The sequence below is a fragment of the Pseudophryne corroboree genome, unplaced genomic scaffold, assembly GCF_028390025.1.
Source record: "Pseudophryne corroboree isolate aPseCor3 unplaced genomic scaffold, aPseCor3.hap2 scaffold_950, whole genome shotgun sequence".
Classification (NCBI taxonomy): domain Eukaryota; kingdom Metazoa; phylum Chordata; class Amphibia; order Anura; family Myobatrachidae; genus Pseudophryne; species Pseudophryne corroboree.
Window position 1 is genome coordinate 23,991 of NW_026970530.1, and position 72,089 is coordinate 96,079.

The 72,089-nt window shown below is 46.8% G+C and overlaps 1 protein-coding gene and 1 pseudogene across 4 annotated transcripts; both read right to left on the minus strand.

The window, feature by feature from the left end:
- Positions 1-2,462: 2,462 nt before the first annotated feature.
- LOC135048375 (5S ribosomal RNA) lies at positions 2,463-2,581 on the minus strand (annotated as a pseudogene).
- A 5,334-nt stretch (positions 2,582-7,915) lies between these two features.
- Positions 7,916-53,741, minus strand: LOC135048372 (zinc finger protein ZFP2-like). 4 transcript variants are annotated; one of them, XM_063955524.1, is made up of 7 exons: positions 53,664-53,741; positions 51,200-51,338; positions 50,238-50,495; positions 48,320-48,398; positions 48,099-48,200; positions 47,544-47,939; positions 7,916-9,946 (listed from the first exon to the last, which is right to left on the minus strand). In XM_063955524.1, the coding sequence occupies exons 2-7, from the start codon at positions 51,275-51,277 to the stop codon at positions 8,463-8,465; spliced, it is 2,397 nt and encodes a 798-aa protein (XP_063811594.1). In that variant the 5' UTR covers positions 51,278-51,338; positions 53,664-53,741; the 3' UTR covers positions 7,916-8,462. The 4 variants fall into 4 exon arrangements, with proteins under 4 accessions (XP_063811594.1, XP_063811595.1, XP_063811593.1 ...); XM_063955525.1 differs by having other exon boundaries at positions 7,916-9,943; positions 51,200-51,347; positions 53,664-53,734; XM_063955523.1 differs by having other exon boundaries at positions 51,200-51,347; positions 53,664-53,734.
- Positions 53,742-72,089: the final 18,348 nt, after the last annotated feature.

Consider the following 72,089-nt stretch of genomic DNA (forward strand, 5'->3'; position numbering starts at 1 on the left):
CACTTAATTTTACGAATGAGAATTATTAAATTATAATTGGTATGCAGTTGAGGGTGTTGTGACCACACCAGATCTTAATTATTTTAGAAATAAAATATACATCGATGTTTTTACATGGTTAGAGGTAAAACTATTCTGGACCTAGTTATTACCAATAATGTGGACATTATATAAAACACTAAAGTTGGGGAGACTTTGGGAAACAGTGACCACTATATGATCACATTCGACATCAGTATCAAGAAACAGCTATAAGGGAACAACTAAAACATTTAACCTTAGAAAAGCTAATTTCAATATGCTGAGACAGGCACTAAACGAGATTGATTGGGAAGTTTTGTTTCATGGTAAAGACACAACAGTAATGTGGGATGCTTTAAAAGGGTTGCTTGATAGAAATATTCACAAATTCATTCCCATGCTCATATTCACAAATTCATTCCCATGAGCAGTAAATGCAGGAGTACTAAAAACAAACCAATGTGGCTTAATAAGGAGGTCAAAGAAGCAATGGCTAAAAAGAAGCGTGCTTTCAAAACATTTAAATCTAATGGAGGGGAGGAGTCATTCCAGCATTACAAGGAATGCAATAAAAAATGCAAAAAAGTAATAATCGCAGCAAAAATTGTAAACAAAAAGCAAATCGCTAGAGAGAGTAATAGCAATCCTAAAAAGTTTTATAAATACATAAACAGTAAAAGGTTAAAGAAGGAGAACGTAGGCCCATTAAAAGATGAATTGGGAGCTTTAATAAACAATGATAAAATAAAAGCGGAAATACTGAACAATTTTTTTCCTCAGTATTCACCAGAGAGGATCAGTCGGAGAAAGTAGTGCATAAAGATAGTGAAGGTAATGACTCTTGGCTGGATACTTGTTGACCTCGACATCTTCGGACTATCAAACCGAATAAATTTGCACGGCAGGACGAAGATTCGGAGGATGATACTGAGGAAATGACGGTGGAGGAGGGGACTGCTCCCTCTAGCATCCAGAGGAGCAGCCCCTCTGGCACAGTTGGGACAAAAGATAGTGAGGTACCTAGTCAGATGGTGGTGGTAGGGGGACTCTATCATCAGGAAGGCAGATAGAGCAATCTGCTACCCGGACCATGATCGCCGTACAGTCTGTTGTCTCCCGGGTGCTCTAGTGCGGCACATCGCGGACCGGGTAGATAGATTGTTGGGAGGGGCTGGGAAAGACCCGGTGGTCTTTGTGCATGTTGGCACCAATGACAAAGTCAGCAGAAGGTGGGATGTCCTTAAAAAAAGACTATAGGGAATTAGGCAAGAAACTTAAGGCAACTTAAGGGTGGAGGGGTGTGCCTTTACGTAAAACCATTTTTAAAAACTGATATATGGGAGGATTTGCAGGAGGAGACTGTAGATACGGTCGAGATGCTATGGGGTAGAAATTGCATGTGGCTAAAAGGGAATAAAAAAGGTAGTATTAGGAGTATGCTACAGGCCGCCTGGTATTAATGTATCTAACGAGGAATTGTTACTGAAGCAAATTGAAAGAGCAGCAGGAGTAGGAGACATGGTAGTGATGGGAGATTTTAAATATCCAGAGAAAAACTGGAAAAACGATTCATGTGATACTGCTAGGGGTAATAGGTTCTTAAACACACTTAATGATAACTACTTAGTTCAACTAATTGAGGAACCCACCAGGTACAATGCAATCTTATACCTGGTATTAACAAATGTAAAAGTCGAAAAATATTGTAATGCATATGCCCTGTACTAACCCCATGCACATGCCTGCTGCGCGTGCACTCAATCCGCCGTGCGTGCACATATCCGCAATTTGCGTAGGATCGCTCCTGCGATCATGCGCGTGATATGGGTATTTACGACGGAGTTTGTGAGCGCGTAGAGGTTTATTAGAACATTACATATTTAACCCAAATAGTGTACATTTTAGATATAACTCCCTTGCACCACATCAGCGAGTATCAATAGTTTAAACAGTTCCAGGACTAAGGGATTCGCCGTTGCATGATAGGAAGGGTCAGATAAAGGTTGGAAGGCGATGTCTAGTATCCTATAATAAGGGGTGTGGTCTTTTATAAGAGAAAAAAGACAAAGGCAGCTATATATCTTTTCCAGGGCACACTTATGAAAAAATTAATTAATAAGATGATGAAATATGAGAAAATGAATACTTAACTTTTATGAGATATACTTAAAAAGAGAGGGAGAAGGCAAATATAGATGAATAATTTTTCAAAGCATAATTGCTACAATTTCGAGCGATAGGATTTAGATGAGCGAATTTATCTTTATTCCCTTAGTGGTCTAGAGATTTCCTTAATTGATAATTTTTTTAATTGGGAATAGGGTAACTCCGTTGGGTTCAGCTGTAGCCTGTCAGACTAGCACAATTGAAAAGGAAAGTAGAAATTAAATACCTGGATCTGCACAGAAAATCGGAAGGACACAAATGACTGGAGAATAAAATACCTACGGTACCTAGTATTCCCTGGTGGTCTCGCAACCGGGTACTGACCAGGCCCTGCAGTGTATGGCTTCCAAGATCAGACGAGATTGGGCATACTCAGTGCGGTTTGACCGTAGGTGGCTAAATCTCCAATCTGTGCAGTCAATTCCAGTGTGCGGATACTCATACACATTATTTTGAGCATATCATAAATGTCTGAATTATTGTTGGTACAAGAACAGAGCATTAAGCAACATTTGTGCTGATTGTTATACTAATGAGAGCAAAAGAAATCAGGCAGTGATGTAAGTACAATAGCTGAGTATGATAATATAACAGGGATTGATCCCCAATAATGCATAAAATTCAGTTCAATGAGAAACACACAGATTATATATAATTGTCTAACAGGGATTAATCCCCAATTCTGGGTGTATATGATTTAGCACACAAAATTCCAATAAACATTAGTTCCCAAAAGCAGATATCCTGTGGTTTTATCATATTTTAGCAAAATCACAAATTGAAGATACTTCAACAATCCTAAAGATATATATATATATATATATATATATATATATATATAGTAAACAACAAAGCAGGCGGCACTCCAAGTCTGTTTGAGATTCAAGTGTATTTCACACACAAGTGATCCGACGTTTCGGGGTCCAAGCGCCCCTTGACAAACATGAAGGTGGTCCTGGGCCCTGTAGATAGGAGGTGGAACAAGCAAAGGAAAGTTGTGTCCCTTCTTAAGGGGCAATGGTGGACATTGTGAATGGTGAAAGGAAGGTTTTTGTGGGCAAAGAGTGAGTTATGCCATATATACCAGAAGCATGGGTCTTCAGCCTATGGCCCTCATTCCGAGTTGTTCGCTCGCTAGCTGCTTTTAGCAGCTTTGCACACGCTAAGCCGCCACCCTCTGGGAGTGTATTTTAGCTTAGCAGAATTGCGAACGCAAGATTAGCAGATTTGCGTATAGAAATTTCTTTGCAGTTTCTGAGTAGCTCGAGACTTACTCCTACACTGCGATCAGTTCAGTCAGTTTCGTTCCTGGTTTGACATCACAAACACACCCAGCGTTCACCCAGACACTCCCCCGTTTCTTCAGACACTCCCGCGTTTTTCCCAGAAAAGCAAGCGTTTTTTCGCACACACCCATAAAACGTCCAGTTTCCGCCCAGAAACACCCACTTCCTGTCAATCACACTCCGATCACCAGAACGAAGAAATTTCTTCATAAAGCCGTGAGTAAAATACCAAACTTATTAGCAAATTTACTTGGCGCAGATGCACTGCGAACATTGCGCATGCGCATTAGCGACTAATCGCTCCGTTGCAAAAAAAAAATTACGAGCGAACAACTCGGAATGAGGGCCCATATGATGTGCCACCATTAATGTGGACACTGTCTTGTCCTACCAAGCTTGATTTATGTGCTTTGTAATTTTTTTAAGCAGGATAAAGGCTGAGTTTTTTATTTCTGCAGTAGACTAGAATAAGCCCAGACATTCCCACTTCCATTATACCACCTGAATGTGACGGTCAGTGACCACCGTGCCATCACTAACCTGTATGCTTACACGAAACAGAATGATGGTAAACTTACACGGTTTCTTTACATCTTCTGGGGTCCACTCCGAGATTAGACATTATGGCGTAATTACTCAGACGGGAATATAAAACAGAATAAAAAATAAAAGCTTTAATGCAATAATTAGATGCAGACAAAAGCTTTTATTATGAAATCATACAGGGGAGTATCCGCACCATATAGATGTAACATACAACAAACCACCGCAGATGGAACCCGGGTGACTCTAATGCACATGGTAATGTACAGGGTATATATGGACAGGATCTTGTATCAGAAAACACTCGACACTCCTGATCAAGATGAGTGTCTGCAACAAGTTAGGCAAACTAGAAGTGAAAACACGTTCCAATGGCCGCCATATTGTCGTGCAGCAATACAGATTGTGCAAACTGGTATTACACATTCACATTTACACAAAGCACAAGATACAAAATAAACAGCAGAAAAAAGACCTAAGCATTTGGGATGTATTATTTAGGAACTAAATATACAGACGGGTCCTCCGTTATCTTGGCTGGCTGAGGCGTTAGTCGCGATCAGGCATACGCAGCGTACCTGGGCGCAAGGAGGCGCGCCTAGTCGTAGGAAGGCACACAGAGCGTTTGGCGTTACCTTTGAGTGTAATACCTAAGATCATCCACCAGATGTCGCTTTTTTAAATCACCAATGCGCAAGCGTGTGGTCTCCATTAACATACAATACTGAACTACAGCGTAAGAACTACTTTACTGGTGCGTCTCATTACGCTACAGTATGTCATACAGTCTATAACAGTATATACAGTACAGGTGCAAATAGTACAGCATATACAGATGCAAACTAACGTGTTACAGGTACAGTATGGTCTATTGATGTTTGGGATATGTGAGCGTCCAAATCCCGTAGTATTAAGTATAATGGAGAGAAATAAAAGCTCATCCCTAAGTTCCTGGATGCCAAATCACTGTCCTTAGTATCTCTGTACAGTTTTTTCTATTAGAGTACTAATTAGAACGAACAGCTTATAATGTACAACACAGATTCTCTAACGCCGACGATCTACAGTACTGTTGCTCGAACAGTTAGTTGCGTCAGAATACACTAATTTATATTTACTGGTATGTCTATAGGTGGTCATTACCGCTGTGTATTTTAGATAGCGAATGAGTCACTCCTGCAGATTTACCCCGATTTGTGTGAAACCTGTGTGCACCCTTCCTTTGAATGTTTTACAATGGATTACACAGAAAAAAAATAATAATAAAGTTGATGTCACGGGAACACAAAAATAACCTGACATTTTGGGAATCGAACCCGGGACTCTCAGCGTGGCAGATGAGAGCCTTCATCGCTAGCCCACAACACTGCATGGAAGATTCTCAAGTTCATGTGTAAAAGTACTGCAAAGAGCGATTCCTTCCCATTGGTGTTTGTTTATGCCATTAGGGGACTCGGATGCTCATTTTGTGCACTTTACATACTGTAAAGTCAATTTGCTACATTATTCCTTTCACACATTAGGTGCGTCTGCATACACAAGTGTTCACACATTAGTTGCGTCTGCTTACACAAGTGTTTTAACATGTTAGTTTGCATCTGAATAAACTATTTTTTCTTTTTTACTCTGTCCGTCTGACCATTGGTCACCATCTGTGTGTACACTATGCAGTACAGGACTGTATATTAACATTACAGTTGTCACTGACCATTTGCCAGAGCTTGTACAGAAGATCAATCTGCTGCTATTCAAACTAAAGTACTGGATTAGTGAAGCATTAGCCACCCAGTGGTGGAGATGTGTATTGCATGCTGAATATCCAGTCATGCCTCATCGCGCCTGTCCATGATTAAACTCAGGAACCTATGCTATTGCCTAGGTGTGACTAAACCTCCGTCTAGGTGCAGAAACAGTCAAGATAACGGAGGACCCATCTGTAAATACATTAATGAAAAACGTAACAGTCATCAGTCTGCTTGTGAAGGTCTCTAGTGTGGAGGCCTCTTGGACTATGCAAGGCAGTGAGTTCCATGGTCAGGGCTGCAAAACTAAAAGTTTGACCCTTAAATAAATTACAGGAGATTATTGGTACTGCTGGTAACAGTCCTTCATCTGTAGAAGCAAGCAAGCAGGGCAGTAAGGAGGCAGAAGCTGCTTCTAGTACCTTGGACCATGTAATGTGGGCTGGGAAGGTCAGTTAGCCAATTATAAAATAGATTTGTCATCTTACAGGCAGCCAGTGAAGGGAGTAGAGAATGGGTGTTATGTGGCAGGAACGGGCTGGTTAGGTAACAGCTTGGCTGCTGCATTCTGTACTAGCTGCAAGCTCTGTAATTCTTTTGCTGGGTGACCCAGGTAGATGGCATTGCAGTAGTCTACGAACATCTGAGGGAATCAAGTGCTTGATTCTGGCTATGGTCCACAGATGGAAGAATGAGTATTTGTATGTGGCAGATACCTGATGTCTGTGTCAGCCACATACCAGGACAACACAAAGATTCAGCACATGTTCAAACCAAACACCAAAGCATAAATCCAGATGGTTGGTAAAGCTGTAGTCTTGTCCTTTGCTGGTGAGCTTCTATTATGTTTCACAAAGACTGAATCACAGCCAACTGGCATCATCCACCCCTGGAGCTCAGCTAGACAACCATTTAGGATTGGTATTAGGTTCTCAGTACATGGAGCAAAAAGCAGGTCATCTGCATAGCAGTGGTAGACCAGGCCATGAGGTCTGATTATATCACCCAGTGGTAGCATGTACAGTCAGGTCCATAAATATTGGGACATTAACACAATGCTCATATTTTGTGCTCTATACACCACCACAATGGATTTGAAATGAAACAAACAAGATGTGCTTTAACTGCAGACTTTCCGCTTTAATTTGAGGGTATTTACATCCAAATCAGGTGAACGGTGTAGGAATTACAACGGTTTCTATATGTGCCTCCCACTTTTTAAGGGACCAAAAGTAATGGGACAATCGACTCAAAAGCTATTTCAAGGACAGGAGTGGGCTATTCCCTCATTATTTCATCATCAATTAAGCAGGTAAAAGGTCAGGAGTAGATTCCAGCTGTGACATTTGCATTTCTAATCTAATCCAAAGAGCTGCCACTATCAGTGAAGCAAGCCATCATTAGGCTAAACAATCAAAACAAACCCATTTTAGAGATAGCAAAAACATTAGGTGTGGCCAAATTAACTGTTTGGAACATTCTTAAGAAAGAACACACCGGAGAGCTCAGCAACACCAAAGGGATCCGGAAGACCACGGAAAACTGTGGTGGATGACAGAAGAATTATTTCCCTGGTGAAGAAAAACACCATCACAACAGTTGCCCAGATCAAGAGCACTCTCCAGAAGATAGGTCTATATGTGTCAAAGTCAACAATCAAGAGAAGACTTCACAAGAGTGAATATAGAAGGTTCACCACAAGATGTAAACCATTGGTGAGCCACAAAAACAGGAAGACCAGATTAGAGTTTGCAAACAACATCTAAAAAAGCCTTTACAGTTCTGGAACAACATCCTATGGACAGATGAGACAAAGATCAACTTGTACCAGAGTGATGGGAAGAGAAGAGTTTGGAGAAGGAAAGGAACTGCTCATGATCCAAAACATACCACCTCATCAGTGAAGCATGGTGGCGGTAGTGTCATTGCGTGGGCATGTATGGATGCCAATGGAACTGGTTCCCTTGTATTTATTGATAATGTGACTGCTGACAAAAGCAGCAGGATGAATTCTGAAGTGTTTCGGGCAATATTATCTGCTCATATTCAGTCAAATGCTTCAGAACTCATTGGAAGGCGCTTCACAGTGCAGATGGACAATGACCCGAAGCATACTGCAAAAGCAACCAAAGTATTTTTTAAGGAAAATAAGTGGAATGTTATGCAATGGCCAATTCAATCACCTGACCTGAATCCGATTGAGCATGCATTTCACTTGATGAAGACAAAACTGAAGGGAAAATGCCCCAAGAACAAGTAGGAACTGAAGACATTTGCAGTAGAGGCCTGGCAGAGCATCACCAGGGATGAAACCCAGCATCTGGTGATGTCTATGCGTTCCAGACTTCAGGCTGTAACTGACAAAAGGATTTGCAACAAAGTATTAAAAAGTAAAAGTTTGATTTAGGATTGTTTAGTCTGTACCATTACTTTTGGTCCCTTAAAAAGTGGGAGGCACATATAAAAACCGTTTTTAATTCCTACACCGTTCACTTGATTTAGATGTAAATACTCTCAAATTAAAGCGGAAAGTCTGCATTTAAAGCACATCTTGTTTGTTTCATTTCAAATCCATTGTGGTGGTGTATAGAGCCCAAAATATGAGAATTGTGTCGATGTCCCAATATATATGGACCAGACTGTATATTGCATAAAGCATAGGAGATAGGATTGACCCTTGAGGAACATTGCATGGCAGTGATAATTATACTCCAGAAGATTTAAATGGTTCCGTACTTGGGTAATGTCTAATATGTTCAACAAGAGCGGATTTATTTCTCTCACAGCATGAAAATGGCTTCTCACCTGTGTGACTCCTCTGATGTGTAACAAGATCTGATTTCTGTCTAAAACATTTCCCACACTCAGAACAGGAATACGGCCTCTCACCTGTGTGACTTCTCTGATGTGTAACAAGAGATGATTTCTGTGTAAAACATTTCCCACACTCAGAACAGGAATATGGCTTCTCACCTGTGTGACTTCTCTGATGTTTAACAAGATTTGATTTAGATAAAAAACATTTCCCACACTCAGAACAGGAATACGGCTTCTCACCTGTGTGACTTCTCTGATGTATAACAAGACCTGATTTCCGTGCAAAACATTTCCTACACTCAGAACAGGAATACGGTTTCTCACCTGTGTGACTTCTCTGATGTTTAACAAGATATGATTTAGATAAAAAACATTTCCTACACTCAGAACAGGAATACGGTTTCTCACCTGTGTGACTTCTCTGATGTTTAATAAGATTTGATTTCGATGCAAAACATTTCCCACACTCAGAGCAGGAATACGGCTTCTCACCTGTGTGACTTCTCTTATGTGTAACAAGATCTGATTTCTGTGTAAAACATTTCCCACACTCAGAACAGGAATATGGCCTCTCACCTGTGTGACTTCTCTGATGTGTAACAAGGGCTGATTTCTTTGTGAAACATTTCCCACACTCAGAACAGGAATATGGCTTCTCATCTGTGTGACTACTCTGATGTGTAACAAGATATGATTTCGATGCAAAACATTTTCCACACTCAGAACAGGAATACGGCTTCTCACCTGTGTGACTTTTCTGATGTGTAACAAGAGCTGATTTCTGTGCAAAACATTTCCTACACTCAGAACAGGAATACGGTTTCTCACCTGTGTGACTTCTCTGATGTTTAATAAGATTTGATTTCGATGCAAAACATTTCCCACACTCAGAACAGGAATACGGCCTCTCACCTGTGTGACTTCTCTGATGTGTAACAAGAGATGATTTCTGTGTAAAACATTTCCCACACTCAGAACAGGAATGCGGCTTCTCACCTGTGTGACTTCTCATATGTGTAACAAGATTTGATTTATATGTAAAACATTTCTCACACTCAGAATATGGAAATGGCCTCTCACCTGCCTTAGCTGGCTGATGAGTAATAAGGTTTGTGTTCTGTGTAAAACATTTGGTATCTATAGACCAGGGAAACACTGTATCTACTCTCAAAGCTGTAACAGATGCACCAATATCAGAGTGATCAGGAGAACATTTCCCAGGATCAGGGGGATCAGTTGATAGAGCTGGATATATAATTGGGGTAATGGGGTTAAATGCTGGAGAATCCTGTCTACTGTCATCTTTTATGTCACAATCCGGGGATAACAATAGATGTCCTTCTGAGATATTCCTGCTTGTGTGTCCATCTGCTGGAAATAAAATACATTAATATATAAAATGAGCAGACAAGACACAGGGTGTTACAGGATACAATATATAATTCTATAACTGACATTTTTTTTTTACCTGTAATCATTGCTTTTATGTTTATTAAAAAAACAAAAAAGCTAGGATGTTTAGACTGGAGCTTGATCAACACTGAACGCTCATGTGGGATAACTAGAGGTAACACGGACATTCATGTGGGATTACTAGAGGTGACATGGGCGCTCATGTGGAATTACTAGAGGTGACAAGGGTGCTCATATGGGATTACTAGAGGTGACATTGGCGCTCATGGGGGATTATTAGAGGTGACACGGACGATCATGTGGGATTACTAGAGGTGACACGGACGCTCATGTGGGATTACTAGAGGTGACATAGCGCTCATGTGGGATTACAAGAGGTGACTCGGACGCTCATGTGGGATTACTAGAGGTGACACGGATGCTCATGTGGGATTACTAGAGGTGACACGGACGCTCATATGGGATTACTAGAGGTGACATGGACGCTCATGTGGGATTACTAGAGGTGACACAGACACTCATGTGGGATTATTAGAGGTGACATGGACGCTCATGTGGGATTACTAGAGGTGACACTGATGCTCATGTGGGATTACGAGAGGTGACACGGACGCTCATGTGGAATTACTAGAGGTGACACGGACGCTCACGTGGGATTACTAGAGGTTACATGGACGCTCACGTGGGATTACTAGAGGTGACAGGGACGTTCATGTGGGATTACTAGAGGTGACATGGACGCTCATGTGGGATTACTAGAGGTGACATGGACGCTCATGTGGGATTACTAGAGGTGACGTGGACGCTCATGTGAGATTACTAGAGGTGACATCAGACACTCATGTGGGATTACTAGAGGTGACATGGACGCTCATGTGGGATTACTAGAGGTGACACGGATGCTCATGGGGGATTACTAGAGGTGACATGGACGCTCATGTGGGATTACTAGAGGTGACATGGACGCTCATGTGGGATTACTAGAGGTGACATGGGCTTTGCAATAATGAATCATTAAAACACCAAAGAAGAGAAAGTGCTGTCCTGTTCGGCGCACTAATAAATAATATATAACCTTTATTAAGTACAGTAAAGTATGTAAACTAAATTGTTGAAATATTAAACACAAAGTTAAGTGTATAGAGAGCTGAATAAAGTAATAAAAAACCATTGGATTTTAATTGGGTGTTAATAGATACAATGCAGGTAATCTGGGGGGGGGGGGGGGGGGGCTGCAGGTTTAAATGCATTGGTCAATACGTGAACTAAATCTCCACTGTTTATTATTGTTAGTTAATATAGTGAGTGCAGAGCCCCAGGGATTTTATTTAAACAATGTGGTCACATACTGTGTTGCACCCCAAATCTAGGAACGGTGAGTGCTGTGGATTAGTATATTATATCTATGTCACTGGGCCTCTGCACTCACTATAACCACTAACAATAATAAACAGTGGAGATTTAGTTCACGTATTGACCAATGCATTTAAGCCTGCAGCCCCCAACAAGAGACCCCACTATACTGCAAGTCCTACTCTACTGCTCAAAATAATTACCATAAAAACAGCTATCACATTAGTGTTGCACTTTAGGTATGCTGCTACCTGGTCTAAAGCTCACAGCAATTTAGCTTATATACAGTTGTGCTCATAAGTTTACATACCCTAGCAGAATTAGTGATTTTCTGGCCATTTGTCAGAGAATATGAATGATAACTCACAAACTTTTCTTTCACCCATGGTTAGTGGTTGGGTGAAGCCATTTATTGTCAAACAACTGTGTTTACTCTTTTTAAATCGTAATGACAACAGAAACTACCCAAATGACCCTGATCAAAAGTTTACAAAAATTTTTGGCCTGATAACATGCAACCAAGTTGACACAAACGGGTTTGAATGGCTACTAAAGGTAACCATCCTCACCTGTGATCTGTTTGCTTGTTATCAGTGTGTTCATATAAAAGGTCAGTGTGCTTCTGGACTCCTGAAAAACCCTTGCATCTTTCATCCAGTGCTGCACTGACGTGTCTGGATTCTGAGTCATGGGGAAAGCAAAAGAATTGTCAAAGGATATGCAGTAAAAAGGTATTTGAACTGTATAAAACAGGAAAGAGATATAAAAAGATATTGTGGCCGGAGGGACCCCAGCCACGAGGGAAATGGCCGCCTGCAGCACTGAAGGGGTTAACCCCTAGTGCCCGACGCCATTTTTACAGACAATGGGCGCTTGGCGCCAGATTTGAAAATGTATGGGGCGCTAGGCGCCGTGTTGTATTAAATGTTTAAATTGTATTTTAAGATGTGCCGTGGTCCCAGACCTCTCCGGAGACCACGGCAGGGAGGACAGCCCCCCTGCGCGCTCAGCAGTGTGTGCGCGCCGGGGGAGAGAAGGCAGCCGCTGACCGGCGGAGTCCGGGAGCTCCGCTCCCGGCAGCGGTCGGTGAAGCCCTGGGCGCACTGGGGTGTGCGCGCCGGGGAGAAGGGTGAGCGCTGCGGCTGGGAGCTCGGCTCCCGCTTCAGTGCTCTCTGTGAGAGCCGCCGCTGGGGGCCGGGAGCTCTGCTCCCGGCGCCTCAGCCCAGCACGGGTGGCCAGCCGCAGCCGCCGGGACGGACGTCCCGGGCTGCTGGGCGGCGAGGGGGGTGTGCCACAGCCCGCCTCCCCGCCGGACACTGCGGCGAGGCACCATGGATCCAGCGCCGCATACAGGGGACCGGGCTAGCCGGCTCCCTGCGCAGCGAGGCTACCAGACAGGCGCCGCTCATGGGGGACCGGGCTAGCCGGCTCCCTAGCGGCGTGGGTGCAATTAGGCTGCTGAGCAGGCTGATGAGCGCTGGGGTCCGGGAGCTACGCTCCCGGCGCCTCAGCGCTACAACAGAGCCAGAGTCACGGCGGCCGGGACAAGTGTCCCGGGCCGCCGGGCTTCAGTACAGGGGGGTGCACCGCTGCGTGCGGCGGGGCCACAAAAGTAGTGCCACACTGGGGGGACAGGGAGAGCCAGCTCCCTGGACCCCAGTGGCAGGCAGACAGGCTGGAGGGTGGGGGAAGCCAGCCCCATACCTCCAGCACGCAGAGAGCCCTAGCAGCCAGGCTGCAGGGCTAGTACACAGTATTCCACAAACCAGACAGTGTGTTGTAAGGCACTGCAGTGCCTAGGTACGTGGAGCCTGTGCAGGCTCAGAGTGTATTTAAATGTATAACATGTACAGGGTGATTTAAATGTGATGTATTTAAAGGTAAATTGCACTTACTTGGTTGTGTGTCCCAGGAGGGGGGAATCCATAGCTGTGCAGGCTGATGGATTCTCCCAGACCTTTTCCCCAAAAACAGAATGCTTTCCCATCCAGCCTCACATTTCCAAGGGGCACAGGGAGAAAGAGAAGCAGCTCAGCTAGGAAACAGGCTGAGTGGTTTCTTGGAGCTCCATGGAGATCACCCGTAGTGCCAAGAAACCTGGACCGGGGAGCCAGGCTGCCGAGCTCTGGAGCCCAAATCCAGGCTGCAGGCAGTGAGAGGGGTCCCGGGCAGGTTTCCGGAAGTCAGATTTAGGAGGGAAAACTTCCCCCCAGCCAGACTGGACGGCACCGGGGAGTATCCTGATTCTCCAAGGTGGGAGAGTCAAAGGAGACCGACCATTCCCCACTGTCCATAGGGAACAATGTAAAGCTGTGCATGAGACCAAAGCATGCACAGCTCATGGGTAAACATTGATTGGTTGTGCACCACAGGGCGGGCTTACCCCCTGTGGTAAGGGGTCTTGGAGAGGGATAAAAGAAGGGCAGTTGGCCCATAGGAGTGTATTGTAACATCTTCTTCTGCTGAAAACATCTGATTGTATGCTGTTGCCCCTAGCAATAGGGAGGAGCCTTTTTAAAGGTTATTTGAGCAATAAACATCTTTGCCTCAAGAAGACTGCTTCATCTTGTGACCTACAGGGTTAGGCCAAACCTAGCCGCGTTCTCTGGCTGTCCAGGGAAGCACCTGACGTCTCCAAGCTCCGCCTTCCGCCAGCTACCGGTAGAGGCCTAGCAAGTGGCTAGTGGGGATTCGTCAACACCACACAGGTGTGGTAAGGCAGTGCGTCGGCACATACAGAGCAGAACCGTGGTTCCAAACGCCACGACAGTTTAGGAGTTTGGTGGTGGCAGCGAGAACCCACCCACAGCGCAGTGGGTGGAGTCAGTAGCAGGCGGTTACTGACGGTAAGCGGAATCCCCTATATGGTCAGGCCTCGTGCGGCTTGACCTTCCATTCTGTGCGCAGTCGACGGGACGCGGCAAGCGGCGAGTGCTTCCGTACGGTACCGTCCTGTCACATAAATTGGTGGCATAGTGGTGGGATAATCCCAGGCGGCTTTTCATCACCCGATTGGAGAAGCCGAGTTACTCAGGAGAGGAGTAACTGCAGCGCAGGAGAACGCACAAGATGGCGGAATTCAGCGGAATGTCCAAGGAGGATCTGGAGATCGTATGCCAGGGGAAGGGTGTGGATATCCCTTCCAACGCGTCCAGGAGCGTCATGCAGGCGGCGCTCAGGAGCTGGGAGGAGTTTCATCGGGCGGAGGTGGAAAGCACTGACGGCATCAGCATCGCAGAGGACGGCCCACCAGTGGACCTTCGTACAGAACCGGTGAGAACCACAAGCCCCGCCCTCTCTCACAGCAGCAATGTTTCCCAGCAATCCCTAGCAGGGCCAGGATCCCAACGTCCCAAGGGGGGCGGCCCGGATACCCTAGCAGATCGGCTAGCGGAATTGGGGGAAAGGGCAACGGAGCAAGAGCGCTTGATCATCATCCAGATGTGGCGTGATGAGCGGGCACCACAGGCCGTGGTACCCCGGGATCCGTTGTCAGCTGTTGTGCACAGTTCAGGACGAGTTCAGTTTGCCAAGTTTGCAGACAGTGATGGGGACATTGATGGACATTTACAAGTTTTTGAAAGGACTTGCAAACTACACGATCTACCCAAGTCGGAGTGGGTGAGACACCTTGTGCCCACTCTGCATGGAGAGGCCTTGGAGGCCTATCGAGGAGTGGCGACGGAGGACTGTGGGAACTACGACGAAGTCGCGAAGGCCCTCCTCCAGCGATTCTTCATCACTCCAGAGTCTTACAGGAAGAAGTTCAGAGACTTGCCCAAGAATCCTAGCAGCACCCATGAGCATTTCGCCACCCAGCTGTGGCAGTACGTGGTGAAGTGGGTGAAGGATTCGGAAGCCACTACATGGGACGCACTGATCGACCTGATCTGCAGGGAGCAGTTCTACCGCAGGTGCGCCCAAGAAGTGAAGGAGTGGGTGCTAGATCGGGAGCCACCCAGCTTAAAGATGGCTGCCCAGTTAGCAGACAAGTATGTGGCAATTCGGCCACGGGGGCAGAAGCGCCCCGCCAGCAGCCAGCTCCAACAGACTGTACCACCAAGGGGACCCCCCTCTTCAGCTCATCACCCCCAAAGACAAGCATCTTCCAACCCGGGTGCTCTTAGCCAGCAACCGCACCGCAGCGTCCCTGCAACTGATCAGAGATCATCGGTGCCACGACTGGAGAAGAAGTGCTACGGCTGTGGGAAAATCGGACATCTGAGGATGAACTGTCCTGCATCCCAAGCACCCCAGACTCGTGCCCCAAATCCGAGTGCTGGAGCCCGGATCGCTTGTTTGTCGAGAGGAGATGGGCCTACAGAGACTGTTCCCCATCCAGTCAGTCCGATGGAGTGTGGCGAGAGACAGGTGCACTCTGCGGAGTCACCTGCATGGCCAAACAGCCCCTACACAACATGTGGAGGCACCTGCAGCCAGTCCACGTTGGACCCATGCAGGGAGAAGGCCTCAATAACTGTGGTGAGCCCCCACCTTATAGATCCTGCTGCAGTATTGCAGGGTCGCACTGCCACGGTCACCCTGGCAGAAGGAACAGAAAAAGCGGTTCCCATGGCAAGAGTCTACCTGGACTGGGGAGCTGGACCAGAGTTGCGAGAAGTTGCCGTCATGGATGGTCTCCCAACTGATGTGGTCCTAGGAAATGATCTGGGTGGTGGGATCGTCACTACGTTTGTTGGTGCCATTCCCCGGAGTCAAGTTCCAAACCCACCGTTGACATCAGCTACTCCAGCACAGCCCAGCCCAGAGGAAAATACTACAGCTGCTAGACAACTGCCAGCACAGCCAACCACAGCATCAACCAGCCCAGAGGAAAAGATTACAGCGGCTAGATCAGCACATCGACCCCGCATGCCTTTTGCCTCTGGTATGCCCACGTCCCCTAGCAACGCAGAGGATGTCGGTTCCAGCTCGTTTGATCCTGTGGGGGTGCCCAATGATGCTCCTGACCCAAATGGTTTGCCAACTCCGGCGGTGAGTATGAGAAACCACACTGACTTTTCCATGACTGACCCCTACCAGACTGACCCTAGTAGTCCCCACCTAGATCCCCCTGTAGAGTGTCCCAATTTAGGAGAGATTGAGGGCCACAGGCAGGAGTTTAGGGAGGCTCAACTCTCTGACCCATCCCCGAAAGGCATGAGGCGCCACTCTGGCAGCGGCCTTGACAGGGTTGGGGCGGGGAGGTTGACCTGGCGGCAAGGGTTAAGGTACAGGGTAGCCCGGAAAGTGGGAGGGGATAGACCAGATAGGGAATGTGTCCAACTGGTCCCCTCAGGGAACTTTCCTGCGCAACCGGTGTCGGTTGCCAGTGAAACCCCTTTGGACAGTAACCCGGAGACAGACCGTACCCTGAAGTGCCAGACACAGAGCTTACCCTGGTCTGGAATGTCGGATGACGCCCAGACCAACTGTAAGGCTGGTGCCATGCGTTGGCAGCCGGGGCACTCCAGCGGTTGTGTTGTCTCTGGGCCTCTGCCCATAGGAGAACCCTTGCAGCAAGTTGCTGTGGACATAGTAGGACCCCTGCCTGTGCACAGTAGATCGGGGAAGACACGCAGCCTCCCTGTATTGGATGCCACACAGGATCCAGAGGCTGGTGGTCTGGCCGCCATCACTGTGGCACAGGTAGCGGATGAGGAGGGAAGAGTAGGCCTAGGTGACAGGGTAGATTTCCCGAGTCATAGGTCGACAGAAGAGGATTGGAGGGCAGGTCTGACAGTTAGGGCAGACAGTTGCTAGATAGGTATGACGAAGGTGCAGTGCCTGGGGCACCATGTGGAAGGAGACAGGGGTAGGCCCAACCCAGAGGGGGTGGAGGCAACCAGAGGCTGTCCCCGACCCACATCACCCAGACCGGTACTGACCTTAGAACCTGTAAGGCCCTACGGACATGTTGTCATTGACTTTAGTCCTGTAGTGAACCCCTTGACAGAGATGGCTAGGAAGGGCATTCCCAAGTCAGTGGACTTTGCACCTGCTTGCGAGTTGGCATTCCAGTCATTGAAGGAGGCTCGGGTACCCGCTCCAGTGCTGACGGCGCACATTCTTGACCAGGACTGTGTGTTACGAACTATTGCGCCACTGCACGGACTGGGAGCAGTACCGAGCCAGAAAGAGCCATATGGTCAGGAGCACCTTGTGGCCTGTTTGCGCAGAAAACTGCTATGGTGGGAGGTGGGGTATGCCACAATTGGGACACCTTGGGTGGCACTTGTTTGTAACCGGCCCCCCACCGTGGTGACTTACCACCTACCTGTTAGATGGCTGCAACCTAACTTGGGGAAATTTGACAGACTTTTGTGGTGGAGCCTTGAACTTGGACTTCAGGTGGACTATTTGAACATTGTGCACCCACAAAGAGAGGCCCACTACACTATGGATGAACTGTCTAGGCCAGAGCCTACACCCCCCAGGTAGCGTCCCCTTCACCCCAACGGACTGCGGGACCAGGACCCAAATCGTTAGGACATGGGTCCCTGGTTGACCCGCTTGAATGGGGGGGGGAGGAGTGTGGCCAGAGGGACCCCAGCCACGAGGGAAATGGCCGCCTGCAGCACTGAAGGGGTTAACCCCTAGTGCCCGGCGCCACTTTTACAGACAATGGGCGCTTGGCGCCAGATTTGAAAATGTATGGGGCGCTAGGCGCCGTGTTGTATTAAATGTTTAAATTGTATTTTAAGATGTGCCGTGGTCCCGGACCTCTCCGGAGACCACGGCAGGGAGGACAGCCCCCCGGCGCGCTCAGCAGTGTGTGCGCGCCGGGGGAGAGAAGGCAGCCGCTGACCGCCGGAGTCCGGGAGCTCCGCTCCCGGCAGCGGTCGGTGAAGCCCCGGGCGCACCGGGCTGTGCGCGCCGGGGAGAAGGGTGAGCGCTGCGGCTGGGAGCTCGGCTCCCGCTGCAGTGCTCTCTGTGAGAGCCGCCGCTGGGGGTCAGGAGCTCTGCTCCCGGCGCCTCAGCCCAGCACGGGTGGCCAGCCGCAGCCGCCGGGACGGACGTCCCGGGCTGCTGGGCGGCGAGGGGGTGTGCCGCAGCCCGGCTCCCCGCCGGACACTGCGGCGAGGCACCATGGATCCAGCGCCGCATACAGGGGACCGGGCTAGCCGGCCTCCTGCGCAGCGAGGCTACCAGACAGGCGCCGCTCATGGGGGACCGGGCTAGCCGGCTCCCTAGCGGCGGGGGTGCAATTAGGCTGCTGAGCAGGCTGATGAGCGCTGGGGTCCGGGAGCTACGCTCCCGGTGCCTCAGCGCTCAAACAGAGCCTTAGTCACGGCGGCCGGGACAAGTGTCCCGGGCCGCCGGGCTTCAGTACAGGGGGGTGCGCCGCTGCGTGCGGCGGGGCCACAAAAGTAGTGCCACACTGGGGGGACAGGGAGAGCCAGCTCCCTGGACCCCAGTGGCAGGCAGCCAGGCTGGAGGGTGGGGGAAGCCAGCCCCATACCTCCAGCACGCAGAGAGCCCTAGCAGCCAGGCTGCAGGGCTAGTACACAGTATTCCACAAACCAGACAGTGTCTATTTAAATGTAGAAAGTACAGTGTGTTGTAAGGCACTGCAGTGCCTAGGTACGTGGAGCCTGTGCAGGCTCAGAGTGTATTTAAATGTATAACATGTACAGGGTGATTTAAATGTGATGTATTTAAAGGTAAATTGCACTTACTTGGTTGTGTGTCCCAGGAGGGGGGAATCCATAGCTGTGCAGGCTGATGGATTCTCCCAGACCTTTTCCCCAAAAACGGAATGCTTTCCCATCCAGCCTCACATTTCCAAGGGGCACAGGGAGAAAGAGAAGCAGCTCAGCTAGGAAACAGGCTGAGTGGTTTCTTGGAGCTCCATGGAGATCACCCGTAGTGCCAAGAAACCTGGACCGGGGAGCCAGGCTGCCCAGCTCTGGAGCCCAAATCCAGGCTGCAGGCAGTGAGAGGGGTCCCGGGCAGGTTTCCGGAAGTCAGATTTAGGAGGGAAAACTTCCCCCCAGCCAGACTGGACGGCACCGGGGAGTATCCTGATTCTCCAAGGTGGGAGAGTCAAAGGAGACCGACTACTCCCCACTGTCCATAGGGAACAATGTAAAGCTGTGCATGAGACCAAAGCATGCACAGCTCATGGGTAAACATTGATTGGTTGTGCACCACAGGGCGGGCTTACCCCCTGTGGTAAGGGGTCTTGGAGAGGGATAAAAGAAGGGCAGTTGGCCCATAGGAGTGTATTGTAACATCTTCTTCTGCTGAAAACATCTGATTGTATGCTGTTGCCCCTAGCAATAGGGAGGAGCCTTTTTAAAGGTTATTTGAGCAATAAACATCTTTGCCTCAAGAAGACTGCTTCATCTTGTGACCTACAGGGTTAGGCCAAACCTAGCCCCGTTCTCCGGCTGTCCATGGAAGCACCTGACGTCTCCAAGCCCCGCCTTCCGCCAGCTACCGGTAGAGACCTAGCAAGTGGCTAGTGGGGATTCGTCAACACCACACAGGTGTGTTAAGGCAGTGCGTCGGCACATACAGAGCAGAACCGTGGTTCCAAACGCCACGGCAGGTTAGGAGTTTGGTGGTGGCAGCGAGAACCCGCCCACAGCGCAGTGGGTGGAGTCAGTAGCAGGCGGTTACTGACGGTAAGCCGGAATCCCCTATGTGGTCAGGCCTCGTGCGGCTTGACCTTCCATTCTGTGCGCAGTCGACGGGACGCGGCAAGCGGCGAGTGCTTCCGTACGGTACCGTCCTGTCACAGATATCCAAGCAATTGAGAATGCCAATCAGCAGTGTTCAAACTGTAATTAAGAAGCGGAAAATGATGGATTCTGTGGAAACCAAATCACGGTCAGGTAGACCAACAAATATTTCAGCCACAACTGCTCGGAAAATTGTTCGGGATGCAAAGATAAATCCACAAATAACTTAAGCTGAAATACAGGACTCTCTGAAAAAAGTGGTGTGGTTGTTTCAAGATGCACAAGGAGGCATTTGAAGAAAAATGGGCTGCATGGTCGAGTCGCCAGAAGAAAGCCATTACTACGCAAATGCCACAAAGCATCCCGCTTACAATACTCCAAACAGCACAGAGACAAGCCTCAAAACTTCTGGAACAAAGTCATTTGGAGTGATGAGACCAAACATAGGATTTTAATACCTACCGTTACATCCTTTTCTCTTAGTCCGTAGAGAATGCTGGGGACTCCAAAAGGACCATGGGGTATAGACGGGATCTGCAGGAGACATGGGCACACTATAAGACTTTGAATGGGTGTGAACTGGCTCCTCCCTCTATGCCCCTCCTCCAGACCTCAGTTATAGGAACTGTGCCCAGAGGAGACGGACATTTCGAGGAAAAGAATTTTGTTAAACTAAGGGTGAGATACATACCAGCTCACATCACACCACACCGTACAACATGGCATTCAACTAAACCCAGTTAACAGTGTGAACCAAAACAGATCAGCAATAGCCTGACTGTTACGCACACCAGTGCTAACAGGAGTATACCGGTGTATGAACAGAGAGGGATGCGGAGCAAACGAACTCACAGACAGTATAACATAACATACACAGAAGGTGATGGAATAACTAATAAACACAAAGTGAACGCAGAAGCCGGAAGGCTCAGGAACTGGGTGTCTCCCTAGTGTCAGGAATGCTCAGATGGAATAGAGCGGACAATGAAGCGAGATGTAGTGATTTAACATGTGGAGCACCCGAAATGATGTTGCTAAGAGCAACAGAAAAAACCCCAAAGGGTTACCAACGGGTGTGGGAATAAACTCCTTGGTCAGAGATAGAAATATAGACACAAGGAGAGTATCCACAATCCTAACTACCACTTCCAGGGCACAGGTTCAGCTTACTGCCACTAAACTGACACCTGGACGCCCTGCACAGTGAGAGAGGATTAAGCAGGCAGGTCTGAGAGTACAGCCGCAAACCTGCAGGGTTCACAGAATAGCAAAAGAACCCCAGCAGGTTAAACAACTGACTCCAGTCTTACTGCTAGGTCCGGATTGGCAGAATGAAGTACCAAATCCCAAGGCCTATATGCAGTAAGCAACAAGTAAATACAAAGTCACACAGTACTAGCTAATTCTCTGGAACTGACTAACAAACAAAGATTCAGCAGCATTTGCCTAGCCTGAGAGGATGGTTTATATAGCAGGTGCTGTCCACGCCCCACTCAGACCTCACAGACTGTGAGCACAAAACCAGCGCCGGATTCCCTGCCGTGCACAGAGCCTGTAACCACTGCACAGTAAAAACCCGGACCGGAGTATCAGCTGCACTCAGGTTACTTCGCTAACACTTAGAATACAAGTTTGTAAAAAAACACAGCGCCCCAACTCAAAAGTGCAGCAGTAGTGGTCCAGGTGATCCCACTCACCAGAAACGTTCAAGACAATAACAACAAGTGTGGACCACCTTGCGCACCCTCTTGGTGACTGGGTAAAAACGGGGTTAACAGATATAAAAATATCCTCAATGTTCCACTCTCCCCTTTATTTACTGGGATATTTTAGTGATATAGTCCAAAGATCATGGACGCTGTAAAATATGATAATGAGATTAAGAAACAACTAAATGATAAAGATACCTATATTACCCTAAGAAGTAACCCAAATGAACGGATCCAGAAAGAATTAAAGAATTTTTCTTTGAAGTATAAGATAGAAGAAATATTAACAGAGAAAGAAGAAAGTTATATCAACATAAAAGATCCTACACTCCCAGTCTTCTTATGTCTTACCGAAGATCCACAAAAGTCTGGAAGATCCCCCGGGTAGACCTATTGTGGCGGGAACTAATTCGGTAACATCAAATTTGTCCCACTATGTGGATTATCACCTCCAACCGGAAGTTTTAAAATTAAGATCCTATATTAAAGACACAGGAGATATACTTAAAAAATTAGAACTGGTAGAATGGCAGCCTAATTTCATATTAGGGACTGCAGATGTGAGTAGCTTATATACTATTATTGATCACACTAAAGGAGTGCAAGCAACTGAACATCATCTCCTGAGGAGCAACTTGGAGGAAAAGAAAATCCAGTTCATTTTAGATAGTATAAAATTTATTTTAAATAATAATTTTTTCTGGTATAGCGGTAAGTTTTACCAACAGAAGAAAGGAACCGCTATGGGCACAAAATTTGCCCCCGCGTATGCCAACCTGTTTATGGGACTATGGGAGGATGAATATATTTGGTCTGAAAACAATCCCTTTTTGAAGAACATCAGGCTTTGGCATCGCTTTATCGATGATATTGTTTTTATATGGGAAGGGGATGATTCCTCGTTGAATTCTTTCTGTACTTCTTTAAATATTAATGATTTTAATATATTTTTAACATTCAATACCAGCCCTCTTGAGATACAATTTTTAGATCTTTGGATATATATAGAGAATGGTATACTGAAAACTAAATCGTATTTTAAACCCACAGATAGCAATTCATATATTTCTACAAAAAGTAATCATCACCACAATTGGATAAGAAATGTACCCAAAGGCCAGTTTAGAAGGATGAGGTGCAACTGCACAGATCAGAGCACTTTCCAGGACCAGTCAAGAAGTTTACAGCAAAAATTCGTGGCAAAAGGATACGACAAAGACACCTTGAATAAATACATTACAGAAATTGGAGCAATAGAAAGGAAAGACCTCTTAAAAACAAATATCAAAGACAAAAAAGATGATATAGTTTTACCTTTTATCACTTCTTTTAATAGCCAGCACAAAGAAGTAGAAAAAATATTCTACAAACACTGGCATTTGTTGAATAGAGATCCAATTTTAAAAGCATTTTACCGTCTAAACCGAAATTTATTTATAGGAAGGCACCAAATCTAAAACAGAAATTAGTAAAAAGTGCCGTAGGTCCAAAAAAATCCGGAAGAATAAAAACCAAGGGTTTCCACAGGTGTGGACTCTGCAATATGTGCAGACACCACACCACACAAGCCAGTAAAGTGGAAGAGGTACAATCAAAATCTACAGGAAAAGTGTACCGTATTCTCGATTTTATAACATGCAACACAAAAAATTGCATTCATTTGGTAGAGTGCAGTTGTGGGCTGCAATACATAGGACGTACATCCAGATCTTTAAAAAGAGCGGTGGGCAGAACACCTGCGAAATATCAAAAAAGGTTATCCTAATCATTCAGTATCGAACCATTTTAAAGAGATACATTCCTGTGACCACAAATGTCTAAAAAAAGTAATAGGGATAAAAACAGTGAGTAATCATTGGAGGAAACAAAATACAGAGGAAGCATTAGCACAAGCGGAAATGAAATGTATTTTTGATATGGGGACTTTAGCTCCTAAAGGTTTAAATTTAGAATTTGAGCTCAAATGGTTTTTATAATATCCTATTTGAATTTGATGACTTTGCTCAAAGTGTTTTAAACTATTTTATTTGAATTTTTTTTTTTTTATTTATATTCAAATCTGGTCAAAAAATATGTTTTAAATTAGGGATATATCTTTTAATTGATTCTAAAAATGTTCAGAATTTATTATGCATGAATTTTGTACATGTATTGTTGTTACATGCACTGATATTTAAGATGTACTAATGTTCTTTACGTTTTCGTTTTTTGTATTTGGATGTATAGTTGCCCTATTTATCATTATGGGGTAGGTGCACTGTATAGAGAGTACATTATCCCTTTGAGGATGGAACACGGTAATGAAGGTTTTTTGAACCAAACCTCCTCTCTCACAGTGAGCCGCTACGAGAAGAGACGGCTACAGGAAGCGGTGTGCGTTCCACGGGTTTGGAACGCACGCCGGAAGGAGTGTACATAGAATAGGAAGTGGCGTGCGTCTCTAGGTATGGAGCGCACGCCGGAAAAAAATTTCGAGAGCGGAAGTGGAAGTGGCGTGCGTTCCAGGGTTTGGAACGCACGCCGCAAATCGGGTTTAAAAACTCGATTTATTGTTCATCTTAGTTTCCAAATTTGGTTTGAGACCTTTTACAAATCCCCTGCACACTCTAAAGCAAAAAGGGAAGGAGTTAGATAGAAAATTAGACAGCAAAGACACCAATTAGGCTGTGTGCAGTAACAACCAATCAGATCACTCTGGGGGGCATAAAAACCCAGAGCAGTAAAGTCCACCTCACACCTTGAAAAAGGCTCCCTTGAGGGCAGAAACGCGTTGGTGATCTGATTGGGGAGACTGCACTGAGCCGGTATTTGATCTCCTGGATACTGCAGATCCTGAGACTGATACAGCACCTGGAAAGATCGAGGGGAATCCTTGGTATATTAACATGCTGTTTAGGGTGGACATTTCATGACACCCCATGAAATCCGGTACGCATACTAGCCCAATCCTTGGTGGATTGCTGTATATGTATTTAAGTTTATTATCCTAAATCCTTTGTGGGAAATACCGATTTTATATATAAATTTTAAATTTCTTGAATAAAAACAATATTACTCTATATATTCTCCTTTCTTTTCTGTTTTTGGGGTCCACATGAAATTGGTTTCCCATTTGGAGAAAGGAGAGACTAAGAGAACAAGAAATTGGACATCTGAGGTTGGAGTCCGCTCGTTGAAATTATATTTGGACTATATCACTAAAATATCCCAGTAAATAAAGGGGAGAGTGGAACATTGAGGATATTTTTATATCTGTTAACCCCGTTTTTACCCGGTCACCAAGAGGGTGCGCAAGGTGGTCCACACTTGTTGTTATTGACTTCGCTAACACTTGCCTCCCGGTTGCCATGGCGACGTGGCAGCACAGAGCAGGAGATCCTAACAGTACCCCCCCTCTGACGAGGGGTCAAAGAACCCCTACCACCGAGTTTATCGGGTAACTGCGAGAAGAAAGAGCGTATCAGTCTGGGGGCATGAAGATCACAACTGCGCACCCACGACCGCTCCTCCGGGCCATACCCCTTCCAGTGCACCAAAAATGACAGCCGACCCCGAACCATCTTGGAGTCAAGAACCCTTTCAACCACAAACTCCCTCTGACCCCGTATCAGAAGAGGAGAAGGTCTTCTACTGGAAGAAGGATTACTAACCGCCAGTTTTAAAAGGGAACAATGAAATGTTTTATTAATACCCAAAGAACGGGGCAGTTCTAACTGAAATGCCACCGGATTGATAACCCTGGTGATCTTATAAGGGCCGATGAACCGGGGGCCTAACTTATGAGATGGCTGTCTCAACTTCAAATTCTTGGTGGACAACCAGACGAAGTCTCCTAATTTGAAGCTGCAGGGTCTTCTCCACTTATCAAAAACCCTTTTGGTCACTAATGACACAGACACAAGGGCTTTCTTCACTTTCCTCCAAATACCCCTAAGGGCCGAAACCACAGAGGAACCACCAGGCGTGGAATCCAGGGGGTCAAAAGAATTGGCCTTAGGATGATGCCCATACACACAAATGAAGGGAGAGATCCCTGTAGCAGAGTGAGCCGCGTTGTTATAGGCAAACTCCGCCATGGACAGATGAGCAACCCAGTCAGTATGACACTTGGAGACATAACACCTGAGGAACTGCTCCAAGGACTGGTTCACCCTCTCAGTCTGCCCATTAGACTGTGGATGGTAGCCTGACGACAAACTCACAGAAATCTGGAGATCAGAACAAAATGCCCTCCAGAATTTGGCCACAAACTGGGATCCACGGTCAGAGACCACATCAAGTGGCAACCCGTGGAGGAGCACAACATGCTGCATAAATAACTCAGACAGGCGTCTGGCCGATGGCAACCCAACCAATGGAACAAAATGCGCCATCTTCGAAAACCTGTCAACGACAACCCAAATGGCTGTCATCCCCGCGGATTTAGGCAAGTCCACCACAAAATCCATGGAAATGTGGGTCCATGGCTTAGATGGAATAGAGAATGGATGTAATGGGCCGACAGGAACCCCTCTAGGAGTTTTATTTCGGGCACAAACGTCACATGCCCGAACCCACTGATCCACATCCCTAGCCACCGAGGGCCACCACACCGCCCTAGATAGCAACTCCCGAGTTCTGGCAATACCCGGATGCCCTGCCGACCTCTTGGCATGGAATTCCAGGAACACTCGCTGTCTTAATCTAGGAGGCACAAAGAAGAGACCTACCGGAAGGTCTGGAGGAGCCTGCTCCTGTGCTCTAAGGACTAATGACAAGAGGTCCTGGGTAATGCCCACTTTAATACATGATGGGGACACAATGGGTAATGGCTCCTCGGTGGTCTCTTGGACTGGAGCAAAACTCTGCGAGAGCGCATCAGCCTTGATGTTTTTTGACCCAGGGCGATATGTTATCAAAAAATTAAAGCGAGCAAAAAACAAAGCCCATCGTGCCTGCCTGGCATTGAGCCGCTTCGCTGACTCTAAATATGCCAGATTCTTATGGTCGGTGAGAATTGAGACCACAAACTTAGCCCCCTCAAGCCAGTGTCTCCACTCCCCGAGTGCATCCTTTATAGCCAACAATTCCCGGTTAACCACATCATAATTCATCTCGGCAGACGAAAATTTACGGGAAAAGTAAGCACAGGGATGAAGGCGATTATAAGACACCCCCATCTGAGAGAGCACTGCCCCAATACCTATCTCAGAGGCATCCACTTCCACCACAAAAGGACGCTCTGGATCTGGGTGTCGCAGCACCTTGGCCGAGACAAATGCCCTTTTGAGACGGGCAAAGGCCGCTTTGGCCTCACAAGACCAGTGAGCAACATCCGCCCCTTTCTTAGTGAGTGCCACCAAGGGGGCCACTATAGACGAAAATCCAGCGATAAATCGTCTATAAAAATTCGCAAAGTCCAGAAAACGCTGAAGCGCCTTCAAACTAGTGGGCTGCACCCAATCCAGGACTGCCTGTACCTTAGAACCCTCCATTTGGAAACCTTCTGAGGAGATAATGTACCCTAGAAATGCGATTTGCTGGACTTCAAATTCGCACTTCTCCAGCTTCGCCCCAAGCTGGTGGTCTCTGAGTTTCTGGAGGACTAAGCGTACATGCTTCCGATGTTCCTCCAGGGAATGGGAGAAGATTAATATGTCATCTAGATAAACAACTAAGAATCTATCCAAATATTCCCTGAGCACATCGTTCATGAATTCCTGGAAGACTGCCGGGGCATTACAGAGCCCAAAAGACATCACCAAATATTCATAATGCCCTGAGTGGGTATTAAAGGCAGTCTTCCATTCATCCCCCTCTCTTATTCGGATTAGATTGTAAGCACCGCGTAGGTCAATCTTAGAAAAATTGGTGGCAGTACGAAGCTGGTCAAACAAAACCGAAATGAGAGGCAGTGGGTACGAATTTTTAATCGTGATACGGTTCAATTCCCTGAAGTCATTGCAGGGTCACAACGAACCGTCCTTTTTACCCACGAAGAATAACCCCGACCCAACTGGGGACTGTGAGGGTCTGATAAATCCTTTAGCCAAGTTCTCCTGAATGTACTCTGCCATAGCCTGTGCCTCAGGACGTGACAGGTAAGTACAACCTGCTCTTGGGAAGCTTAGCATCCGGCAACAAATCAATGGCACAGTCATAGGGGCGATGGGGATGTAGTACCGCCGCAACTTTTTTGGAGAACACATCCGCAAAATCTGCATAACATCCTGGCAAACTTAGCTGCGAGAGCCTGACTGGAAGGCTCAAGCAACTCCTGAAACAATCACTACCCCAACTAAGAATCTCCCCAGAGACCCAGTCAAATTGAGGGTTATGGGCCCTTAACCAGGGTAATCCCAAAACCAATGGGGCAAAAGAACAGACAGTCTCATAGAAAGACAATTTTTCAGAGTGTGTGGCTCCAATAAACAAAGGAATTTGGCTGGTGCAGGAGGTAATTTTACCCTGGGACAATGGTTCCCCGTTTAACCCACAGATCTCAATTTCCGATGCCAAAGGTACTAAGGGAACAGAGTGCTCCAGGGCGAATTGACGGTCCATGAAAACCCCATCGGCCCCACTGTCAACAAAGGCCTCAGTCTTGACAGTTTGGCCGAGGATCTCCAAAGTCACCGGAATGAGAAAAGTATTTTTGGGAAATTCTGACTTCTGGCCTGACAGGATATTTCCCATCACCCTCAGGCCCTGAAGTTTTCCAGCTTTTCTGGGCATGATACTACAACATGACCTTTATTCCCACAGTACAAACACAAACCCTGCTGTCTCCTCCGCGTCTTCTCACACGAGGAGAGGCGGGTAGCCCCAATCTGCATAGGCTCCTCTGAATATTCCTCAGAGTCTGAGGTTCCCTTGGGAAAAAAGGAAACTGCGGTCTCCCTTTCAAGCCTACGCTCTCTCAGCCGTCTATCCACCTGGATGGATAACTGCATGAGCTGATCTAAGCTATCAGGCGAGGGATATTGTACCAGTTGGTCCTTTATCTGGTCAGAAAGACCCCTTCGGTACTGGTTTCTCAGGGCTGGGTCATTACACTGGGTATCATGAGCCAACCTCCAAAACTCAGTACTATAAACCTCAGTTGGCCGTCGCCCTTGCTTAAGGACCGTAATCTGAGCCTCGGCTGAAGCCATCTTGTCAGGGTCATCATACAAAATGCCCAGTGCCGTTAAAAAAGCATCAACACTTTTAAGCGACGGACAGTCAGGCTGCAACCCATATGCCCAGAGCTGTGGGTCTCCTTGTAGCAAGGAAACCACCATGCCCACCCGCTGAATCTCCGACCCAGAAGACTGGGGCCTAAGCCTGAAATATAGCTTACAACTCTCCTTGAAACAAAAGAACTGCGAGCGATCTCCAGAAAAACGATCCGGGAGATTTACTTTCGTCTCCTTAACCCCTGAACTTGCCGCTGCTGCTGCGGGAGCTCTGCTAGCGGCCTGCGGGGTGTTCATTTTAATAGACATCTCATTAAATTGTCGAGTCAGGACCTGCACCTGATCGACCACCTGTTGCAAAGTATTTTGAGGGGTATGCTCCATATTCCCACAAAATTTCAACAGGCGTAAGGCTGCTGAATATGTTACGCACACCAGTGCTAACAGCAGTATACCGGTGTATGAACAGAGAGGGATGCGGAGCAAACAAACTCACAGACAGTATAACATAACATACACAGAAGGTGATGGAATAAAATGGTGACTGGAAAAGAGCGAACATAGTCCCACTGCACAAAAGTGGAAGCAAGGAAGAGGCAAACAACTACAGACCAGTGAGTCTTACATCAGTAGTAGGGAAATTGATGGAAACACTCCTAAAAGAAAGAGTTGTAGATCATCTCAAATCCAGCAATATACTGGATCCCAAACAGCATGGATTCACTGGGGGGAGATCATGTCAAACAAATCTTATTGACTTTTTTGTTTGTGTGACTAAAGTGATGGATAAAGGTGGAGCCATGGATATAGTTTATCTAGACTTTAGTAAGGCTTTTGATACAGTTCCACATCGCAGACTGCTAAATAAACTTGAAAGTTTGGGATTGGATATTAGGATTATTGAATGGATAAGATCTTGGTTGAAGGATAGAAAACAGAGAGTTGTGGTAAATGGAGTGCATTCACAGGAGGGAAATGTTACCAGTGGAGTACCCCAGGGATCTGTACTTGGACCAGTGCTTTTTAATATCTTTATTGGTGACATTGCAAATGGCATTAAAGGGAAAGTATGCCTTTTTGCAGATGACACAAAGGTATGCAACAGGGTAGACACACCAGGTGGGGTAAAACAAATGATTGATGATCTAAGTAGACTAGAGGAATGGTCAAGAGTCTGGCAATTACAGTTTAATGCCCAAAAATGCAAAATCATGCACTTGGGTCTCAAAAATCCAAAGGCTAAATATAGTATTAATGGCACTATACTGAAAACTACTGAGGAGGAAAGGGATCTAGGAGTCACTATTTCAGATGACTTAAAAGCAGGTAAGCAATGTAACAAGGCAATGAGGAAGGCTAGTCAGATGCTTGGCTGCATTGGGAGAGGAATCAGCAGCAGAAAGAAAGAAGTAATAATGCCACTGTATAGGTCATTGGTACGGCCTCATCTAGAATACTGTATTCAGTTCTGGAGGCCATATCTTCAAAAGGATATTAATACATTAGAAACTGTACAAAGGAGGGCAACTAAAATGGTGCATGGCTTACATCACAAAACATACCCATAAAGACTAAGAAATCTCAATATGTATAGTTTGGAGCTGAGAAGGGAAAGGGGGGACATGATAGAAACTTTCAAATATATGAAGGGTTTTAACAAAGTCCAGGAGGGAAACATTCTCCAAATGAAGAGAAGCAATAGGACACGAGGACATGTACTGAGACTGGAGGGGGGGAGGTTCAGGGGAAATTTGCGGAAAAATTATTTCACAGAAAGGGTAGTGGACAAGTGGAATAGCCTTCCATCAGAGGTGGTAGAGGCTAAGACAGTAGAGCAATTTAAACATGCATGGGATAGACATAAGGATATCCTTACAAAGAAATAAGGATCAAATAAGGTTAGTGATAAAAAAAAAAAAAAAAAAAGGGGCAGACTAGATGGGCCAAGTGGTTCTTATCTGCCGACAAATTCTATGTTTCTATGTAATAACTAATAAACACAAAGTGAACGGAGAAGCCGGAAAGGCTCAGGAACTGGGTGTCTCCCTAGTGTCAGGAATGCTCAGATGGAATAGAGCGGACAATGAAGCGAGATGTAGTGATTTAACATGTGGAGCACCCGAAATGATGTTGCTAAGAGCAACAGAAAAGACCCCAAAGGGTTACCAACGGGTGTGGAAATAAACTACTTGGTCAGAGATAGAAATATAGACACAAGGAGAGTATCCACAATCCTAACCCCCACTTGCAGGGGACAGGTTCAGCTTACTGCCACTAAACTGACACCTGGACGCCCTGCACAGTGAGAGAGGATTAAGCAGGCAGGTCTGAGAGTACAGCCGCAAACCTGCAGGGTTCACAGAATAGCAAAAGAACCCCAGCAGGTTAAACAACTGACTCCAGTCTTACTGCTAGGTCCAGATTGGCAGAATGAAGTACCGAATCCCAAGGCCTATATGCAGTAAGCAACAAGTAAATACAAAGTCACACAGTACTAGCTAATTCTCTGGAACTGACTAACAAACAAAGATTCAGAAGCATTTGCCTAGCCTGAGAGGATGGTTTATATAGCAGGTGCTGTCCACGCCCCACTCAGACCTCACAGACTGTGAGCACAAAACCAGCGCCGGATTCCCTGCCGTGCACAGAGCCTGTAACCACTGCACAGTAAAAACTCGGACCGGAGTATCAGCTGCGCTCAGGTTACTTCACTAACACTTGCCTCCCGGTTGCCATGGTGACGTGGCAGCACAGAGCAGGAGATCCTAACACTGACTTTTACCAAACACAACCTTTGTGTAACTTAAACAATAACTATGGGGGTGATTCCGAGTTGTTCGCTCGCTAACTGCTTTTTGCAGCATTGCACACGCTAGGCCGCCTCCCACTGGGAGGGTATCTTAGCTTAGCAGAATAGCGAATGAAAGATTAGCATAATTGCGAATAGAAATTTCTTAGCAGTTTCTGAGTAGCTCCTGGCCACATACAGGACAAACAGAGCCTCTGTTTTCCTCACCCGAGCCGTTCTGGCTACATAAATTTTCAAAGCTCTGACCACATCAAGGGACTTTGAATTAGCCAACGCTTCAGTAGCCACAGGCACCACAATAGGTTGGTTCATGTGAAATGAAGAAACCACCTTTGCTAGAAATTGTTAACGAGTACTCAACTCCACTCTATCCTCATGGAAAATCAGATAGGGGCTTTTGTGAGACAAAACCGCCAATTCGGACACCCGCCTTGCGGATGCCAAGGCCAATAGCATGACCACTTTCCAAGTGAGAAATTTCAACTCAACCCTTTGTAAAGGTTCAAACCAATGTGACGTAAGGAACTGTAACACCACGTTAAGGTCCCACGGTGCCACTGGGGGCACAAATGGAGGTTGTATGTGTAGTACGCCTTTCACAAAGGTCTGTACTTCTGGAAGCAAAGCCAATTCCCTTTGAAAGAAAATTGATAATCCTGAAACCTGCACTTTAATGGAGCCTAACTTCAGGCCTGTATCCACACCCGCTTGCAATAAATGGAGGAACCGACCCAGCTGAAATTCTTCCGTAGGAGCCTTCTTGGATTCACACCAAGACACATATTTTCTCCAAATAAGGTGATAATGCTTCGCCGTTACCTTCTTTCTAGCCTTAAGTAGAGTGGGGATGACTTCCCCGGGAATACCCTTTCTGGCTAGGATTTGGCGTTCAACTGCCATGCCGTCAAATGCAACCGCGGTAAGTCCTGGAACATGCATGGTCCCTGCTGTAACAGATCCTGTCTTAGAGGAAGAGGCCAGGGATCTCCTGTGAGTAATTCCTGAAGATCCGGATACCAGGCCCTCCGTGGGCAATCTGGAACAACGAGTATTGCCTGGACCCTTGTACTTCTTATGATCCTTATCACCTTTGGGATGAGTGGAAGTGGAGGGAACACAAAGACTGACTGAAACACCCACGGTGTCACCAGAGCGTCTACCGCTACTGCTTGAGGGTCCCTCGAACTGGAACAATATGTCGGCAGCTTCTTGATGAGGCGCGACGCCATCATGTCTATTTGAGGAAGTCCCCAACAACTTGTCACTTCTGCAAAGACCTCTTGATGAAGACCACACTCTCCTGGATGGAGATCGTGTCTGCTGAGGAAGTCTGCTTCCCAGCTGTCCACGCCTGGAATGAAGACCGCTGACAGAGCGCTTGCATGCTTTTCCGCCCAGCGAAGGATCCTGGTGGCCTCCGTCATCGCCGCTCTGCTCTTCATCCCACCCTGGCGTTTTATGTGCGCCACGGCTGTTATGTTGTCCGACTGAATCAGGACGTGCAGGTCGCGAAGAAGATGTTCCGCTTGTAGCAGGCTGTTGTAAATTGCCCTTAATTCCAGAATGTTTATGTGCAGACAAGCCTCCTGGCTTGACCATTTTCCCTGGAAATTTTTTCCCTGTGTGACTGCTCCCCAACCTCGGAGACTCGCGTCCGTGGTCACCAGAATCCAATCTTGGATGCCGAACCTGCGACCTTCTAGAAGGTGAGAACTTTGGAGCCACCACAGGAAAGAAACCCTGGTCCTGGGCGACAGAGTTATTTTCCGGTGCATCTGTAGATGGGACCCTGACCACTTGTCCAGTAGGTCCCACTGAAACGTTCTTGCATGGAACCTGCCAAACAGAATGGCCTCGTAGGCCGCCACCATTTTCCCCAGCACTCGAGTGCATTGATGAATCAACACTCTTGGCGGTTTCAGAAGTTCCTTGACCATGTTCTGGATTTCCTGAGCTTTTTCTAACGGGAGAAAATCCTCTGCCGTTCCGTGTCCAGGATCATGCCCAAAAACGACAGCTGAGCTGTCGGAATAAACTGTGACTTTGGCAAATTTAGGAGCCAGCCATGCTGTTGCAGCACCTGCAGGGAGAGCGCAAGGCTTTTTAGCAACTGCTCCTGTGATCTCACCTTTATCAGGAGATCGTCCAAGTACGGGATAATTGTGACCCCTTGCTTGCGCAGGAGTACCATCATTTCCACCATTACCTTGGTGAAAATCCTCGGGGCCATGGAAAGACCAAACGGCAACGTCTGAAATTGGTCGTGACAATCCTGAACAGTGAACCTCAGGTACGCCTGATGAGGAGGATAAATGGGGACATGCACATAAGCATCCATTATGTCGACTGACACCATAAAATCCCCCCCCCCCCTTCAGACTAGAGATCACCGCTCGGAGAGACTCCATCTTGAATTTGAAACTTTTCAAATACACATTGAGGGATTTTAAATTCAGAATTGGTCTGACCGAGCCGTCCGGCTTCGGGACCACAAACAGGCTTGAATAAAACCCTTCTCCTCGCTGTGACGGGGGAACCTCAACAATGATCCGCTGCTGACACAGCTTTTGTATTGCCGCACACACTACCTCTCTTTCCGGAAAAGAAGCTGGCAAGGCCGATTTGAAAAATTAGCATGGGGGAACGAATTGAAACTCCAGCTTGTAACCTTGGGTCACAATTTCCAGTACCCAAGAATCCAGGCCCGAGAGAAGCAAGACCCGACTGAAGAGTTGAAGACGCGCTCCCACCGATGCGGACTCCCGCAGGGGAGCCCCAGCGTCATGCGGTGGATTTGGCAGAAGCCGGGGAGGACTTCTGCTCCTGGGAGCTTGCCACAGCCGGCGATATTTTTCCTCTTATCTCTTTCCGCAAGGAAGGATGACCCACGTCCTTTCCGGAATTTCTGCGACCGAAAGGACTGCAATTGATATGCAGGCGTTTTCTTTTGCTGTGGAGGAACAAAAGGCAGAAAAGAGGACTTACCCGCGGTAGTTGTAGAAACCAGGTCCGCAAGGCCTTCACCAAACAAAACCCCACCCTTATAGGGCAGAGCCTCCATAGCCTTCTTAGAATCAGCATCACCATTCCATTGATGAGTCCACAACGCCCTTGTAGCCGAGACTGCCATGGCATTGGCCCTTGATCCCAAGAGGCCAATATCTCTCGCCGTCTCTTTTAAATAGACTGCAGCATCCCTGATGTGACCCAGAGTCAACAGCACGCTATCTCGATCCAGGGTGTCTATGTCCGATGACAAGTTATCCGCCCACTTTTCAATCGCATTACTCACCCACGCCGAAGCGACAGCCGGTCTGAGGAGTGTACCTGTCGTGACATAAATAGATTTCAAGGTAGCTTCCTGCCTCCGATCAGCAGGATCTTTAAGGGTCGCCATTTCAGGAGATGGTAGCGCCACTTTCTTGGATAAGCGCGCTAGAGCTTTGTTTACCGTGGGTGTGGCCTCCCACTCAACCCTATCCTGAGAAGGAAACGGGTATCCCATAGCAATTCCCCTGGGAATGTGCCACCTCTTGTCTAGCGTTTCCCAGGCTTTTTCAAAAAGAGCATTCAGTTCATGAGAGGGAGGGAATGTAACCTCCGGTTTCTTCCCCTTATACACACAGACCCTTGTCTCAGGGACAGCGGGATCTTCCGTAATATGTAACACGTCTTTTATAGCCACAATCATGTACTGAATACTCTTAGCCACCTTAGGATGTTACTTCACATCATTATATTCGACACTGGAATCAGAATCCGTGTCGGTATCAGTGTCTGCTATCTGGGTAAATGAACGTTTTTGGCACCCCGAGGGGGCCTGAGAGTGTGGTACCACGTCTCCCATGGATTGCCTCCATGCTTGGTTCTGAGACTCAGATTTGTCCAACCTCTTATGCAACAAAGCCAGACTGGTATTCAACACATTCCACATATCAACCCAATCAGCAGTCGGCGGTGCCGACAGAGTCGCTCCTTCATTTTGTTCAGCTCTCACACTAACCTCCTCCTGGGAAGAGCATTCAGTTTCTGCCATGCCGACACACGTACCGACACCCCCACACACACTGGGCTAAAGGGGACACACCCACAATAAGGCCTTTCAGAGAGACAGAGAAGGAGTTTGCCAGCTCACGCCCAGCGCCACACCTGTCTGAAAAGCACAATGCCCCAGACCTATAAGCGCTTGTAATATAATACAACCAATCACCAAATTATGTGCCCCCCCCCCCCTTCATTTTTAGCACCCTGTTACTTGTGACAGCAGTGAAGGGCCAGGAGCAGCGTCTCTGCAGCAAGCTGTAGAGAGAAGATGGCGCTGGTCAGAGCTGAGGAGGAAGCCCTGCCCCCTACAAGGCGCGCTTCGGTCCCGCTATAATAATACTGGCGGGGGTCTCAAAACAGTGCCTATGCACTTTATTTTAGCCAGATATTGCCCAAAAGAGGTTTATATTGCAGCCCAGGGCGCACACCCATGCAGTGCCTGTGTGTGCGGGAGCAATGGCGTGCAGCGTGACCGCTGCGCGGTACCTCAGGAAGACTGAAGTCCTTGTCGCCTTCAGATGTCTTCTTTGCTTTGGTTACTCACCTGTCTTCGATCTTCTGGCTCTGTGAGGGGGACGGCAGCGCGGCTCCGGGAACGAGCAGCTAGGCGACCCAAGTGATCGGACCCTCTGGAGCTAATGGTGTCCAGTAGCCTAAGAAGCAGAGCCTATCAGTCTCACAGAGGTAGGTCTGCTTCTCTCCCCTCAGTCCCACGATGCAGCCAGCAGTGCTCCCTGAAAAAATTAAATCTAACCAAAGTCTTTTAGAGAAACCCAGGAGAGCTCCCCTATAGTGTGACCAGTCTCCTCTGGGCACAGAATCTAACTGGGGTCTGGGGGAGGGGCATAGAGGGAGGAGCCAGTTCACACCCATTCAAGGTCTTATAGTGTGCCCATGTCTCCTGCGGATCCGTCTATACCCCATGGTCCTTTTGGAGTCCCCAGCATCCTCTAGGACGAAGGAGAAATTGAACTTTTTGGCCACAACCATAAACGTTACGTTTGGAGAGGAGTCCACAAGACCTATGATGAAAGGTACACCATTCCTACTGTGAAACACGGAGGTGGATCGCTGATATTTTGGGGATGTGTGAGCTACAAAGGCACTGGAAACTTGGTCAAAATTGATGGCAAGATGAATGCAGCATGTTATCAGAAAATACTGGAGTAACATTTTGCACTCATCAGCCCGGAAGCTGCGCATGGGACATACTTGAACGTTCCAACATGACAATGATCCAAAACACAAGGCCAAGTCGACCTGTCATTGGCTACAGCAGAATAAAGTTAAGCTTCTGGAGTGGCCATCTCAGTCTCCTGACCTCAATATCATTGAGCCACTCTGGGGAGATCTCAAACGTGCAGTTCATGCAAGACAGCCCAAGAATTTACAGGAACCGCAAGCTTAAGTGGGGCCAACCACAAGAGTGACCCCACTTAACCTCGCGGTCTACCGCAGACCGCAAAGTTCCCACCATTGGATACAACGGAGCGCCTATGCGCTACATTGTATCTACAGTGCGCAGCCTGACTGACAGCTCAGGAGAGTGCCATGACGTGGCGCTCCCTGATTGGCTGAAGGGACCCTCTTTGACAGCAGTCACGGGGGTCCCGCCAGTGCGTGGTTCGGTAATCCGTTTTTTTTATTTTGCCAAGTCCCTGGATTACAAACTTAAAGAGGACCGATCTACACAGGATTTTTTGTGAGTATAATTTTATTTACAGGTACCCCGGGATTCTACTGGAGATGAGGACCGACTGCTTCATGTCAACATAGGTAAGTATGTATGAATGTAATGTGTAATGTATGTTTAATCAAATTTTACTATCAAGGTGTGTGTGGGTTTTTTTTTATTTGGGTATTTTTTTGTAGTAGAACTACAGGTACCAGTGTGCCCCCCCCCCCCCCGCATGCTGGTACTTGTGGTTCTCCAAATACCAGCTTGCGGTGGAGGCTTGCTGGGACTTATAGTTCTGCTACAAAAAACAATATTCTTTTTTTTAGACAAAAGGCTATCAGCCTCCCATCCGCCGCCCTTGGATGGGGGGGGGGCCTCAGGCTTCACCCCTGGCCCTTGGGTGGCTGGAGGGGGGGTCCCCTTGATTTAAGGGGCCCCCACTCCTCCAAGGTACCCCGGCCAGGGGTGACTAGTTGGGGATTTAATGCCAGGACCGCAGGGACCAATATAAAAGTGTCCCCCGGCTGTGGCATTATCTCTCTGACTAGTGGAGCCCGGTGCTCGTGTTAAAAATACAGGGGACCCCTACGCTTTTTGTCCCCGGTATTTTTTGCACCAGGACCAGGCGCAGAGCCCTGTGCTGGTTGTTAAAATATGGGGGGAAACCCCTGTCAATTTCCCCCCCGTATTTTTACAACCAGGACCAGCTCAAAGAGCACGAGGCTGGTTATGCTTAGGAGGGGGGACTCCACGCAAATTTTTTTTGAGATTTTTAACACTTTAATTTAGCAAGATGATTTCCACAACTTTCTCTTGTGGAAATCATCTTGCTGAATCCTTCTTTGGGACGACGTACCAGATAAAAGATATCTTTATGGGCACACGGGAAAGGAAGCTAATGTAAGTTGTCCTGCATACCTATATATCATGTGAAGTCTTTTGGGGGCCTTTCCGCTACTGAATATCTTCATGCAGTAAAAGATACCTTTATGGACACGCAAGACAGAAATATCCTGTAAGTGTGTACCGTTTTTATTTGTGTGGGGACAGCACATTGTTTCAGATATAAAGATACCTTTATGGACACGCGTGATAGAAATTAGCTGTAAGTGTAATTCCACAGAGAGATAAAGTAGTGGATCCCACAGAAACTACAAAGGATCACCTTCAGATTTATGTGTACTATGCAGCGCTAGTTCCTGCTTCTTCTTTTTGTATATTCCAGTAGTGAGATTCAAACCAGCACACACAACCAAGAGGAAAGCCAAGCTAACCAAACTTGAAAAGGAACAGCAATGGCTGAACCAACAATAATACTTTACCAAGTAACAGTGCAGAAAAACGAAGCACCGGGCGGGTGCCCAGCATCCTCTACGCACTACGAGAAAAGGATTTACCGGTAGGTAATTACAATCCTATTTTCTCTTACATCCTAGAGGATACTGGGGTCCATTTAGTACCATGGGGATGCACCAAAGCTCCCAAAACGGGTGGGAGAGTGCGGAGGTTCCTGCAGAACTGATTGATCAAACTGAAGGTCATCAGCGGCCAAAGCATCGCACTTGTAGAACTTAGCAAACGTGTTCGACCCTGACCAAGTAGCCGCTCATCAAAGCTGTAAAGCCGAGACACCCCGGGCAGCTGCCTAGGAAGAAACCACCAACCGAGTAGAGTGGGCCTGAACCGATTTCGGCACCGGCAAGCCTGCCGTAGAATAAGCATGCTGGATAGTAAGCCTGATCCTGCGATCAATAGACTGCTTTGAAGCAGGGCACCCAATTTTATCGGGATCATAGAAAACAAACAGCGAGTCAGATTTTCTGTGACAAGCCGTCCACTTCACATAAACTTTCAAAGCCCTCACAACATCTAAGGACTTTGAAGAAGCAGAGGTGTTGGTAATCACCGTAACCACAACAGGCTGGTTGATGTGAAATGCAGACACCACCTTAGGAAGGAACTGCTAACGAGTTCTGAGCTCAGCGCGATCCTCATGAAAAATCAAGTAGGGGCTCTTGTGAGACAATGTCGCCAGTTCCGACACGCGCCTTGCCGAAGCCAGGGCCAACAGTGTAACTGTCTGCCACGTAAGAAACTTAACGTCCGCTGCCTGTAAAGGCTCAAACCAATCCGATTGGAGGAACTGCAACACCATGTTGAGATCCAAAGGTGCCATAGGAGGCACAAAGGGCGGTTGGATGTGCAGAACACCCTTCAAAAAAGTCTAAACCTCAGGAAGAGATGCCAATTGCTTCTGAAAGAAAATGGACAAGGCCGAAATCTGGACTTTCAAGGAGCCCAAACGGAGGCCCACATCCACTCCTGCCTGCAGAAAAAGGAGAAATCGTCCCAGCTTAAATTCCATCACAGGAATTTTCCTGTTCTCACACCAAGAGACTTATTTCTTCCAAATACGGTGGTAATGTTTAGCCGTTACCCCCTTTCTGGCTTGGATCAAGGTTGGAATAACCTTATCCGGAATCCCTTTCTGGGCTAGAATTTGACGCTCAACCTCCATGCCGTCAAACTTAGCCGCGGTAAGTCTTGATAGACGAATGTAGAAGATCCTCTCGAAGAGGAAGAGGCCACAGGTCCTCCAGGAGCAACTCCAGTAGATCCGCGTATCAGGCCCTTCTTGGCCAGTCCAGAGCAATAAGAATTGCTTGAACCTTTTCCCTTTTTATTCTTTTGAGAATCCTTGGGATTAACGGAAGTGGTGGAAACAAGTAGACCATCTGGTAGACCCACTGAGTCACCAGAGAGTCCGCTAGCCACTGCTTGCGGGTCTCTCAACCTGGAACAATATCGCTTAAGCTTCTTGTTGAGATGAGAGGCCCTCTTGTCGATTTGGGGAATTCCCCACCGAAGTGCCAGGGACTCGAACACCTGCGGGTGAAGGCCCCACTCTCCTGGATGGAGGTCATGTCTGCCGTGGGAGTTCGCTTCCCAGTTGTCCACTCCCGGAATGAAGATTGCCAACAACGCCACCGCATGTCTTCATGCCCAGAGGAGAATCCTTTTTACCTTTAACATTGCAGTTCTGCTTTTCGTTCCGCCTTGTCGGTTTATGTATGCTACTGCCGTAACATTGTCCGACTGAACTTGTATGGCCTGATCTTGAAGAAGATGGGATGCCTGTAGAAGGGCGTTGTATACGGCCCCAAGTTCCAGAATGTTCACCGGAAGAATAGATTCTTGACTTGACCATTTTGCTTGGAACTGTTCCCCTTGGGTGACTGCTCCCCAACAACAGAGGCTTGCGTCTGTGGGTAGCAGAATCCAATTTTGAATCCTGAACCTTCGGTCTTCGGTTAGGTGAGAAGTCTGAAGCCACCACAGAATAGAAATCCTGGCTCTTGGCGACAGACGTATCATCTGGTGCATGTGGAGATGCGATCCGGACCATTTGTCCAACAGATCCAGCTGGAAGGGCCTTACGTGAAACATTCCATATTGCAGAGATCAGTAAGGGGCCACCATCTTCCCCAAGAGGCGAATGCACAGGTGCACCGAAATCCGGGTCGGCCTTAGAACGTCCCGTACAATCGACTGGATCACCAATGCCTTTTCCATTGGGAGGAATACCCTCCGCGCCTCCGTATCCAGTATCATTCCCAGGAACTAAATCCTCCGTGTTGGTTCCAGGTGAGATTTTGGCAGGTTCAGAATCCACCCGTGATCCTGGAGTAACGTCGTTGAGAGGGCAATGCTGTGTAACAACTTCTCCCTGGACGGTGCTTTGATTAGCAGGTCATCAAGGTACGGTATTATGTTCACTCCCCGCAAGTGGAGGAGCAACATCAACTCTGCCATCACCTTGGTGAACACCTGTGATGCCATAGAGAGTCCAAATGGCAGTGCCTGGAACTGGTAGTGGCATTCCTGTAACGCAAACCTGAGATAAGCCTGATGAGGCGGCCAAATCGGGACATGAAGGTACGCATCCTTGATGTCCAGAGACATCAGGAATTCCCCATCCTCTAGACCTGAGATCACCGCTCTCAGAGACTCCATCTTGAATTTGAACACCTTTAAATATGGGTTCAGAGACTTGAGGTTTAAAATGGGTCATACCGGACCGTTCAGTTTCGGCACTACAAACAGTTTGGAATCATAACCCTTGTTTTTTAGGTGAGGTGGAACTGGAACAATCACCTGAGTCTGTACCAGTTTTTGAATTGCTGCCTGTAAGGTCAAACTTGCTTCTGGAGAAGCTGGTAAGCCGGATTTGAAGAATCTGGGAGGTGGTAGTTCTTGAAATTCCAGTCTGTATCCCTGTGCGATAAGATTATTCACCTAGGGATCTAGGCATGACGTTGCCCAGATGTGACTGAAATAATGTATCCGGGCTCCCACCTGCCTGTCTTCCAGGCAGTGTGGTCCACTGTCATGCTGAAGGCTTTGAGGAAGCAGTACCAGAGGTTTGTTCCTGAGAACCTGCAGCTACGGCTATTCTGGGTTTACCTTTACCGCCTCTGAAGGCTGTAGAAGAACCCTTGGACTTGTTTTTAAATTTAGCTGTCCAAAAGGACTGCAAAGTCGGAGCAGAGTAGGTTTTCCTAGCTGGGGAGCTGCAGAAGGAAGGTATGTAGACTTACCCGCAGTGGCCTTAGATATCCAAGTATCTAGTTCATCTCCAAACAGAGCCTCACCCGTGAATGGTAGGCTCTCCACGCCTTTTCTAGAATCTGCATCCGCAGTCCAAGAGCGAAGCCACAATTCCCTGCGTGCTGACACTGCCATGGCAGTGGTGCATGCGTTGAGTAAACCAATTTCTTTTATGGCCTCCACCATGAAGTTAGCAGCATCTTGGATGTGCTGTAGGAGTAAAATAATGTCATCCCTGGTTAGTGAATCTAAATCTTCAATTAGATTATCAGACCATCTTGCAATTGCCGTAGTGATTCATGCACAAGCAATATTGGGTCTCTGGGCTACCCCAGCCAACGAGTATATAGATTTGAGAGTGGTCTCAACCTTACGGTCAGCCGCATCCTTTAAGGACGCCACCCCGGGAACCGGTAAGATTATCTTTCGCAACAACCTGGACACAGATGCGTCCACTATCGATGGGTTTTTCCTTTTTTTTCTATCCTCCAAAGTAAAGGGGAAGGAAGAAATTAACCTTTTTGGGATCTGACATTTTTGGTCAGGGTTCACCCAAGCTTCTTCAAAGAGGACATTTAACGCCTTTGAAGCCGGAAAAGTAGCTGAGGATTTCTTTTTTTGTATTAAAGTAATATTCCTCAATTACTTCCTCTGCCCTGACAGGAATATGTAAGACAGTTCTAACCGCATCTATGAGGGCCTGGATACCCTGTGACAGGACAGCATCCCCCCCCACTGGCATCCATATTATCCGGATCCAGATCAGTGTCACCCTGCATGACTTGGGCCAGAGTACACTTTTGTAGGCAAATGGCGAGGGATTGAGACACAGGTATGAGAGCTGAATCTTTGTTGATCAGGTCATCCATAGACTGCCTTAAGAATTGTGTCTCCCTTTCACTATGAGATAGCTTAGTGCAAATATTAGAAATCATCCTTTTAATAGAAGCCAACCACGGGGGTTCAGCCCCACTAGCTTGAGAGGGAGCACTATCTTGGGTGCAGGGTAGTGAGTCCTCAGGGGATGAGAGACATACTGCAGTACAAGAGATACAGTCCCTGGACATGATTGTGAAAGGGACACACACACACACACACACACACACACACAGTATCCTCTAGGACGTAAGAGAAAAGTATTTCCCCAAGACAGGTGTGTCAGGGTGGGCGCACTGTGGATCCTATGGACCTCGAAGAAAAAGAGTTCACCATGGTAAGTCTAACAAAACTCTTGTTTTCTTCATCAGGATCCATAGTGATCCACAGTCCTTACATTGGGGATGTCCTAAAGCAGTTTCCCCTAAGAGTGGGGACGCTCCTGAGTAGACAGGAGAATCCGACGCCCTAAGGAAGCTTCCTGAGAGGCAAAGGTATCAAAAGGCATAAAAACCTCAGGAACGTGTTAATAGAAGACAACGTAGCTGTCTTGCAGAGTTGTTCAGCAGTAGCACCTCAGCGAGCCACCCATGAGGGACCTGCTGAACGTATTGAATGAGCAGAGACCGGAACAGGAAGATCAGCTTGAATGTAAGCCTCTGCAATAGTCATGCAAAGCCACCTGGACAGCGTTTGTTTACTAGCTGGCCAACCTTGCTGATAGAATCCATACAGGACAAATAGAGAATCCGTTTTCCTGATCACTCTGGTACTTTTCACATAAATCCTTATTAACCACCTCCAAGGCCTCACCAGCCAATAGGACTGTTAGGGTCTCCTGCCCTGTGCTGCCACGTCGTCATGGCAACCGGGAGGCAAGTGCTAGCGGAGTAACCTGAGCGCAGCTGATACTCCGGTTCGGGTCTTTTGCTGTGCAGTGGTTACAGGTTCTGCACGGCAGGGGATCCGGTGCTGGTTTTTGTGCTCACAGTCTGTGAGGTCTGAGTGGGGCGTGGACAGCACCTGCTATATAAACCCTCTTCTCAGGTTAGGCAGATGCAGCTGAATCTTTGTTGGTTAGTCAGTTCCTGAAAGTTAGCTAGTACTGTGTAACTTTGTATTTGCTTGTTGCTTACTGCAAATAGGCCTTGGGATTTGGTACTACACTCTGCCAATCCAGACCTAGCAGTAAGACTGGAGTCAGTCGTTTAACCTGCTGGGGTTCTTTTGCTATTCTGTGAACCTAGCAAGTTTGCGGCTGTATTCTCAGACTTGCCTGCCAAAATCGTTTCTCACTGTGCAAGGTGTCCAGGTGTCAGTTTAGTGGCAGTAAGCTGAACCGGTGCACTGCAAGTGAGGACTAGGATTGTGGAGACTCTCCTTGTGTCTATTATTCCATCTCTGACCAAGGAGTTTACTGCCACACCCGTTGGTAACCCTTTAGGGTTTTGCTGTTACCCTTAGCAACAGCATTTCGGGTTCTCTACGTATTAAATCACAACATCTCGCTTCTTTCCATCTGAGCATTCCTAATACTAGGGAGACACCAAGTTTCTTAGCCTTTGGGCTTCTCTGTTCACTTTGTGTTTATTTTGTTACTCTATCACCTTCTGTGTATGTAATGTCATATTCCCCAGTCTGTCTGTGAGTTCATTTGTTTTGCATCCCTCTCCGTTCAGACATCAGTACATTCCTGCTGGCACTGGTGTGCATAACAAGGACTAAAAGGCTGGAACCACTATCTCTGTATTTAGATGAAACTTGGACACCAACTTAGGAAGGTGCCTCACCTTGGTCTGGAGAACTGCCCTATCTTGATGGAAGATCAGAAATGAAGGACAGGAAAGCACTCCTAAATCAGACACCATTCTCATAGAGGCAATAGCCAGGAGATATAACACCTTTACAGACAGCCACTTAAGGTCCACTGACTCTGAAGGCTCAAATGGGGAAGTCTTAAGAGCTTGCCAGACAAGGGATAAATCCCAGGGGCCACTGGATGTACAAAGGGAGGCTGGATATGGAGTATTCCTTGAAAAAAGGTACGCCCATCTTGTAGTGGCGCAATCTGTCATTGAAACCACACTGATAGTGCAGAAACTTGTACTTTCAGGAATGCTAGGCAAAGACCAAGGTCTAACCCTGCTTGTAGAAAGGTCAGTACCTTGGAGACCCTAAAAAGGTAGGAGGGTCATAGCGCCTAGGCGCACACCACTGAAAATAAGCATGTCAAATCAGGTAATAGATGCGGGTTGAAGACGCAAATGGTCTATATCACTGCATCCGAGAACCCCATAGCTCTGAAGACTGATGACTCATGAGCAAAGCCATCAAAGACAGTCGAGCCAGGTTCCGATGCAGACAGGGACCCCGAGACAACAAGTCTGCTCGCTGTGGCAGTAGGAATGGCATGTCTATGGATAAATTTTGCAGATCAGCGGACCAATGGTGCCTAGGCCATATGGGAGTAATCAGTATAATGGGGCCTCCTTCACGTTTAAACTTGCAATGAAATCTGGGTAACAGCGATACTGGAGAAAACAGGTATCCCTGAAGGAAGGTCCACCGTACTGATAAAATGTCCACGAATGCTGCCTGCGGATCTTTGGTCCTGGATCTATAGATTGGGACCTTGTGATTGTGATGCAAGTTCATGAGGTCTACATCCGGCAGACCCCATCTGTTTACCAGGTTCTGGAACACTTCAGGGTGCAGAGCCCATTCGCTGCTGTGGACATTCTGCCGACTGAGGAAGTCTGCTCCCCAGTTGAGGATTCCTGGTAGAAACACAGCTGAGATGGCCGGAAGGTGAGTCTCAGGCCACTGGAGCGTGCGCTCCACCTTTGCCATAGCCAGATGGCTGAGAGTGCCCCCTTGGTGGTCTAGATAGACAACTGCAGTGACATTGTCGAACTGAATCTGAACAGGCCTGCCTTGGAGGAGATCCTGAGCCTGAAAGAAAGCGCTGTAGAGTGCCCGAAGTTCCAGGACGTTGATTGGCAAGCAACTTTTGTCTGGAGTACACCGACCTTGAAGATGTGAGGACCACCCAATCCAGAATCCAAAAAAGGATGTCCTTTCTCTAAGTATGACATCTGTAGCCACCAGGGGGCTTATTTACTAATATTCGTGTTTTAGCCGTTTTTAAGGGTGTTTGATCTCGAATGGTATCGGGTGCATTTTGCTGCAACTTTTTGAATTCTGATACGGTCATTTACTAAGCTACCGAGTTTTCCTCATTCGTTTTTTCCGATGTCGATGTGATTCGTAATGTCAGGCAGTGTTTTACGGGAGTGATGAGTAAAACACTGCCTGACAAAACACAAGAAATCCCGGCCGGATCTGTGAGATCCGTGCAGGGCTTCATTGTGTACATTAAAACAGTTTTTAAAGTGGTAAAAAAATCAGAAAAAAATTGCGTGGGGTCCCCCCTCCTAAGCACAACCAGCCTCGGGCTCTTTGAGCCGGTCCTGGTTGTAAAAATACAGGGGAAAAATTGTCAGGGGATCCCCCTTATTTTAACAACCAGCACAGGGCTCTGCACCTGGGCCTGGTGCCAAAAATACGGGGGACAAAAAGCATAGGGGTCCCCCATATTTTTAACACCAGCACCGGGCTCCACTAGTCAGAGAGATAATACCACAGCCGGGGGACACTTTTATATAGGTCCCTGCGGCCCTGGCATTAAATCCCCAACTAGTCACCCCTGGCCAGGGTACCCTGGAGGAGTGGGGACCCCTTAAATCAAGAGGTCCCGGCCCTCCAGCCACCCAAGGGCCAGGGGTGAAGCCCGAGGCTGTCCCCCCCCATCCAAGGGCGGCGGATGGGAGGCTGATAGCCTTTTGTCTAAAAAAAAGAATATTGTTTTTTGTAGCAGAACTATAAGTCCCAGCAAGCCTCCCCCGCAAGCTGGTACTTGGAGAACCACAAGTACCAGCATGCGGGGGGGAAACGGGCCCGCTGGTACCTGTAGTTCTACTACAAAAAAATACCCAAATAAAAACAGGACACACACACCGTGACAGTACAACTCTATTACATACATGCACACCGACATACACACATACTTACCTATGTTGACACAAAGAGTCGGTCCCCTTCTCCACGTAGAATCCACGTGGTACCTGTAAATAAAATTATACTCACAACAATCCTGTGTAGATCGGTCCTCTTCTGTTTGTAATCCACGTACTTGGCAAAATAGTAAAAAGCATTACCCGGACCACGCACTGAAAGGGGTCCCATGTTTACACATGGGACCCCTTTCCCCGCCAAGCGGGACCCCCCGTGACTCCTGTCACAGAAGGTCCCTTCAGCCAATCAGGGAGCGCCACGTCACGGCACTCTCCTGATTGGCTGTGCGCGCCTGAACTGTCAGTCAGGCTGCGCACTGAAGATACAATGTAGCGCATAGGCGCTCCATTGTATCCAATGGTGGGGCCAGCCACAAGAGTTGTTTTATAAACACCCAACTGAAAACAGGGCTGATGGTCCTAGACTACACCACTGCACCACTGGGCAGATACATTTCCATCATTAGTCTGTACTGACAGAGGAGGGTGTAGGATAAGAGATTGTTGTAGTGACTGAACAATGAGAATATGTGACTTCTGTAATAAGTGTTTATTACTCACCTGTGCTGATATCTGTAGGGATCTCCTCCTCCTTACACTGCTGATCACCCCTCACATACGTCTCTTCTTCTCCCTCTGTATCTTCTGCCTTCATATCAGTCACATACGTCTCTTCTTCTCCCTCTATATCTTCTGCCTTTATATCAGTCACATACGTCTCTTCTTCTCCCTCTATATCTTCTGCCTTCATATCAGTCACATACGTCTCTTCTTCTCCCTCTATATCTTCTGCCTCTATATCAGTCACATACGTCTCTTCTTCTCCCTCTATATCTTCTGCCTTTATATCAGTCACATACGTCTCTTCTTCTCCCTCTATATCTTCTGCCTTTATATCAGTCACATACGTCTCTTCTTCTCCCTCTATATCTGGTATTTTAGTATTAGACAGACGTTCTACCTAAAAAGAAAAAAAAAAACACTATAATGACATTGGCATACAGTCAGATTAAACTGAGGTGAAACAGTATAATATCAGTGTATAAGACAAACAGCTCCTCTACAGATCATATAGTGACAGTCACTTTGGTATATTGGTAAGACCCAAAATCCCACCTACCTGATCCTCCTGTGGAATCCTGTGATTCTCCTCTGTGCAATCCTGGGAATACAGAGGACGGGGACATCTCTCAGGGGTATCTCTGTTACTGGGCCCATCTGTAGGAGACACACAGTGACTGAGTACAGTGTATATATGTGATTATCAGGTGATGTGTGTATATAGGGGGCCCCCATACCTGCTCTCCCCAGTACAATACATGACAGTCTCCTCTTACCAAGTGATGTGAGGGGCCGGTGATTATCCATCATCACGTCCTCGTACAGACCCCCGTGTTCCTCTATATACTCCCCCTCCTGCATGGAGACATAGACAGTGACATCCTGACACCTTATAGGAACATGACACACACAGTGATACAGTCATCACCCAGACACATCCCCTGGTGTTACTGTATAATGCCCCATTCCCAGCAGTCTCCTCTCCAGTCATCACCCAGACACATCCCCTGGTGTTACTGTATAATGTCCCATTCCCAGTAGTCACTTCTCCAGTCATCACCCAGACACATCCCCTGGTGTTACTGTATAATGTCCCATTCCCAGCAGTCACCTCTCCAGTCATCACCCAGACACGTCCCCTGGTGTTACTGTATAATGCCCCATTCCCAGCAGTCTACTCTCCAGTCATCACCCAGACACATCCCCTGGTGTTACTGTATAATGTCCCATTCCCAGCAGTCACCTCTCCAGTCATCACCCAGACACGTCCCCTGGTGTTACTGTATAATGTCCCATTCCCAGCAGTCACCTCTCCAGTCATCACCCAGACACGTCCTCTGGTGTTACTGTATAATGTCCCATTCCCAGCAGTCACCTCTCCAGTAATCACCCAGACACATCCCCCGGTGTTACTGTATAATGCCCCATTCACAGCAGTCACCTCTCCAGTCATCACCCAGACACATCCCCGGTGTTACTGTATAATGCCCAATTCCCGGCACTCACCTCTCCAGTCATCACCTAGACACATCCCCTGGTATTACTGTATAATGCACCATTCCCAGCAGTCACCTCTCCAGTCATCACCCAGACACATCCCCTGGTGTTACTGTATAATGTCCCATTCCCAGCAGTCACCTCTCCATTCATCACCAAGACACATCCCCAGGTGTTACTGTATAATATGTACAATACCCCATTCCAGCAGTCACCACTCCAGTCATCACCAAGACACATACCCTGGTGTAACTGTATAATGCCCCATTCCCAGCAGTCTCCTCTCCAGTCATCACCCAGACACAACCCCTGGTGTTACTGTATAATGTACCATTCCCAGCAGTCACCACCCAGACACGTCCCCTGGTGTTACTATATATATAATGTCACATTCCCAGCAGTCACGTCTCCAGTCATCACCCAGACACATCCCCTGGTGTTACTATATAATGTCCCATTCCCAGCAGTCAGCTCTCCAGTGATCACCCAGACACATCCACTGGTGTTACTGTATAATATCCCATTCCCAGCAGTCACCTCTCCAGTCTTCACCCAGACGAGTTCCCCGGTGTCACTGTATAATGTCCTATTCCCAGTACTCACCTCTCCAGTCATCATCCAGACACATCCGCCGGTGTTACTGTATAATGTCCCATTCCCAGCAGTCACCTGTCCAGTCATCACCTAGACACATTCCCTGGTGTTACTGTATAATGTCCCATTCCCAGCAGTTACCTATCCAGTCATCACCCAGACGAGTTCCCCGGTGTTACTGTATAATGTCCTATTCCCAGTACTCACCTCTCCAGTCATCACCCAGACACATCCCCTGGTGTTACTGTATAATGTCCCATTCCCAGCAGTCACCTCTCCAGTCATCACCCAGACACATCCCCTGGTGTTACTGTATAATGCCCCATTCCCAGCAGTCACCTCTCCAGTTATCATGCAGACACGTCCCCCGGTATTACTGTATAATGTACCATTCCCAGCAGTCACCTCTCCAGTCTTCAGCCAGACACGTCCCCCGCTGTAACTGTATTATGTCCCATTCCCAGCAGTCACCTCTCCAGTTATCACCCAGACACATTCCATGGTGTTACTGTATAATCTACCATTCCCGACAGTCACCTCTCTAGTCATCACCCAGTCACGTCCCCTGGTGTTACTGTATAATGTTCCATTCCCGGCAGTCACCTCTCCAGTCATCACCCAGACACGTCCCCCGGGGTTACTGTATAATGCCCCATTCCCAGCAGTCACATCTCCAGTCAGCAACTGAATGATCTTGTTGGTGAGTTCCAGGATCTTCTGATCATTGTGTCTCTCATGTGTCAGTGAGTGAGGTGGAGGCACCGTGATGGGGCTCTGGGTTCTACTCAGTCTTCCTGATACACGGAGATGGCTGCTGGGTGTCTCATACTCATTGGATGTCTTCTTCACTATTGTGTAATCCTGTGTAATGGTGGAGACATCAAATATCGATATATACACTCCCAGATCCCCTCACCTCCCCAGTCATGTCCCTGTATTATTACTATAGAAATAAGTGAAGTCACTGTGACACTCCCAGATTCCTTCACCTCCACAATTATGTCCCTTTATTATTACTATAGATATGTGATGTCACTGTGACACTCCCAGGTCCCCTCACCTCACCAGTCATGTCCCTATAGTATTACTATAGATGTAAGTGATGTCACTGTGACATTCCCAGATCCTCTCACCTCCCCAGTCAGGTCCCTGTATTATTAATATAGATATGTGACATCACTGTGTCACTTCCAGATCCCCTTACCTCCTCAGTCATGTCCCTGTATTATTACTATAGATATAAGTGATTTTACTGTGATGCTCCCAGATCCCCCAAACTCCCCAGTCATGTCCATGTATTATTACTATAGATATAAGTGACATCACAGTGACGCTCCCAGATCTCCTCACCTCCCCAGTCATGTCCCTGTATTATTACTATAGATATAAGTGATGTCACTGTGACACTCCCAGATTCACTCACCTCCCCAGTCATGTCCCTGTATTATTACTATAGATATTAGTGAGGTCACTGTGACACTCCCAGAACCACTCACCTCCCCTGTCATGTCCCTGTATTATTACTATAGATATAAGGTCACTGTGACGCTCCCAGATCCACTCACCTCCCCAGTCAGCAGGTAGATGATCTCCAGGGTGATATTTATTATACTCTCAGTCCTGTGACTCCTGTCCTTGTCCATCCTTGTGAATCAGAGAGAATACAGAACGTGTGATGTGTAGTAAAAACTCTGTTCCCGACAGCTGGAGTTCCTTAGAATAAATATAACACATAAAACATACTGCACATGTAACATAGTAAATGTGGAATAGAGTGGCCATTAAGTCTCCTATTTCCCCACAGCCATAGAGTCCTGGTCAGTGTCTCCGAGGTTCCTGTGACCCAGCCCCATAAGGCTGTATTGTATAGTGGGCCTGATCTAGATTGTAGCGCTATTGTGGGTGGAGTCACAATGAACTGATGTTCGGTATACCGCTCATGTGCAGGACCCGTACGGAGCATGTGCTCTATGTGTCCTGAGTTGTCAGACGAGTATGGCTGCAGCCATTGAGTGGTGTAAGGGTGAGAATTGGTTGTGAAGGGACAGGGTCTCCTGAGGGAAATTTTATGGCCTCATTCATGGAGCTGCGGCGTACAGTCTCCGTGACCTCAGGTTTCACACATCCAGCCGATGGTGTAGCAAAGGCGGCAGGAGTCAGGCAAGGGAAAGGTGGCAGGAGACAGGCAGGGAAAGGCAGCAGGAGACAGGCAGTGGAAAGGCGGCAGGAGATAGGCAGGAGACAGGCAAGGGAAAGGTGGCAGGAAACAAGCAGTGGAAAGGTTGCAGGAGACAGGCAGGGGAAAGGTTGCAGGAGACAGGCAGGGGAAAGGTTGCAGGTGACAGGCAGGGAAAATGTTGCAGGGGAAAGGCGGCAGGAGACAGGCAGGGAAAGGTGGCAGAAGACAGGCAGGGGAAAGGTGGCAGGAGACAGGCAGGGGAAAGGCGGCAGGAGACAGGCAGGGGAAAGGCGGCAGGAGACAGGCAGGTGGGCAGCAGGGTGGGGGTGGTAGGAGACAGGCAGGGGAAAGGTGACAGGAAACAGGCAGGGGAAAGGCGGCAGGAGAAAGGCAGGGGAAAGGCGGCAGGAGACAGCCAGGGGAAAGGTGGCAGGAGACAGGCAGGGGAAAGGCGGACGGAGACAGGCAGTGGAAAGGTGGCAGGAGACAGGCAGGGGAAAGGCGGCAGGAGACAGGCAAGGGAAAGGCGTGAAGAGACATTATTTGTTCTCAGGAGATTGAATAAATTGTTAATAATTTGTAATAAAAGTTATGTTTTATTCTTTGAGAATATCTCATTATTTCTTCACAAGAGTGCGCCCACAAAGAAGTCTACGTTCTTTCTCTTGTCACTGTGACACTCCCAGGTCCCCCTCACCTCCCCAGTCATGTCCCTGTATTACTATAGATATGTGATGTCACTGTGACGCTCCCAGATCCCCTCACCTCCCGAGTCATGTCCCTGTATTATTACTATAGATATAAGTGACGTCACAGTGACGCACCCAGGTGTGTGATATACATTTGCTTCATACTGCTCCAATTATCATCTGTTATACATGCCAGGGATATTATGGTCTCTGCTTTAATATAGCCTAGAATTTGAGCAATATTTTCAATCCCCACAATTACATATAATAAAAATAATAATAATAATAATAATAATAATAATAATAACAAAGACACGAAAGGCTGCACCCCAGTATAAAAATAATAACATATGTCTTTATTAACAGGACACCACAGGCTACTCCCCCTTTATAATAATAACAGGACACCAAAGGCTGCTCCCCCTGTATAATAATAACAACAACAACAACAACACAGGCTGCTCCCTCTCAATAATAATAACAGGACACCACAGTCCGCTCCCCCTGTATTATTATTATAATAATAATAATAACAGGACACCACAGGCTGCTCCTCCTGTATTATAATAATAACAGGACACCACAGGCTGCTCCTCCTGTATAATAATAATAACAGGACACCACAGGCTGCTCCCCCTGTATAATAATAATATCAGGACACCACAGGCTGCTCCCCCTGTATAATAATAATATCAGGACACCACAGGCTGCTCCCCCTGTATAATAATAATATCAGGACACCACAGGCTGCTCCCCCTGTATAATAATAATAATATCAGGACACCACAGGCTGCTCCCCCTGTATAATAATAATAACAGGACACCACAGGCTGCTCCCCCTGTATAATAATAATATCAGGACACCACAGGCTGCTCCCCCTGTATAATAATAATATGAGGACACCACAGGCTGCTCCCCCTGTATAATAATAATATCAGGACACCACAGGCTGCTCCCCCTGTATAATAATAATAATATCAGGACACCACAGGCTGCTCCCCCTGTATAATAATAATATCAGGACACCACAGGCTGCTCCCCCTGTATAATAATAATATCAGGACACCACAGGCTGCTCCCCCTGTATAATAATAATAATATCAGGACACCACAGGCTGCTCCTCCTGTATAATAATAATAATAACAGGACACCACATTACCTGATCTCCACGGACACTGTATGTGGAACGCTAAGTTTGGAAGTATTGTCACAGGCCACAGCCCCGTCCTCTGTAAAGCTATAATATGAATATTACCACATATGTCCTCAGTGCCGGAGTCCGGCGGCCATTTTCTTGTAGACCAGTCCGGCAGCAGCAATAGGATCCCTGGCCGTGTAGTGACGTCAGGAGCGGCGGCCATTTTCCCCTGGTCTGAGCTCCGCCTTCCTTCTATCATTCCCACAAGGCAGCAGGAGCAGAGAGCAGCCATTGCTGTGTCTGGCAGCAGGTAATGATATTATTATTATTATTCTATAGGCTGAGCAGCTCTGGTGTCAGGTTCTGTACTACAGGGGGAGCAGCCTCTGGTGCCTTGTTATAGTGCAGCTGGAGCAGCCTCTGGTGCTGCATTATCCCTGTACAGGTGGCTGACACTCTAGTGTCCTATTACTGTAATACAGGTGGTGCAGACCCCGCCGTTACCGTAATACAGGTGGTGCAGACCCCGCCGTTACCGTAATACAGGTGGTGCAGACCCCACCGTTACCGTAATACATGTGGCACAAGACCACACTGTTACCGTAATACTGGTGGAGGAGACCCCGCCGTTACCGTAATACAGGTGGTGCAGACCCCGCCGTTACCGTAATACAGGTGGCGCAGACCCCGCCGTTACCGTGATACAGGTGGCGCAGACCCCGCCGTTACCATAATACAGGTGGCGCAGACCCCACCGTTACCGTAATACATGTGGCACAAGACCACACTGTTACCGTAATACTGGTGGAGGAGACCCCGCCGTTACCGTAATACAGGTGGCGCAGACCCCGCCGTTACCGTAATTTTATACACGGGACATTGCAGGTGTTGTGTCCTGTGGCATTGTGCTGTACACGGGGAGCGGTCTGTGTTGTCAAAATATACAGGGTAAGCGGCCTGTGTTGTCAAACTATACAGGAGGAGCAGCCTGTGTTGTCATAATATACAGGGGTACCATCCTGTGCTGTCAATAGTATACAGGGGGAGTGGCCTGTGTTGTCATAATATACAGGGGGAGCATCCTGTGTTGTCATAATATACAGGGGTACCATCCTGTGCTGTCAATAGTATACAGGGGGAGTGGCCTGTGTTGTCATAATATACAGGGGGAGCATCCTGTGTTGTCATAATAGACAGGAGGAGCAGCCTGTGGCATCCTACTCTACAGGGGGAGCAGCCTGTGGTGTCCTGTTGTTGTTGTTGTTGTTGTAATTATTATTATTATTATTATAATACAGAAGGATCAGCCTGTGGCGTCTTGTTATTATTATTATTATACAGGAGGAGCAGCCTGTGGTGTACAGTTATTATTATTATTATTATTATTATTATTAATATTATTATTATTATTATTATTATACAGGGGGAGCAGCCTGTGGTGTCCTGTTATTATTATTGTACAGTAGGAACAGCCTGTGGTATCCTGTTATTATTATACAGGGGAAGCATTATTATTATTATTATTATTATTATTATTATTATACAGGGGTAGTAGACTCTGGTGTGCAGTTGTTGATGATAATACTACTACTACTACTACTACTACTACTACTACTACTACTACTACTACTACTACTACTACTACTAATAATAATATTATTATTATTATTATTATTATTATACAGGAGGAGAAGCCTGTGGTATCCACTTATTATTATAATTATAATAATAATAATAATGTCCTGTCATTATTATTATACAGGTGTCGAAGTCAGAAAAATGTCTCTATGCACGTTGCCATATTTGCACCGCACACTGGTCCGTGCTGCGCATGCGTGCGCTCTCCCGTGGAGGCGCATACCCGCAATAGCGTGCACTCGCAGGCGCGGTATGCGTATTTACGGTAGAGTTTACGTAGTCGTAGCGTGCGACTCATTCGTTACATATTTTCACAATTAATGTAGTTTATAGATCATGGTCCCTTTGATAGATTCTGAAAGTTTGGTTAATATAGAAGGTCCCTGAGCTGAGGAATCCCTCTTTGCATCGTACGAAGGGTCTAACAGGAATCATACAGCAGTGTTTGGTACCCATCGGAAGAGTATTTAATTAGCAATATTCCGGTGTTGGTTTGGAGCGTATTAATCGCTCGTGCGAATAGTTATGGACATAAGAAGTTATGTCCATTTATTTATTATTATTTGTTGCACTTAGTCATGCACCTGAACAGTTGGAGACAGGTATCAGTGGGTCTCAAATGGCTCTTTGACCTCAGAGATCCCCCAAACAATAGTTTGCATGTTGGGAGGGCCTCATATCTTTACATGCATAAGGTAAGCACCGGAATAGTAATTGAAGATCAATTGTACTCCAAATCAGTATCTTTCCCGCAGACGGAGTACAATAGCCTTTGATTACACTGAGCTTTGAGACTCAATGAGGAGGGCCAACACCTGTGTTTACAAATGGGGCTGGATTTGTATACAGGAGAATGAGGGCTGAGATGTCATTGTCTCAACTGAAAGTGGACATCATGAATATAGAACAAAACCCAGACAGGATTCTGTTTTGTATTCGCCAAACAATCGCTCTCCAGAAGACAGGAATGTGTTAGTCATCACCCATTGTTTTGCATAACCAGGGCCACTGATATGAATCAACTTATGACCTTTTGTTATGATGCAGGGCCGAATTCCTTCGGCCAATGAACAATGGGATTGTAGGGACTATGAGATTGCATTGTGTGTGGGGCATAAATAGGCAGGCCGACCATATCCAATTTCACTCTCTCTCACCAACGGTTATCTGCTGATAGCCGGGAGCTGGATATCGAGGTGCATGCGATCATACCCTTTGTGCGTAAGTTTTCTCTCCGTAATCATTGTCTTACTGTGAGCCAATTTCTCTCATCTCTCTCCGTCTCTCTCTCTCTCTCTCTCTCCTCTTTTCTCTTATATCTCTCATAGTATTATAGTATAGTATTGTATTGCATTTAGGTCAGTGTAGTATTGTCTTCTTGTATTTATAGTTTAGTTCTGTGGTTAGGAAGTCCTTGTTATATTGTAGTGTATCATTTGTACTGTTATCCCCTTTTACAAGTATATTAGATATAATACAGTTAATAGGCTTTGGAACCTAAACCAGTATCTGTGTATTTTCTATAGTGTTAAGTGTTCACTTGAGCGTCGGTGACGCTCAAGCAGCTTTGTAGTTAGTCAGGTTACACAAGGTTGCACATACACCCTGTATTCACATTAAGGTATTCTGTGTATTTCATTGGTATAAGGTTTAGACATAAAGGTATAGCATTGTGAGCGTCTGCGCCGCTGGTGACCTCCTTGTGGTCTCGAGCGTATGCTACGCCATAGCGAATCATTACGTTAGTCATAACCAATAACGTGTCCTGTGATCACTGGGCCGCGAGCGAACGTGACGCTTGAGCGTCTCGCCTACGGCTGAGCGATCGTTACGCAGATAACGTACCCATACGGTACTTCTTAAGCAAACAGCGTACAGTGTTCTTAAAGGGTTGTTTATACGACAAAGGAATTTAGCATTGTCAATTGGGAACTCGTCCTATACTTCTCACATCTGCACTAGGTAGATCAGCAGACATTAGCCCCCAGCAAAGGGTGGGAGATTGTCTCATAGTGCTGGCGGGATAAGCGTCTGCTTCGCTTAGATAAAGAGTGCTGAAGGAACCCGGTAACCGGAAGTAAGAACAAAACGCTTGTGTCTTTTTAAAACTGTTTATTTTTCTTTTGTCTTGCGTACGCACGCATATACCTGCATTTCTTTTCACTTGTGTATTTCATTTTTCGTATATCACCATTCCTGTTTGCCAATTTTTATAGTTGATAGAAAGGGCTAAAAGGAGATTTGCTGTTATTTAATAGTAGAGGTAATAGTTAAAATATAGAACAACACACGGGTTGTCTGGAAAACAAGGCAGTCAGTGTGGATTGCGGTAGATGATCAGGGATCATTTACATTGATAAAAGTATATTGTGTTACGGTGGATCCTTTGCATTGCGTACACGTGTCGCTAACAAAGACTAGCGTACGCAATCCAAAAGGCAGACGCACGCAGCGTACACTACGCAACGTAGCGTCTGGTTACGCCCACGTAGCTCAAGTCACGAAAAGTTGAATTAGCGCAAAGCGATAATTAGCGCAGAGGCAATAAGTAACGCACAGCGGTAGATAACGCGACGCGGTAAATAACGCAAATCTATTTTTGGAAAATCTGAAATTTAGTTTAACAGATCCTGCTCCTAATTGGTAACACTTTTGGCCTGAAGACAATTTCTGCGCAGAAATAGACATAGAAACAAAGTGTACATGTGTTGAGTGAGTGTGTTTATACAATTTAAAAGGTGGAACCAAAAGGAAAGCCGAGTACTCGTCAAGGGACATACGTGTAAGTGACATATACGGTGGCTAGGGAGGCATCCCTGGTTAAAATAATATTTGAGCATTAGAGTATAGCGGACCATAAGGTAACAAGACCAGGAAGTCATAAGGTGTAACAAGACCAGGAGGTCATAAGGTGTAACAAGACCAGGAGGTCATAAGGTGTAACAAGACCAGGAGGTCATAAGGTAACAGGTAAAAGGTACAAAGAGGTCCGCTATAAAAGTCCAGTGGCACAACGCCTGGGGTGTTGGTGCAGAACCCATATAGGCCATAAGCTCTGGCTGAAGGAATCACAGCCGGAAACATAGATTCCATTGATCTTTCAGTACATGACAAATAGTGCTCGTGTACTGAACGATTGGACCGCACGTAATTGTGTGCAGTAGTTAGTAATCTGACCTCATACCATTAGAGTAAAGGGGTCACAAACGCTATTTGTACACTCTGACGTGATTTGTGTAATTTTTTATTTTTGGAAGGGAAGTTCGCTGGTCACTCAGGAACTATCTAACAACCCCAACGTTTACTGGAAAGAGTAAGTGTCCTGCGGGTAACCCTCATATGTTCCAGTAAACTGAAGGTTCCATAGGGGCCCTGTATCGAGTACGCCAGCACCATATCGGTGTGATCAGGTCGTATTGGTCGAGGTGGGCGAGTGAGTGGGGTACTCGGTAAACCGCCACCGCCGGCCTACTGTGGAGTAATTTGGTTGTCTGTAAAGGCTTGCTGAAAACCTTGATACAGAAAATCCAAGGAGGACTAAGCAACACCTACAGACTATGGGGGCCAGTTGCTCAGGTAGGGGGCGATCAACCCAGGTTCAGGTTGATTCTGTGAACCGACCAGTTGGGTCGGCACGATATGTAATGTGTGAAAAATACGGTAGTCACACAGAGGTTTTATGTGATGAATGGGAGAGAATGACTGCACAAGACAGGGACAAGTTCCCAAGAATAGGTAGCTTCAGTCCAGAGGTGTTACAAAATTTAAGGAGGAGGATATGTCTCGTAAAATCATCAAAGAGACGAATTCAGCATCATGATTACTTACAGTTATGGCACCAGGAAGGTGAGATACAGAGAGGTTTGGCTCTGGCGGCAGGATCTGGGGCAGTCAGGAAGTTGATTGCCACAGCTCCTCCTCCACCATACATTGCAGGAGAGAAGTTGATTGCGGAGAGAAACGCACTGGGTAGTAAAACACAAACTCTTAGTAACAATGTAAATGTTAATGATGTCAACCAAATAACTCATGCAAGTATTAACCCGTGCAAGTTGTACCCTGTTTTGAACCTTCCTCAGGAGTGTGAACAAGAAGACGATTCGGCAACAATTTCAGCGCTCTCTCTAGCGGCCACCATATCAGAAACCACAATAGGAACTGCACCACCCACGAGATTAGTGAAGGCCCCTAGCGGAGGGATAGGTGAGGTCGTGTCAACGGGTAAGTACGGCACCATGCATTACACGGAAACAATTGTACCACAAGCTGTAGAATCTACACAGAATGAAGTTGTAAGAGTTAATCCAGTTAAGGTGATAGTAGTTCCCAATGGGAAAACAGATGCATCAGGAGCCACACCCGTCAGGAACATTGCCATGTATTGCCCGTTAACTAGAATGGAATTAAGGACCATAGTGTCTGAATTCCCAGACCCCAGAAAGGATTTAGTGGCAAGCCAAAAATACATCAGGGATCTAGGAAACACTTTAGAGCCCAATAATAAGGATTGGCAGATAGTGCTAAGAGCTTGCTTACCTCCCAGTGTCGACTCAGTTAATTCTTGGCTGATTGTGGACTAGATAAAGAGGTACCGCTTACAGATGTGTACGACCAGGATAATGTAAAAAGGATAAATTTGCAACTAAAAGAATATTTCCCAGCCGTTGCTAAATGGAATAAACTATTCTTCATTAAACAAAAGGAGTCCGAAACGGCAGCAGAATATTTCCACCGGGCACTATCAGAAATGGCAAAATACACTGGTATAGAAGACATAAAGACCAACCCAAACCATCGAGAAGTAGCAGTATCTGTACTGATGGATGGTTTGAAAGAAACATTGAAGGCTAGGGTACAGACCACACAACCATGTTGGCGAGGTCTGTCAGTGTCCACTTTGAGAGAGGCTGCTGTTGATCACGACAAAAACATCACTAGACACAGGGAGTCGCAAAGTGATAAGTTGATGTCCGTAAGTATACAGGCGCTGACCACAAGGCAGCCTGCGTATGTACCACCGAATCCTGTGGGTAAGGCAAGTGGAATAACATGTTTTTCTTGTAACAGACAGGGACACTTTGCACGAGAATGTAGATCAAAGAATGTACAAAGATCTTTTCAACCCCCTAGACAACAACACAACACACGACATTGGGAGCAGGGTCCACAGAGGCGGAGTTTTGAGCCACATACAGGGGAAACAAAAAGATACCCCCCGAACAGAGATTGGCATGCCTCTGGTAGTTCCCAACTAAACCCCGCACAAGTAGTTGCTGCCAATGGGATTCAGGGAGGTCAGCATACCCAATAGGGGTGTGGCCATACCTGTAATCTGCAACCAGTTAAATTGATTGCCAGTCTTGGAAGCGAACCAGAGATTGCAATCAATGTAGCCGGTAAAACTTTAAACTTTCTTGTAGACACAGGGGCGGCCAAGTCAGTGATAAATTCGACAGTGGGCATGAGAACCACTGGTAGGACAATTCCAGCCATGGGAGTAACAGGAGTAGTCCAGCACTACCCTGTTAGCAAACCAGCCGAGATTACAATAGGGCCTTTGCATACCAAGCATTCCTTTTTGCTGGCTGCATCGGCACCAACCAATCTCCTGGGAAGAGACTTACTATGTAAAATGGGTTGCGTCATTTATTGTACTCCTGAAGGTGTATTCTTGGACATACCTGAGAATCACGCTCAGGAGGTGCGAGACATGTTAGACTCCCCATCAAAATTAATGTCACACACCGTTATAACAAATAGGAACCCATCCCAAGTAGAAGAGATGACATCTCATATACCAGAGTCGCTTTGGACAAAAGATGGACAGGACACTGGATTAATGGCAAACGTAGCTCCAGTAGTAGTACAAGTAAAAGATGGTAGGATAGCTCCAAAAATCCCACAGTATCCTCTGAAGCCAGAGGTGGAGTTAGGAGTTTTTCCCGTAATAGAGCGCTTGCTACAACAGGGCATTCTAGTAAGAACGTCCAGCACAGCAAATAGTCCCATCTTCCCTGTTAAAAAGAGTGGGGGGAGGGGTTACAGGCTAGTGCAGGATCTAAGGGGGATTAACAAAATAGTCGAGAGTCAGTTCCCCGTAGTGCCTAATCCAGCTGTCATCCTAATGCAAATTCCTCCCACTGCCAAATTCTTCACTGTTATTGACCTCTGCTCCGCTTTCTTTTCGGTACCTCTGCACCCTGACAGCCAATATTTGTTTGCATTCACATACAGAGGAGTCCAATACACGTGGACTCGGTTACCCCAAGGTTTCATAGACAGTCCAAGTATATTTTCTCAGGCTTTGCATGATTGTTTACAGTCTTTTCAACCAGAGAGTGGATCAGTATTGATACAGTATGTGGATGATTTACTGCTGTGTTCAGATTCACTGGAAGCTTCCCTGAAGGATACGAAACAGCTCCTGTTTCATCTTTCAGACACAGGTCACAAGGTTTCCAAAGACAAGTTGCAATTATGCCAGACTAAGGTAAAATATTTGGGACACTGTCTAACACAAGGACTGAGACACCTGACCGCTGATAGAATCCAAGCCATTAGAGACATGACACTGCCACAAACCCAGCAACAGATCAGGACGTTTTTAGGAATGTGTGGGTATTGCCGTAATTGGATCCCAGGGTTTTCCATATTGGCGCTACCTTTGCAGGAAATGGTCTCCTCAAACAAACCTGATCGGATTTCGCATACAGACGAATCTGAAACAGCATTTGAGAGACTCAAGCAATGCCTAACGCAGGCACCAGCACTAGGTATGCCAGACTATGGGAAACCCTTTGAACTATACGGAACAGAAAGTGCTGGGTGCGCAGCAGGGGTACTAACACAAAAACACGGTGATGCCAGCAGACCAGTTGCATACTACAGCGCTCAGCTAGATACGGTAGCGCGATCCCTCCCCACATGCTTGCGTAGCGTTGCGGCGATAGCATTGCTAGTGACAAAAAGCGAAGATGTCGTGCTAGGCCACAACCTCACAATCCATACACCACATGCAGTATCGGCCTTATTGAATTCTGCCCAAACCAGACACGTCTCATCAGCAAGGTTTACGAGATGGGAATTAGCACTAATGGCCCCCGTAAACATCACCATAAGGAGATGCAGTGCATTAAACCCTGCAACATTTCTCCCTGGTGTGCCTGGTCAGACACAAAGGGTGGAAGGTGAGAGTGATGGGGAAGGAGGATTTAATGCAAAGGAAGATGCACATGATTGTATGGAATATTTGACCCAAAATTTTACCGCAAGGCCTGACATCAGTGACAATCCACTAGAAGATGCAGAACTCACGTTCTACACGGACGGTAGTTGTCACAGACAGTCAGACTCGGGAGACTTGTGTACTGGATACGCAGTCGTAGATGACCAAGGCACCATAGAAGCGGAACCGCTAGGCCCACCTCACTCAGCCCAGGTTGCTGAACTGGTCGCCCTAACCAGAGCATGTGAATTGGCTAAGGGTAAGTCTGCCAATATCTACACCGATTCCAGATACGCGTTCGGGGTAGTACATGATTTCGGAGTCCTATGGCGGCTCAGAAATTTCATGACGGCAGCTGGTACACCGATAGCGCATGCAGCTCACATAAAAAGGCTTCTAACAGCGATACAGGAACCCGACAGAGTGGCTGTTATCAAATGTAAAGCACATACATATAGCCAAGACCCAGTATCCCTTGGTAACAGCCGAGCAGACGAAGCCGCAAAGCTTGCAGCTGCTACCCCCATACAGACAGACGCCACACAGTTGATGGTATTTAATACCATCAACACACAGAAGTTGTGTGAGATGCAGAATTTGTGTTCCACCCAGGAGAGAGCAGTCTGGAAGGCAAAGGGATATGGCCAGGAGTCCTCAGGGCTCTGGACGGATGGACATGGTAAACCAGTGGCCCCCAGGGCATACCTTCCATGTCTGGCTGAAGCAGCTCACGGGCTGACTCATCTAGGCAAGGAGGGGATGTGCAAATTGGTAAGAGCATACTGGTGCGCCCCAGGATTCTCCTCTCATGCTAGTAAAAGAGCAATGTCATGCCTTACCTGTCTGAGAAAGAATATTGGAAAGGCAATACCTACAGAACCCTCCCATATCCCACCTGCCGGCGGCCCTTTCCAAGTAATACAAATTGACTTCATTCAATTGCCCCCATGTAGAAATTTAAAGTATGTACTTGTTTGTATAGATGTTTTCTCGAATTGGGTCGAAGCTTTTCCAGCAGCTACAAATACCGCTATGTTTACAGCTAAGAAAATTGTGCAGGAATTTGTATGTAGATATGGTATCCCTAGAATCATTGAAAGTGATAGGGGTACCCATTTTACAGGAGATGTCTTTCAAGGAATGTGTAAGTTGATGGGAATTGATAGCAAGCTGCACACTCCGTACCGTCCACAGGCGAGTGCGAAGGTCGAAAGAGTGAACAGCACTATTAAAAATAAATTGAGTAAAGTAATGGCAGAGACAGGATTGACGTGGCCAGAAGCTTTACCCATTGTTTTGTATAGCATCAGAACCACTCCCAGGTCCCCTCTTAATCTGTCTCCTTTTGAAATTCTGTTTGGTCGACAACCGCATGTCATGATTAACCCTCAGGATGATTTGAAATGTAACAATGAAGTAACTGTAAAATACTTGATTAACATGAGTAAGCAGTTAAGGAATCAAAATGATAATCTGAAGTTGGTGATTCCTGATTTACCAGATAGTAATTGTCATGACATTGAACCTGGGGATTATGTAATGATACGAAATTTTCTACGCTCAGGTTGTCTTATTGATAGATGGGAAGGACCATACCAGGTCTTATTGACTAGCACCACAGCATTGAAGGTTGCTGAGAGAGAGACTTGGGTCCATTCATCCCACTGCAAAAAGGTTGCTGATCCCGAGAAGTCCCGTGATAAGGAACAGACGGTAGAGGTTGTATCACTGGAGTGTCTGTTCCAGGAGGACTGAGGCGGCACCTGAGCCTTGAAGATCGAAAGCAGCTGTCGACTCCCCTCTCCCTTTTATTGTTTTTCTCCACTTCCCATCCCCTCACCCTTAAAATTTCTTTTTCCCCCTTCTCATTCTTCTCCATTTCCTCCTCAAAGATGGACTTGCCCCAAGAGACTGTAATCCGGATTTTGATGTTAACCATGATGTTGACCAGAGCAGTCTGTTCCGGCGAGAGTACCATAGAGGTCGAGAGAGGTTCTGGAATGGGTTCCGATTATGATGATGGAGGCGTAGTTTTCCAAGATCAACCAAACCAACAAGCAAAGGCGAGTATCAGAAAACGATCCGATAGAAGAAATTGTGATGGATTGTTAGCTGAAGAAAATTGTATCTGTAGGCTCTGTGATAATCTGGTTGAAGATGGATGCATAAAGAAATGCCAATCTAGTTTTAATATCCATATGGACCGGCATCCATTGAGTGACTATCACTCTCTAGTGGGTAACGTATTAAACAAGACCGATTGTTGGGTATGCTCTCAAGTACCTCAGGGTCACAGCAAATCAGGGCTAGTACCATTTCCTTTAACGTTAGGGGAGGTACTTGAGCTAAGTGGTGGGAGACCGGTGGACCGGAGATTTAACATCTCCAGCCCTCCTAGTTTGAAGCTCCACCAATACCATGTGGATAGGTCCCTCTTATGTTTTAACATCTCCAATCCTAGAAAACCGGGAAATTGGGAAGTGTCATGGAGCAACCTTACCATGACCTTTTCACACAGAGCAGATAGAATGCCTACAGATACCGAGCTCGTACGCCACATAGCCAGTAGAGGAAAATCTTTTCGGTATCGATATACCTTAGGAAATAGGATTACTAGAGTCGGAGAGGTATCACCAGGATACTGTGCACATGTCATACAAACCGATACGTGCATTAGGCAGATGGAAGAATTAGGGTCAGGAGATTTCACCTGGAAGGTTTGTAATATGGTCATGTCCTTCTCCGTCCCTTATGTTCTCCCCGATGATGCATATTTCATATGCGGGAGAAAGGCGTACAAGTGGCTTGCCCCAAACTCTGAAGGATTGTGTTATATTGGAAAAGTATTGCCTGAAGTGATGACTTTTACACATGACAAAATGAAGGACATACACCGTGGTGCCCAAGCTCCTTATACTCACACTCATTACGAGCACCTTGTTAAAAGACAACTGTCAGAAAGGTTAGAGCATCCGGCCTCTGATCTTATCCATGAATCCACCGGGATTCAGGTTCTGGTAGCGTTAGATTTCACTCGTACCGCTCGAGGAGTGATGAATTATAAATACATTTCCGCACTCGCCAATTTGTTAGATAATATCACTGAAATGTATGATGACACGTTTAGATACACTGGAAGAGAACTCCAAGCTTACAAAACAGAACTAGTTCAGCATAGGATGGTTCTTAATTACCTTACAGCAGTAACAGGCGGATATTGTGTTACATTGGCAACACAGTACGGCATAAAGTGTTGCACGTATATCACAAATAGCACCGAGGATCCGGTAGAGGTCATAGACCAAAAGATGGATGATATTCTGCAATTAAAGTGGGAATTTCGTCGAAAACACAATCTCACCCTTGCTGCTGTAGGTAATGAGCTGACTGGTTGGGTGTCATGGTTGAACCCGCGAAATTGGTTCTCCGGTTTGGGAGACTGGGCTCAAGGAGTCATCATGGATGTTGGAAAGTTTCTCCTGTGTATCTTAGGTGTCGTTATATCAATTGGATTGATATTTAGATGCGGGCAGGCTTTGATGAGGTGCAAACAAAGTACAAGAGTGATGAGCTTGAGGAGTGAGGAAACTGTAATTAACCTGGATTTGATTTATGACCCAATGATAGAAACCAGAATGTGATGAAAATGTGATTATACGGTCCGTTTCTTTCACCTGTTTTTCTGCTTTTCTCCAAGATACAAAGACCCCTTGGACGAGGAAGTTGACGAGACGGTATACAGACAAGACAACAGACCAGACCAAAGATGAAGCTTTTGACCACTTGACAAATGGACACTTGATGAACTTTGCCATGGATCCCCAGTTTCCCTAGTACTTTTAAACTCACGCTAGCCCAACATTTTTTGTAAATCTGATGGCTTAGACAAAGCTATTTGCTCATGCCTAAGGAGCAATACAGCGCAAAGAAGACGACTCTCAACAGATACCGAAAACGACTTCGACGACAGATGTACATTTCCCTGACATAGAATATCATTGCATTTTCCATAAGTGTTCTTTATCTTCATCTCTACAACCCTCAGGTAATAACACACATAGACGATAGGGAATACAGGCACAGATATCAGCAACCACATACCTCCCCCATTCATGTATCATCAAATAAAATGTGCATCCCCATTTTGTTGCAACCACAGCCGAAATGAGCTCGGTAGAGTTTGACAGCCCATCCACAGACCCTTAGTACGGGATAAGAAGGAATTCAAATGTATACTTCGCAATACCTCGAAGCTTGATTTACCACACGTACGGCACGATGATACATGACCCTCCAAACATGGTCTCATACACACATGCTTCTACTTTCTCACTAGGTCATACCCTTTTCACACCTACTCCTCTCTTCTCCCTTACCCCACCATGGAAATCAATTAACCCCTGACTTACATTTTTCTCCTTAAATATTTTGTGGCAGTTATTATTGACTGCCAAAGGGTGGACTGTCAAAGTCAGAAAAATGTCTCAATGCACACTGCCATATTTGCACCGCACACTGGTCCGTGCTGCGCGTGCGTACGCTCTCCCGTGGAAGCGCATACCCGCAATAGCGTGCACTCGCACGCGCGGTATGCGTATTTACGGTAGAGTTTATGTGATCGTAGCATGCGACTCATTTGTTACAAATGTTCACAATTAATGTAGTTTATAGATCATGGTCCCTTTGGTAGTTTCTGAAAGTTTAGTTAATATAGAAGGTCCCTGAGCTGAGGAATCCCTCTTTGCATCGTACGAAGAGTCTAACAGGAATCATACAGCAGTGTTTGGTACCCATCGGAAGAGTATTTAATTAGCAATATTCCGGTGTTGGTTTGGAGCGTATTAATCGCTCGTGCGGATAGTTATGGACATAAGAAGTTTAGGTCCATTTCTATTATTTACTCATACTCAGGTATGCGGCGGGAAACCCAGTTTCCCACCCACCTGAGCTGTTGGAAATCGTCACAGCCCACCTGTATGAATCACCCTATGACCTTTTGCTATGATGCAGGGCCGAATTCCTTCGGCCAATGAACAATGGGATTGTAGGGACTATGAGATTGCATTGTGTGTGGGGCATAAATAGGCAGGCCGACCATATCCAAACTCACTCTCTCATCAACGGTTATCTGCTGATAATCGGGAGCTGGATATCGAGGCGCTGGCGATCATACCCTTTGTGCGTAAGTTTCTCTCCATAATCATTGTCTTTCTGTGAGCCAATCTCTCTCTCTCTCTCTCTCTCTCTATCTCTCATAGTATTGTATTGTATTGCATTTAGGTCAGTGTAGTATTGTCTTTTTGTATTTATAGTTTAGTTCTGTGGTTAGGAAGTCTCTGTTATATTGGAGTGTATCATATGTACTGTTATCCCCTTTTACAAGTATATTAGATATAATACAGTTAATAGGCCTTGGAACCTAAACCAGTATCTGTGTATTTTCTATAGTGTTAAGTGTTCACTTGAGCGTCGGTAACGCTCAAGCAACTTTGTAGGTAGTCAGGTTACACAAGGTTGCACTTACACCCTGTACTCACATTAAGGTATTCAGTGTATTGTATTGGTATAAGGTTTTAACATAAAGGTATAGTGTTGTAAGCGTCTGCATCGCTGGTGACCTCCTCGTGGTCTCGAGCGTACGCTACGCTACAGCGAATCATTCCCCTAGACATAACCAATAACGTGTCCTGTGATCACTGGGCCGTGAGCGAACGTGACGCTTGAGCGTCTCGCCTACGGCTGAGCGATCGCTACGCAAATAGCGTATCATTACGGTACTTCATAAGTAAACAGCGTACAGTGTTCTTAGCTTCATAAGGGTTGTTTATACGACAAAGGAATTTAGCATTGTCAACACTGACAAACATATATAAAGTCAGCAATCACACTAGCAGTCAGTCACGTTATACATTAGTCATATATTTGTCATATGAGCATATTATCAACTCCGAACACATTTCAAGTATGTAGGCATACATTTACGGTTTACTGTCCTATGCTGTCCTTAATGTATTCAGACGCAATTGCAGATCAAACCACAGTATTGTACAAAACTCATATGCAATAGACCCTAAACTTAACTAGTCATACTAACAACAGTAGATAGAAATTTAGTGCTGTATAACCCTTACTCCGTAGAGTGGGACACAGGGAGACTCACCCCACTCCAGGATCGATCAATACGTTTAGCAACCGCTGAGTGGATCCACACGCTACTAGTGTACACTGCCGCTCCGGTATTTTAAGTGGACACAGATGCTCAGTGAACGTTAGTGCATGCAGACGCTCATGTCTGCGACCCAGTCTCTTAGCGGTAAACCTCAGTGTATACAGATGCAGCGGCCTATGTTACGACTGAGTCCCCTCCTGGTAGCGTCTGAAACGGAAGTGAAGCAATTGGCGGGTGACACAAGGAAACTGGTCATGAACTTGGGGGAGGGGTGACCAGGAGAGCGTCTTACTCCCCACTGCTGACATCAAACCTAGGGATCGCAGCCTCAAACTAATCCTGGCGCCTTATGATCCCTAAAGACTTTCACTAGAGCACCCGTGGTGGTGGTGCGCCAGCTGTTTGGTAGTCTCCTCTCAAACAGTGCGGTCCTTCTAAGCGTAACTGATGCCTTACCTTCTCCCCGTGCTCCGGCCACAGCCTAGTAACGTCTGCTGGACCTGCTAGTAACATCCGACACAGACGCCCGTCGAGACAGCACTTGTACCGTGGGTAAGTGTTGTTGCGACCCGGCGGAGAGTTGTTAGAGCGACTCTTTTCAATATGTGTGTAAGACACTGTTAGGTAAAAAAAATAAGAATTTACTCACCGGTAATTCTATTTCTCGTAGTCCGTAATGGATGCTGGGAACTCCGTAAGGACCATGGGGAATAGCGGGCTCCGAAGGAGACTGGGCACTCTAAGAAAGAATTAGGACTACTGGTGTGCACTGACTCCTCCCTCTATGCCCCTCCTCCAGACCTCAGTTAGGGAAACTGTGCTCGGAAGAGCTGACACAATAAGGAAAGGATTTGGAATCCCGGGTAAGACTCATACCAGCCACACCAATCACACCGTACAACTCGTGACACTATACCCAGTTAACAGTATGAATAACAATTGAACCTCACGAACAGATGGCTCATAACAATAACCCTTTAGTTAGGCAATAACTATATACAAGTATTGCAGACAATCCGCACTTGGGATGGGCGCCCAGCATCCACTACGGACTACGAGAAATAGAATTACCGGTGAGTAAATTCTTATTTTCTCTGACGTCCTAGTGGATGCTGGGAACTCCGTAAGGACCATGGGGATTATACCAAAGCTCCCAAACGGGCGGGAGAGTGCGGATGACTCTGCAGCACTGAATGAGCAAACTCAAGGTCCTCCTCAGCCAGGGTATCAAACTTGTAGAATTTTGCAAATGTGTTTGAACCCGACCAAGTAGCAGCTCGGCAAAGTTGTAAAGCCGAGACCCCTCGGGCAGCCGCCCAAGAAGAGCCCACTTTCCTCGTGGAATGGGCTTTTACAGATTTAGGATGCGGCAGTCCAGCCGCAGAATGTGCAAGTTGAATCGTGCTACAGATCCAGCGAGCAATAGTCTGCTTTGAAGCAGGAGCACCCAGCTTGTTGGGTGCATACAGGATAAACAGCGAGTCAGTTTTCCTGACTCTAGCCTTCCTGGAAACATATATTTTCAGGGCCCTGACTACGTCCAGCAACTTGGAATCCTCCAAGTCCCGAATAGCCGCAGGGACCATAATAGGTTGGTTCAAATGAAACGCTGATACCACCTTAGGAAGAAATTGGGAACGAGTCCTCAATTCCGCCCTATCCATATGGAAAATCAGATAAGGGCTTTTACATGACAAAGCCGCCAATTCTGATACACGCCTGGCCGAAGCCAAGGCCAACAGCATGACCACTTTCCACGTGAGATATTTTATCTCCACGGTTTTAAGTGGCTCAAACCAATGCGACTTTGGGAAATCCAACACCACGGTGAGATCCCAAGGTGCCACTGGAGGCTCAAAAGGGGGCTGAATATGCAGCACTCCTTTAACAAAAGTCTGAACTTCAGGCAGTGAAGCCAGTTCTTTTAGGAAGAAAATTGACAGAGCCAAAATCTGGACCTTAATGGAACCCAACTTTAGGCCCATAGTCACCCCTGACTGTAGGAAGTGCAGAAATCGACCCAGCTAAAATTCCTCCGTTAGGGCCATCCAGGCCTCACACTAAGCAACATATTTCCGCCATATGCGGTTATAATGTTTTGCGGTCACATCTTTCCTAGCTTTAATCAGCGTAGGAATGACTTCCTCCGAAATGCCCTTTTCCTTTAGGATCCGGTGTTCAACCGCCATGCCGTCAAACACAGCCGTGGTAATTCTTGGAACAGACAGGGCCCCTGCTGCAGCAGGTCCTGTCTGAGCGGCAGAGGCCATGGGTCCTCTGAGATCATTTCTTGAAGTTCTGGGTACCAAGCTCTTCTTGGCCAATCCGGAACAATGAGTATAGTTCTTACTCCTCTCCTTCTTATTATCCTCAGTACCTTGGGTATGAGAGGAAGAGGAGGGAACACATAAACCAACTGGTACACCCACGGTGTCACTAGAGCGTCCACAGCTATCGCCTGAGGGTCCCATGACCTGGCGCAATATCTTTTTAGCTTTTTGTTGAGGCGGGATGCCATCATGTCCACCTGTGGTCTTTCCCAACGGTTTACAATCATCTGGAAGACTTCTGGATGAAGTCCCCACTCTCCCGGGTGGATGTCGTGTCTGCTGAGGAAGTCTGCTTCCCAGTTGTCCACTCCCGGAATGAACACTGCTGACAGTGCTAACACGTGATTTTCCACCCATCGGAGAATCCTTATAGCTTCTGCCATCGCCATCCTGCTTCTTGTGCCGCCCTGTCGGTTTACATGGGCGACCACCGTGATGTTGTCTGACTGAATCAGCACCGGCTGGTGTAGAAGCAGGGGTCTTGCCTGACTTAGGGCATTGTAAATGGCCCTTAGTTATAGAATATTTATGTGTAGGGAAGTCTCCTGACTCGACCATAGTCCTTGGAAGTTTCTTCCCTGTGTGACTGCACCCCAACCTCGAAGGCTTGCATCCGTGGTGACCAGGACCCAGTCCTGTATGCCGAATCTGCGGCCCTCTAGAAGATGAGCACTCTGCAGCCACCACAGCAGGGACACCCTGGGCTTTGGAGACAGGGTTATCAGCCGATGCATCTGAAGATGCGATCCGGACCACTTGTCCAACAGATCCCACTGAAAGATCCTTGCATGGAACCTGCCGAATGGAATTGCTTCGTAAGAAGCTACCATCCTTCCCAGGACTCGCGTGCAGTGATGCACCGACACCTGTTTTGGTTTTAGGAGGTCTCCGACCAGAGATGACAACCCCTTGGCCTTCTCCGGGAGAAACACCTTTTTCTGTTCTGTGTCCATAACCATACCCAGGAACAGTAGACGCGTCGTAGGAACCAGCTGCGACTTTGGAATATTCAGAATCCAGCCGTGCTGTTGTAGCACTTCCCGAGATAGTGCTACTCCGACTAACAACTGCTCCCTGGACCTCGC

Excerpts from the sequence above, each read along its gene's own strand:
- LOC135048372 (XM_063955524.1), bottom strand. The coding sequence starts at position 51,277 with ATGGACAAGGACAGGAGTCACAGGACTGAGAGTATAATAAATATCACC. Across the intron at positions 48,201-48,319 it reads CCGGCCCCTCACATCACTTG|ATGGGCCCAGTAACAGAGAT; the intron begins GTAAGAGGAGAC and ends TGTCTCCTACAG. Across the intron at positions 47,940-48,098 it reads TCCACAGGAGGATCAGGTAG|AACGTCTGTCTAATACTAAA; the intron begins GTGGGATTTTGG and ends CTTTTTAGGTAG.